Source organism: Entelurus aequoreus, linkage group LG21, assembly GCF_033978785.1.
Source record: "Entelurus aequoreus isolate RoL-2023_Sb linkage group LG21, RoL_Eaeq_v1.1, whole genome shotgun sequence".
NCBI lineage: Eukaryota > Metazoa > Chordata > Actinopteri > Syngnathiformes > Syngnathidae > Entelurus > Entelurus aequoreus.
In genome coordinates this window covers 23,254,412-23,309,411 of record NC_084751.1, presented here as the reverse complement: position 1 = coordinate 23,309,411, position 55,000 = coordinate 23,254,412, and the positions used below count along the sequence as shown (strand labels likewise).

The window sequence follows — 55,000 nt, the reverse complement described above, 5'->3', positions numbered from 1 at the left end:
GCTGTACTTATTTTACTGTATTGTGTTATAGATGTGTGATAGTTATTTTAAAATACATAGATCTCCCTATGTATATGATAAATTTATGATAGTTATATTTAGCTGTGAAGTATGATAGATCTGTCTACGATAAATCCATCTGATATCAAAAATGTGAATGTGTGTGTGTGTGTGTGTGTGTATTGTAAATACATGTATATATACATACATATATATGCACATATACATAAACACACATGTATACATACAAAACTATTTAATTGACAGTATTTATCGACTGTATGTACACACAATGGTGGTTTTTACAATAACTTTACTTATTTTACAGTATTATGTTATAGGTGTGTGATAGTCAATCTATAATACATAGATATATCTATATATGATAGATCTATGATAATTATATTTATGATGTATGATAGATCAATTTATGATAAATCAACTGATATCTATATATGTGTATATACTGTACATGTATATTTCCATATATATATGAACATCGTCGTCGTCGTCGGCGGTCACTCGAAACGAGTATGACTGTCCTCCGTAGGGTCGTCCCTATATGGAGGACGCCTGTGCGTGGAATCTTTTAATGTGGGGAGACTGGTGCACGGTCAGCCACCACACAGTCCTTGGCATTGAGCGGGCCAGGGTCCAGTGGCATGGAGACCAAGACGACTGGGGACCCGTCTTTGCTGCAGCCTTCATCCGCCTTCCCAGCCGTTGTGGTGCATTCCGCTGCCGCCATCTTCCGCCTGGTCCACCGTTGAGGCGGTTTTCACTATTCGCCCATAGCTGGGGTTATTTACCCATAGCTGGGACAGGGGTTGACTGAGCACCAGGGCATGTCCACACACCGGTGGGCCTGCATGCCCCGTCTCTGGGGCCCCCTGCTGCTCCGAGATCCCGTACAACTTAGCCTGGAACCGCGAGGTTCCAGTTACCGTGTGTGGCCACGAGGAGGCATGTACGAGTCTTGACAATGGAGAGGCTATGTACCGGCTGAGGAGGCTTATGCACTCGGCTCCTCTTTTCGCCCTCTGAGACAGAGGGCTAGCCGGCGGCACTAGCTGAAAGCAATGAGTATCAGGCAGAAGCAGCATGCAGCATAGCAAGCAAAAGCGGCATGCAGCATGCACTAACTACAGGTACTACTACTCCAAGGCTACTGCACTAGACGCATCACATCGCCCTGTGCGATGTTTTCTGCACACACTACACTATATGTAGTGTGTGCAGAATATATATATACTGTGTATATACACAATATATATATACTGTGTATATACACACAGTATATATACTGTGTGTATATACACAGTATATATACACATATATACTGTGTATATACACAGTATATATGTGTATATACACATATATACTGTGTATATACACACAGTATATATGTGTGTATATACACACACATATATACTGTATATATGTGTGTGTATACATACACATATATACACACACACACACATATATATATATTATATACAGTATATAATATCTATGTTTTGTATATATATATTTATAAATACAAAACCCATAACCAGTGCAGTTGGCACGTTGTGTAAATCCTTTTCAACCTATATTCAATTGAATAGACTGCATAGACAACATACTTAACGTTTGAACTGGAAAACTTTATTTTTTGCAAATATTAGCTAATTTGGAATTTGATGCCGGCAACATGTTTAAAAAAAGCTGGCACAAGTGGCAAAAAAGACTGAGAAAGTTGAGGAATACTCATCAAACACTTATTTGGAACATCCCACAGGTAAACAGGCTAAATGGGAACAGGTGGGTGCCATGATTGGGTATAAAAGCAGCTTCCATGAAATGCTCAGTCATTCACAAACAAAGATGGTGCGAGGGTCACCACTTTGTGAACAAATGCGTGAGCAAATTGTCCAACAGTTTAAGAACAACATTTCTCAACGAGGTATTGCAAGGAATTTAGGGATTTCACCATTTACGGTCCGTAATATCATCAAAAGGTTCAGAGAATCTGGAGAAATCACTGCACGTAAGGGATGATATTATGGACCTTCGATCTCTCAGGCAGTACTGAATCAAAAGCCGACAAGGATATCACCACATTGGCTCGGGAACACTTCAGAAAATCACTGTCAGTACCTACAGTTTGTCGCTACATCTGTAAGTGCACGTTAAAACTCTATGCAAAGCGAAAGCCATTTATCGACAACACCCAGAAACACCGAGCTCATTAAAGATGGACTGATGCAAAGTGGAAAAGTGTTCTGTGGTCTGACGAGTCCACATTTCAAATTGTTCTAGGACGTCGTGTCCTCCGGAACAAAGAGGAAAAGAACCATCCGTATTGTTATAGGTGCAAAGTTCAAAAGCCAGCATTGGTGAGTTTGGAGGCATATGGGTGAGTTTTTCCTTGCCCGTATGTGGGCTCTGTACCGAGGATGTCGTTGTGGCTTGTGCAGCCCTTTGAGACACTTGTGATTTAGGGCTATATAAATAAACATTGATTGATTGATTGATCTTTGATGGTATGGGGGTGTATTAGTGCCCAAAGCATGGGTAACTTACACATCTGTGAAGACACCATTAATGCTGAAAAGGTACATACAGGTTTCGGAGCAACATATGTTGCCATCCAAGCAACGTTATCATGGACGCCCCTGCTTATTTCCGCAAGATAATGCCAAGCCACGTGTTACAACAGCGTGGCTTCATAGTAAAAGAGTGCGGGTACTAGACTGGCCTGCCTGTAGTCCAGACCTGTCTCCCATTGAAAATGTGTGGCGCATTATGAAGCCTAAAATACCACAACGGAGACCCCCGGACTGTTGAACAACTTAAGCTGTACATCAAGCAAGAATGGGAAAGAATTCCACCTGAAAAGCTTCAAAAATTGGTCTCCTCAGTTCCTAAACGTTAACGGAGTGTTGTTAAAAGGAAAGGCCTTGTAACACAGTGGTAAAAATGCCCCTGTACTTTTTTTGCAATGTGTTGCTGCCATTAAATTCTAAGTTAATGATTGTTTACCAAAAAAAAATATGCTTCTCAGTTTGAACATTAAATATCTTGTCTTTGCAGTCAATTCAATTTAATATAAGTTGAAAAGGATTTACAAATAATTGCATTCTGTTTTTATTCATGAATTACACAACGTGCCAACTTCACTGGTTTTGTTTTTGTATCTATCTATCTATCTATCTATCTATCTATCTATCTATCTATCTATCTATCTATCTATCTATCTATCTATCCATTGAAACATCTATCTGTCTATCTATCTCTAGTGTTATTTAAGGACATTCTGTTCAATCCATAGTGTTCCTTCAGAACAAGCTGGATGTCTGGAGTATGTCTGGCTGCTCATGTTTGTTCTGTCTGGACCAAAATTGGACTCGATGTTCTGAGTCGTGACTCGCCGGTGCTGATGCTGCCGCGAGATCTGCCTCCCGGAGCTCCGGATACAAGGCTCCACAAGGCGAGAGAGGGCTGCCACTTCCGCAGGGGAGCCGGCCAATCACGTCTCTCCCCGCGGCATCCCTCCTCGTGCGTTGCGCGTCGTAGGAAGTGGGCGGGGCCTGGGAAACGCTGCGTGGGCGGCCCGGCGGTATAGTAAAAAGGGAGAGCTGCGGAGGCACCATCTAGTCAGACGGAGAGCCAGCAGCAGGAACAGGATCTTACTTTCAGAACCAGGCTCCAGTGGACAGCGACACTGCTACAGCAACACCCGGCATCATCATGGTTCTCATCTGGACACAGTTTGGAGTCAAGCACAAAAATGTCAACGTCAAGTGCAAAGTTCGCGTCATGCACAGGGGAGACAGCTCCGGGTCATCCTCATCAGCGGTAGGTTTCATATATTTAATTGCGTTTTTACACGGTCATTTACGGTACTCTGTTGGAAGGACCTTTAATGATTAAGTAAAAAATGTATTGTTTTTATTTTACTGCATTCATAAATGATTATAAAATAATTAATATATGCACCAGTGAAATACAAATAATTACATGTATGAATGAAAGATAGTAATACCTGCAAAGATTAGTATTAAAAAGATTTAAAATTAAACATTAGGAAATTGATTACAATTTTGCCTTTTTTAATGATGTTGTGTCATTATGGCTAAGTTAGTGGTTATTGTACTTAATAATGGGATTTTATCACTATAGTCACAACCAAATGTGATTTGCCTTTACAATGAGAAGAATACTCAATTTTGTCACTGATTTAAATGCAAGACTATTATTCATCCAATATCTGCAGAGACTCTTACCCACACTGCACTGCAAAGCATCAGCCTTTAAAATTCAGTGTGTGCAGAGGCAGCCATGTTTGACGTGTTAGTGTTATTATGACACGACGCACAACCTGTACAGCATAACCAGTGTCAAGCTAAAAATCTAACGCAAAGCTCCTCCCCTTCCACCTTGCAGGAAGGCACCAAGTCCGAGCCGGACACACCGTGCCTCTCCATCAAGCCCAACGCGGGGAAGGATTTCTACAAAGTCTTGGGTGTGTCGCAGGATTCCAACGAGGATGAGCTCAAGAAGGCCTACAGGAAGATGGCCCTCAAGTTCCACCCGGACAAGAACAGCGAGGCCGATGCGGAGGATCGCTTCAAGGAGATCGCCGAAGCCTACGAGATTCTCACTGACCCCAAGAAGAGAAGCATCTACGACCAGTATGGAGAGGAAGGTGAGGATTGGAAAACTGATGCATTATTTTAACTGTGGAATATTTCTTGCAAAAGTAAACTTATCTGATTTCTTTCAGGTCTGAAGAGCGGCATGTCTGTGGCAGGGCAAGGCAAAGCCTTCCGCAACCACTTTGCCACCGATCCCCACGCCACCTTCTCCTCCTTCTTCCACGGCTCCGACCACTTCGACATCTTCTTCGGCCAAGACAACGAGGCGGAAGACGACCTCTTCAACCCCTTCAGGCGCTTCCCCTTCAGCCACGTGGGCGCCAACCACGACGGCGGCCTGCGGCGGGGCCGGCGGCGCCTGCAGGGCGAGGAGGTGGTGCACGAGCTGCCCGTGACCCTGGAGGAGGTCATGCACGGCTGCACGAAGCACGTGAAGGTCACCCGCAGCCGCCTCAACGCCGACGGGCACAGCGTGCACTCCGAGGAGAAGGTGCTGAACGTGGTGGTGAAAAAAGGATGGAAGGCGGGCACCAAGATCACCTTCCCCAGGGAGGGCGACGAAACGCCCAACAACACCCCGGCTGACGTCACCTTCGTGCTCAGGGACACGGAGCACTCGCAGTACAAAAGAGACGGCGCCCACATCGTGTTCACGGCCAGCATCACCCTCAAAGAGGTGAGTTTTGACAGAGACCAATGACTTAAGAGTCGAGCTAGACAATGAGCCTTAAAATGTGTCACAAAACCGCTTCTTTATGTAAGCCTTCTCTATAATCCCCAAGAAAATCAAATACTGTAAAAATACCAGGCGGAAATATAAGCACCGGCAAAAAGAGCCTGCTAGTTACCTCATCCGCCCCCACGCCGGGCGAGCTAAAAATAGCCTCTGCCTACTGTGATGCTGCATGCAGACTCCTCAATGGCAGGCGAGCAGAGGAGGAGGAGGCGCCCACGCACAGATTAGTCTTTTTGTAAAAAAAACCCTCTTTCCTGTCTTCAGTCATTGAGCCGCTCGACACCCACACGCGGCTCTCAAAAAATGGAGCAGCCATTATCACATCTGTAGCAGCGGGCATGTTGCGTAACCGGCTTTTTCAAAGACTTGACACATTTACGGCTAACGCAACTTTCATAAGTGTCCTCGGAAGGATTATGAGTTATGAAACCTGTTCCTAAATCTACGTCTTCCTTCCCCAGGCTCTCTGCGGCTGCACCGTCAACGTCCCCACGCTGGACAACCGCATAATGCCCCTGCCGTGCAGCGACGTCATCAAGCCGGGGGCCGTGCGGCGCCTCAGGGGCGAAGGCCTGCCCGTGGCCAAGTGTCCGTCCAAGCGCGGCGACCTTGTGGTGGAGTTCCAGGTGCTCTTCCCCGACAGGATCCCGCCGCAGTCGCGCGAGATCATCAAGCACAGCTTGGGTCAGTGCTAGCCCAAATCGGACGCCGTTCTCGCCTGAGGTTCTACATGCAGTAGGACCGCGGACGGCCCCCACTTGGGTTCGGACGATGAAAAGGTGCAGATGTGCACGAATATACGATGCCTGACAGATGCGGTGTTCGGTATCTGACGGACGTCTTAATTGCTGCTGTCACTGCAGTACGTTATTCAAGTCTGTATAGACTTACACGGGTGGTAGAAACTTGACTATATATTATTATATGGTGCTCAAATGACTGCCTTTTTACATTACTAGCTGCGTGTACTTTGTGTACAAAAAAGCAAAAATATTGTCTCTAAGAGAGATTCATGTGTCAATTGTTCTATTGAATGGTTTACATTGTAAATACTCTGCATAGGTGTATTATTATTATTGCTATTATTAATATGATCTGATACTCAATTGGGAGAATGGAATAAAGAAAGCTCCAACCTGACTTTTTTGTCTTAATCGCTGATTATTTTCCCATGGTGCATTGATTACACAACTACAAAAATGAATACTTGTTATTCATATACCTGGTTGAATGTTCCTTTAGCAAGTTTTTCCATCAACAAACGTGTGGCCTCTCTTCTTGGAATTAATGATAGAGTTCAACATTGTTTGGTGTCCTGGCACAGACTTGGCTTTTAAGTATATAATACATACATACATTATATATATTTATATATATATAAAAATAAAAAAATAAAAAAAAATAAAAATATATATATATATATGTATGTATGTATGTATGTATGTATGTATGTATGTATGTATATATATATATATATATATATATATATATATATATATATATATATATATATTTTTTTTTTTTTTTTTTTTTTTATAATGTCCTGCCCAGCTTCTCGGGCAAATCATATAGCAGATGTAGATGCCCATATCGGCTGTTCAGATTTACTTTACAAAAGAGAAGTGTAGGATACTTCTCTTGTTGCCTTACTTGTATTTTGACTTTATTAAATGTATTTATATTATCATTTGGTGCAGCTGGGCCGGAGCAGGAGGGGATAGAAAGAGAGAAAAAGGAAGACAGGGGGGAATTGTGGGGACAAGAGGGGGATTAGACAGAGAGACAAAAACAACAACAGCAAACACAACAACAACAACAACAACAACAGAGCAACATCAGCAAATACGACATGTACAAATATGATGGTAAAAGTAATAGCAAATAAGCAGTTAGCGAAAAAAATTTGTTAAAAAATACAGAAATGACAATGAGCATTATTACACTAAAAATGGAGCAATATGAATACCAATAGAAATAGTGCTATTGATAATAAACAATACCAGTACTTTACCTTTATTATCAACAATACAATTGTTCAAATGCAACAATACATATACGTAATGATAACTTGAGATACGAAAGAATGCAGAAAAATGGAGGGGAAGAAAGAGAAGCAACCTTAACCTTGTAGATTGTTATAGTAACAATAGGTTAAGCTTTGTCAGTGTGCCATGTGTTATACCCAGTTTACCCTAGGGCAACAACGTTAATATATGTTTGATGAAACGTGATTATGTGCATGAGTGTATGTGTGCATATGTACTTGTATATGTACAGTATGTGTATGTGTGCTTGTACAGTGAATGTATATGTACAGTATGTGTATATGTGTGTACAGCGAATGTATATGTACAGTATGTGTATACAGTATGTGTGTTTGAACAGTGAATGTATATGTACAGTATGTGTATATGTGTGTTTGTACAGTGAATGTATATGTACAGTATATGTATGTGTGTTTGTACAGTGAATGTATATGTACAGTATATGTATGTGTGTGTTTGTACAGTGAATGTATATGTGTAGTATGTATATGTGTGTGTTTGTACAGTGAATGTATATGTACAGTATGTGTATATGTATGTTTTTACAGTGAATGTATATGTACAGTATGTGTATACAGTATGTTTGTATAATGAATGTGCGTGTGGATGTACGAACTTTGAGTGTGTGAATATGTACTGTATTTATTTGTATATGTATGTGGGAGCGTAGGTACCTATGTATGTCTGTATGTATGTGTGTGAGTATATGTGAATTTGCATGTACAATACATATATATATATATATATATATATATATATATATATATATATATATATATATATATATATATATATATATATATATATATATATATATACATTGTTTCCCATAAACTGCCAAGATACCTGTGGCGGTGGGGGCGTGGCTATGGGCGTGGTCACCATTACATCATCGAGTAATTTGCATAATTTACCACAATGATATGATTTTCTCTAAAAAGGCTCAAAAAATGTATACTAACTAATTAATAATAACAGTTTTGTTTTAAATGTCCATCCATCCATGCATCCATCCATTTTACAATATAATTACAACACTTTATGTACATATTTATATACAGATTTGAACAATAAGTTATTCACTGAAATATATTTATTAATTGTGGTTCTTACAAAAAATATATCTTATAAAATATAAAAGCTAAAATGTCTCTTAAAGCTCTGCCCCTTTAATTAGTGCATACTAAATAGTTTAACTTTAGCCTACTACTACAACCATATTATTTACCAGCAACATAAAGTGAAACAGAGGCAGAGGTGTCCTGCCACAGTCAGTAACAAATAAACAGAAAACAGTAGTGGTCAAATACAAATAAGGCAACAAGAGAAGTATCCTACACTTCTCTTTTGTAAAGTAAATCTGAACAGCCTATATGGGCATCTACATCAACTATATGATTTGCCTGAGAAGCTGGACAGGACAAACAATTTTAAAAAATGTGAAGTGAAGTGAAGTGAAGTGAAGTGAATTACATTTATATAGCGCTTTTTCTCAAGTGACTCAAAGCGCTTTACATTGTGAAACCCAATATCTAAGTTACATTTAAACCAGTGTGGGTGGCACCGGGAGCAGGTGGGTAAAGTGTCTTGCCCAAGGACACAACGGCAGTGACTAGGATGGCGGAAGCGGGGATCGAACCTGCAACCCTCAAGTTGCTGGCACGGCCGCTCTACCAACCGAGCTATACCGTCCAAAATAAAAATAATAAAATAAATAAATAAATAAATACAATTATTATTATTATTTTTTATTTGTGGCGGACGTAATTATTTCGTGGCGGGCCGCCACAAATAAATGAATGTGTGGGAAACACTGAGATACATATATATATATATATATATATATATATATATATATATATATATATATATATATATATATATATATATATATATGTATGCATAGATATATACGTAAATAGACATATACACATACGGGTATATATGCACATAAACATACATATATACATTTGGATATATATGCACATATAAATACATGTATACGCACATATACATACATATATTTGCACGTACACATACATATATAAATAAATAGACATCTAACTACATACATAGCCATATAAATACATACATAGATAGATGGATAGATGGATAGATAGATAGTACTTTATTGATTCCTTCAGGAGAGTTCCCTCAGGAAAATTACAATTCCAGCAGCAGTGTACAGAATTGAGATCGAATTTAAAAAGTAAAAAGTAAATAATGGGGGTATAAATGGAAACAAAATAGAAAAATATTACAATAGAATAAAAGTAAAAAGCAACAATGAGAATAAAAATATAACAGTAAAATAAGAATATAACAAGAGAAACTAGGCAGTAGTGACCATGTTATGAAAAAGTATTGCACTGTTATTGTTTTGCATCCCCTGTCATCCTAGTACCGCCCCTCCCCCCCAGAGAGGAGTTATACAGTCTAATGGCGTGTGGGACAAAGGAGTTTTTAAGTCTATTATACTATACTTGGGATGAAGCAGTCTAGCACTGAACATGCTCCTCTGGCTACCGATAATGGTATGCAGAGGGTGACTGGCATCATCCATGATGCTCACTAGTTTTTCCACAGTCCTCTTCTCTGCCACCGTCACCAGTGAGTCCAGTTTTATTCCGATCGTAGAACCGGCCTGCCTGATCAGTTTCTCCAGTCTGGAGCTGTCCGTCTTAGATGTACTGCCCCCCCAGCACACTACGATGTAGAACAGAACACTGGCAACCACAGACTGGTAGTACATCCACAAGAGTTTTTTACAGATGTTGAAGGAGTGCAGCCTCCTCAGGAAGTACAGCCTGCTCTGTCCTTTCCTGTACAAGTGGTCCGTGTTAACAGTCCAGTCCAGCTTATTGTCCACCCACACCCCGAGGTACTTGAATGAGTCCACGGTCTGTACCTCGACTCCCTCAATCACAATAGGTTGTGACCTCCCAAAGTCAATGACCAGCTCCTTGGTCTTTGCCGGATTGAGCTACAAGAGGTTCCTGTGGCACCAAACAACAAAGTCCCTCACCAGGCTCCGAAACTCCTCCTCTCTGCCGTCCCTGATGCACCCGACGATGGCTGTGTCATCCGCGTACTTCCGGATGTGACACAGCTCTGAGTTGTAGCAGAAGTCCGCGTTGTACAGGGTGAAGAGAAGAGGGGCCAGCACCGTTCCCTGCGGTGCTCCAGTGCTGCTGATCATAGTGTCAGGTGAACAGCCAGTTGGGAACAGGTGGGTGCCATGATTGGGTATAAAAGCAGCTTCCATGAAATGCTCAGTCATTCACAAACAAGTATGGGGCGAGGGTCACCACTTTGTGAACAAATGCGTGAGCAAATTGTCCAACAGTTTAAGAACAACATTTCTCAACCAGCTATTGCTAGGAATTTATGGATTTCACCATCTACGGTCCGTAATATAATCAAAAGGTTAAGAGAATCTGGAGAAATCACCACACGTAAGCAGCAAGGCTGAAAACTAACATTGAATGCCCGTGACCTTCGATCCCTCAGGCGGTACTGCATCAAAAAGCGACATTTGTGTGTAAAGGATATCACCACATGGGCTCAGGAACACTTCAGAAAACCACTGTTAGTAACAACATTTTGTCGCTAAATCTGTAAATGCAAGTTAAAACTCTACTATGCAAAGCCAAAGCCATTTATCAACAACACCCAGAAATGCTGGGCCTGAGCTCATCTAAGATGGACTGATGCAAAGTGGAAAAGTGTTCTGTGGTCTGACGAGTCCACATTTCAAATTGTTTTTGGAAACTGTGGATGTCGTGTCCTTTCGGACCAAAGAAGAAAAGAACCATCCGATCTGTTATAGGCGCAAAGTTCAGAAGCCAGCATCTGTGATGGTATGGGGGTGTATTAGTGCCCAAGGCATTGGTAACTTACACATCTGCAAAGGCACCATTAATGCTGTCAGGTACATACTGGTTTTGGAGCAACATATGTTGCCATCCAAGCAACGTTATCATGGACGCCCCTGCTTATTTCAGCAAGACAATGACAAGCCACGTTGTTACAACAGCGTGGCTTCATAGTAAAGGAGTGCGGGTACTAGACTGGCCTGCCTGTAGTCCAGACCTGTCTCCCATTGAAAATGTGTTGCGCAATATGAAGCCTAAAATACAAACCTCGTTTCCATATGAGTTGGTAAATTGTGTTAGATGTAAATATAAACGGAATACAATGATTTGCAAATCATTATCAACCCATATTCAGTTGAATATGCTACAAAGACAACATATTTGATGTTCAAACTGATAAACTTTTTTTTTTTTGCAAATAATCATTAACTTTAGAATTTGATGCCAGCAACACGTGACAAAGAAGTTGGGAAAGGTGGCAATAAATACTGATAAAGTTGAGGAATGCTCATCAAACACTTATTTGGAACATCCCACAGGTGAACAGGCAAATTGGGAACAGGTGGGTGCCATGATTGGGTATAAAAGTAGATTCCATGAAATGCTCAGTCATTCACAAACAAGGATGGGGCGAGGGTCACCACTTTGTCAACAAATGCATGAGCAAATTGTTGAACAGTTTAAGAAAAACCTTTCTCAGCCAGCTATTGCAAGGAATTTAGGGATTTCACCATCTACGGTCCGTAATATCATCAAAGGGTTCAGAGAATCTGGAGAAATCACTGCACGTAAGCAGCTAAGCCTGTGACCTTCGATCCCTCAGGCTGTACTGCCTCAACAAGCGACATCACTGTGTAAAGGATATCACCACATGGGCTCAGGAACACTTCAGAAACCCACTGTCAGTAACTACAGTTGGTCGCTACATCTGTAAGTGCAAGTTAAAACTCTCCTATGCAAGGCGAAAACCGTTTATCAACAACACCCAGAAACGCCGTCGGCTTCGCTGGGCCTGAGCTCATCTAAGATGGACTGATACAAAGTGGAAAAGTGTTCTGTCGTCTGACGAGTCCACATTTCAAATTGTTTTTGGAAACTGTGGACGTCGTGTCCTCCGGACCAAAGAGGAAAAGAACCATCCGGATTGTTATAGGCGCAAAGTTGAAAAGCCAGCATATGTGATGGCATGGGGGTGTATTAGTGCCCAAGGCATGGGTAACTTACACATCTGTGAAGGCGCCAATAATGCTGAAAGGTGCATACGGGTTTTGGAGCAACATATGTTGCCATCCAAGCAACGTTACCATGGACGCCCCTGCTTATTTCAGCAAGACAATGCCAAGCCACGTGTTACATCAACGTGGCTTCATAGTAAAAGAGTGTGGGTACTAGACTGGCCTGCCTGTAGTCCAGACCTGTCTCCCATTGAAAATGTGTGGCGCATTATGAAGCCTAAAATACCACAACGGAGACCCCCGGACTGTTGAACAACTTAAGCTGTACATCAAGCAAGAATGGGAAAGAATTCCACCTGAGAAGCTTAAAAAATGTGTCTCTTCAGTTCCCAAACGTTTATTGAGTGTTGTTAAAAGGAAAGGCCATGTAACACAGTGGTGAACATGCCCTTACCCAACTACTTTGGCACGTGATGCAGCCATGAAATTCTAAGTTAATTATTATTTGCAAAAAAAAAAATAAAGTTTATGAGTTTTAACATCAAATATCTTGTCTTTGTAGTGCATTCAATTGAATATGGGTTGAAAAGAATTTGCAAATCATTGTATTCCGTTTATATTTACATCTAACACAATTTCCCAACTCATATGGAAACGGGGTTTGTACGTCAACGGAGACCCCGGACTGTTGAACAACTTAAGCTGTACATCAAGCAAGAATGGGAAAGAATTCCACCTGAAAAGCTTCAAAAATTGGTTTCCTCAGTTCCAAAATGTTTACTGAGTGTTGGTAAAAAATTTTTTAAAAAAGGCCATGTAACACAGTGGTAAAAATGGACCTGTGCCAACTTTTTTGCAATGTGTTGCTGCCATTAAATTCTAAGTTAATGATTATTTGCAAAAAAAAAATAAGTCTCTCAGTTCGAACATTAAATATCTTGTCTTTGCAGTCTATTCAATTGAATATAGGTTGAAAAAGATTTGCAAGTCATTGTATTCTGTGTTATTTAGGAATTACACAATGTGCCAACTTCACTGGCTTTGGGTTTTGTATATACAATATATCTATACATACATGTGTGTATATATATATATATATATATATATATATATATATATATATATATATATATATATATATATATATATATATATATATATATATATATATATATATATATATATATATATATATATATATATATCATTCTCCTCAATGGTTGGTCAAAAGGCACTCACGTGACTACAGGGTGCCATGAGTGCTACTACCTTTTTGATAATGCTACGTGTTTGCGGTGCTTCCTCATTAGTTTTTCGATGTGTAAAAATGCCCTGTTTTGCAGCATGGGGCTGCTCCACCTGCGAGAATTGTGGGAAGTATTAACATTGATTTCCCCACAACCCCGAAAGAAGACAAAGTATGGGACGTGAAGGTTTGCGAACAACACTGCAAAGCCACCGATTACAGAGTCTTGTGCGAGGTAAACACACGACAAAACGACTGCGTTTTGGAGCGAACACACAGAAGCTAATTCAAATAATAACAGAAGAAATTAACACATTTAAGAGAAAAACTACTATTTTTGAATCCCTGTAAAACTATGCTATGCAATCCAGTAACAGTAGAATAGAAAGTCAAACACAAATACAAATAGATGGACATTGAAAGATTAAAAGAAACCAAATGTTGGGTGCAATAATAGATGAGAAGAAATATGTCAATAATGAATAAAGAAAAATATGTTCTGGACCAAAAATCACTCCATATTATCTACTGCTTGCCAGTGATACCATATCTGAGTTATTGTTCAGGAATATGGGGACATACTGTAACTACAAAAGTACACTTATTCACTTAGGATGTTACCAAAAAGAAAGATAATTTATAATAATACATAATGAGTAGAGATGTCCGATAATGTCTTTTTGCCGATATCCGATATTCCGATATTGTCCAACTCTTAATTACCGATTCCGATATCAACCGATACCGATATATACGGTCGTGGAATTAACACATTATTATGCCTAATTTTGTTGTGATGTCCCGCTGGATGCATTAAACAATGTAACAAGGTTTTCCAAAATAAGAGAACAACTTCAACTCAAGTTATGGAAAAAAGTGCCAACATGGCACTGCCATATTTATTATTGAAGTCACCAAGTGCATTATTTTTTTTAATATGCCTCAAAACAGCAGCTTGGAATTTGAGACATGCTCTCCCTGAGATAATCCTGATACTCACTACAACTATGGGAAATACTATACTTTATTTTTTTTAAAACATGCCTCAAAACAACAGCTACAATAACAATGAAGGCACACAGCTTCAGTCCAGAGTATACTAGAGTAATAAAGTAAACAATAACATAGTCCTCCTTTAGTGCAAGACTGCCTGGTATACTGTATAACAGGAAATTATAAACCGGGCTCAATCTGCCCTGCTCTAACGTATTTGTATGAGTAACACAAATGTGCTGCAAGCTAGTGGTGAGTGCTTGAAGTGGCCTACCAGTCAGTCAGAGCTTCTGAAATGCTGCGTTGAGACAGGGCAGCTCCGCTCACTGCAGGCTGCAAAGTGTGCGCCATGCAGGGCAGACTAGCCACACCAAACTCCACCGTAGTTTTTGCCATATTGCGTGGGCTTTCGCCTTGGGGTGGTTTTTGTTGTATTTTTGTTTTTTCTCGGCGGAGTCTTTAAGCGACAACTGTGTGGTACTGCTTTTTTTCGGTGTTTGCTTTTCATCCATCTTCCGCTTGTATTCATCGTGTATCTCCTTATGATTCTTCAAGAGGTGGGGGATCAAATTGCAGAGACACTTTAAAATAATCCCAAACCATAGACATCGTGTCGTTAGTCACCGAGCGAGCTGGCTTGTTAGCCACGGCTACAGTACCGACATTCTTGTTGTTGTTATGTTGCGTTCGTGGCAGTTTGATGAGGTCATCAAGCGTCGCCAGTAAACCTCTCATGCTTCAGTCGTCAACTCCTGTGTTGTGTGTGGGAGAGGGGAGAGGGGAGAGGGGAGAGAGGAGGGGATGCTGACTGGGAGACGCATCTGCTCTGTACTTCCCCCTACGTCCGTGTTTTACTAGATATGTACCGCTCCGTACACCGGCATTTTAAAAAGTCATTAATTTTACTTTTTGAAACCGATACCGATAACTTCCGATATTTCATTTTAAAGCATTTATCGGCCAATAATATCAGCAGGCCGATATTATCGGACATCTCTAATAATGAGAGATTCATACAGTGATTACAAATACATTAGAGTCAGACACCACAGTTGACATACTTTTCACACAAAAGTCACAATTTCTCCGTGATTGTTGGTCCAAAGCTAATGTAGATTTTGGTAAAATGAGGTTAATGCGTTTTTTCTTTTGGTCGTTCTGTGTATTTTTGTTTACATTTATTGCGCCATTGAGTGCGTGTTAGAGTGCCTGCTGGTCACGAAACACTGCAGAAATGTAGCAGCACAGCGCGTCGAATAGGGTCGCAAAATTAGACTTTCGCAACATAAAAGCATTTTTATTGTAAGTTTATGACCTGGAGTATGTTTAGTACTATATTTAGACATATTTTTGTTGTTTATTTCTTTAGGAAAACTAATGTCAAGACGACAGCAATTGCATGCATCCCAGCAGCACACGTCCTTGGTAGCAGTCATGGCACCTGTTGTTTAGTTGGCCATACTCTCTTTATACACCACTTTGACTAGTGATACACGTACTACAGTTTTAGAATTCCTGACATAGACAATATTTGACTAGTGTTTACTGCAACTTCTGACTTATTTCCCCACAAATAAGCCAAAGCAAAGATTCTAAAACTGTGGTACTTGTACCACTATTGGTACGCGGGCTCCCTCTAGTGGTATGCCAAAGACAGTGGCGGAACAAGTCAGAGCCCCCTAAATCCAAATAATAAAGCTCATCCTAACATCATTTTACAACATACACATGCCTCTCTGAGTTTACTATCGACAAACTTTAACCAGATTTAGAAAAGTTAGCCAAGATGTAGAACTTTTTTTTAAAAGGCATCTGAACTTTTTGATAATTTGGCAAATCATTCACAATCCTTAAGTAAGACAATAACACATATATGTTTTTCTTTTGTTATGCAATCTAAGTTGTACATAAACATTAGCAAAATACCAACTATTCTAATTTTAACAATGGAGTCAATGGGAGCACCTCTATTCTGCTCCCAAAGCCATCGAAATAAGGATTAATTGATCAAAATAATATACCCGGAACTCATTTTTAAAATGTTATCGCTTTAAAACATGCTGTAAAAATACATATTCTCTGAAAATATGCCTAATAGTGGAGAACGCATTTTTTTCAGGATACAATTTAAATAAAATAGTTAATAGGTTTTATGGAATAATAAATGACCATTTGATTGATTGATTGAAACTTTTATTAGTAGATTGCACAGTGAAGTACATATTCCGTACAATTGACCACTAAATGGTAACACCCGAATAAGTTTTTCAACTTGTTTAAGTCGGGGTCCACTTAAATTGATTCATGATACAGATATATACTATTTTCATAATACAGTCATCACACAAGATAATCATCAGAGTATATACAGTACAATGAATTATTTAGATTATTTACTATACGGGGTGTTAAGGATTGGTTGGTATCAACACTTCAGTCATCAACAATTGCATCATCAGAGAAATGGACATTGGAACAGTGTAGGACTGACTTGGTAGGATATGTACAGCAGGTAGTGGACACAGAGAGAGAGATCAGAAAGTATAAGAAAAAGTGTCTACATTTGATTATTTAAATTTGAATATTTACATTTGATTATTTACAATCCGAAGAGGTATGATGTGGAAGGGAGGGTGTTAGTTTAGGGTTGAAGTTGCCTGGAGGTGTTGTTTTAGTGCGGTTTTGAATGCAAATGATGCATGTGTTTGGAAATGAATGACTGATCTAAACATTTTAGAAAAAGACATGTCATGGAATATTTGTATCCTTTAGATCAGGGGTCACCAACGCGGTGCCCGCGGGCATCAGGTCGCCCGTAAGGACCAGATGAGTCGCCCGCGGGCCTGTTCTAAAAAAAAAAAATAAAAAAAAAAATAAAATACAATTTTTTTTTTTTTTTTTTTTTTTAATTAAATCTACATAGAAAAAACACAAGATACACTTTCAATCAGTACATCAACCCAAACAACCTCCCCCATGCACACTCATCCACACCCACTCACACAAAAGAGGTTATTTCTTTCTGCTACCAATATTCTGGTTCCCACAACCTATTGATTGATTGATTGATTGAGACTTTTATTAGTAGGTTGCACAGTGAAGTACATATTCCGTACAATTGACCACTAAATGGTAACACCCGAATAAGTTTTTCAACTTGTTTAAGTCGGGGTCCACTTAAATTGATTCATGATACAGATATATACTATCATATATACTATCATCATAATACAGTCATCACACAAGATAATCACATTGAATTATTCACATTATTTACAATCAGGAGTGTGGAGGGGGGGTGGGGTGGGGGGGTGGGGGGGGTGGGGATATGGACATCAAGTAGTGGACATAGAGAGAGAGAGAGAGAGAGAGAGAGAGAGAGAGAGAGAGAGAGATCAGAAGGCATAAGAAAAAGAATCTGCATTTGATTGTTTACATTTGATTATTAGCAATCCGGGGAGGGTGTTAGTTTAGGGTTGTAGCTGCCTGGAGGTGAACTTTTATAGCGGTTTTGAAGGAGGATAGAGATGCCCTTTCTTTTATACCTGTTGGGAGCGCATTCCACATTGATGTGGCATAGAAAGAGAATGAGTTAAGACCTTTGTTAGTTCGGAATCTGGGTTTAACGTGGTTAGTGGAGCACCCCCTGGTGTTGTGGTTATGGCGGTCATTTACGTTAAGGAAGTAGTTTGACATGTACTTCGGTATCAGGGAGGTGTAGCGGATTTTATAGACTAGGCTCAGTGCAAGTTGTTTAACTCTGTCCTCCACCTTGAGCCAGCCCACTTTAGAGAAGTGGGTAGGAGTGAGGTGGGATCTGGGGTGGAGGTCTAGAAGTAACCTGACTAGCTTGTTCTGAGATGTTTGGAGTTTAGATTTGAGGGTTTTGGAGGTGCTAGGGTACCAGGAGGTGCATGCGTAATCGAAAAAGGGTTGAACGAGAGTTCCCGCCAGAATCCTCAAGGTGCTTTTGTTGACCAGAGAGGAAATTCTGTAGAGAAATCTCGTTCGTTGGTTAACCTTTTTGATTACCTTGGTTGCCATTTTATCACAGGAAAGGTTAGCCTCTAGAATGGAACCTAGGTAGGTGACCTCATCTTTCCTGGTGATGACACTGTCACCTACTTTTATGGTGAAGTGATTGACTCTCTTAAGTTTGATGTGGGACCCAAACAGGATGGATTCTGTTTTACTCAAGTGGATGGATAGCTTGTTGTCAGCGAGCCAGGTGCAAGTTCTACAGAGCTCAGCACTGAGGATTTTCTCCACCTGTGACTTGTCCTTGCCGGATACCAGCAGGGCAGAGTCATCCGCAAACAAAAACAATTCACAGTCACATGCCGATGACATGTCGTTTATGTATATTAGGAACAGTAAAGGTCCCAATATACTGCCTTGGGGGACTCCACAGCTCACCGAAAGGGGGGGGGGACACGGTGCCGTTCACCTCTACCACCTGCTCCCTCCCCTCCAAGTAAGACTGCATCCAGCTCCAAGAGGTTTTGTTAAATCCGATTGCTCTGAGCTTATCCAACAGTATAGCGTGGTTAACGGTGTCAAAGGCCTTCTGAAGGTCCAGCATGACCATGCCGCAGTATTTGCCCGCGTCCACCTCATGTTTGATGTGGTCGGTCAGATAGAGAAGGCATGTGTCAGTGGAGTGGTTAGTTCTGAAGCCGGATTGGAATTTGTACATGAGTTTATTAGTGGCAAGGTAACTATCGACCTGTTCATAAACTATTTTCTCCATTACTTTCGAAATGGAGCTGAGAATAGAAACAGGTCGGTAGTTGCCAGGTTCCAATTTGCTTCCTTTTTTAAAGAGGGGAGTTACTCTTGCTATCTTAAAATCTTTTGGTACTTGGCCTTGTGTAATTGATAGGTTTATTATGTGCGTGATGATCGGGGCAATGATGGAGGCAGAGTCCCTGAGGAATCTGGAGGGAATATTATCAAGGCCGGTGGCCTTGTTAGGGTGGAGCGCGCTCAATTTTTTAAACACCTCATCAGCTGTGACCATTTCTAATTTGAAATCATTGTTGGATACTCCTAGCTTTCTGTAGAAGGCTTTAATGTGTTCTACACCAAAGCGACCAGAGTGGTGGGACAGCTTGTTGACAAGAGTTGCAGCTATGCTGGTGAAAAAGGTGTTAAGTCTGCTAGCTACCTCCATTTTGTCTGTAATGAGGGAGTCACCCTCCTTGATGCTGATGTTGGTGAGTCTTGTTTTAAGTTTCTGGCTGCAACCAGGAAGCTGGTTGTTGAGAATTTTCCAGAGCTCACGTGGCTTATTCGTGTTTTCCTCAATTTTGTCGTTAATGTAATTTTTTTTTAAGGATTTAGTCAGGTTGGTTTTCTAGACAACACATCTGCAAGGGACACAGTCCCTGAAGCACACATGATTGTATAGGCTGCTGGTCCACTAACATTTTCATGAATTACTATTTTTTATGTAATTATTTTTATATTGTTTTACTTTCTTTTTTATCCAAGAAAATGTTTTTTATTTATTTATCTTATTTTATTTTATTTTTTTAAAAAGGGCCTTATCTTCAACAGACCAGGTTGTCAATGAAATTAGATTTGTTTAAAGGGTTTTTTAAACCAGGCCCAGTCCAGATAATGTCCAAGTCGGACTCAGCAACACACACCTTCATTCATGTACACAGAAAAAAATTAGGGAACACAACAGATTGCATATAATTTATAAACAAAATTACATTTTCAAAATAAGCATTTATGTACAGTCCAGATTATGTCCAGGTCACTCAAATTAGGGAACACAACAACAGATATCATATAATCTATAAACATAATTATACTTTCAAAATAAGCCTTTGAGGACTTCTCATCTTTTTTTTAATGTTTTTTGGCATCATTATCGTTTTCAACCATGTAACTTTCTAAAGTTAGAAAATACTGAATAAATGTTTTAAAGAAAGTAATACTAAGTGAATATCTGTTTTTGGCCTTAAAAATAAACATTTTACCGAGTACTATAATTAAATTGACTAAATCATGACTGTCAATGAACTCTCCTAAAATAACAGAAACCACATTAAGCTTCATAAACAAACCAATCCTTAAACACATTTTTTCAACTTCCACCCAAAACAAAGACACAATATGACAATACCAAAACAAATGCAGGGTGATTCAGGCTCCTGACAACAAAATCGGCAATCATCTGACTCTGTCATATTCCATAATTTTAACATTTTCCCTGTGGGTAAGAAGTTATAAATAATTTTAATTTGAAAATAACGATTTTGCACATTGATAGTGGTTTTATAGATTAGTTTGAATATGGCATCCCATGACAACGGGCAGTCAAAAAAGTCCTCCCATTTTCCATTTGTGTTGTATGAGGCAGCCTTCAAAGATTTCTTTATTAAATAAAAATTATATATTTTTCTATTTATTTTAGTTCCTTTTTGCCAACTAGAATTTCTTATTAGAGGTTTACAAACTAACAATTTAGTAGTTCCATAATTAATTATTTGTTTCCATCTTTTCCCAATTACTCCAGTTAGTTGATAAAATGAAAAGCTTGAGCAAGCATTACCATACATAGCTCTAAATTCATCATACTTCATAATTTTACCATTCTCATTGATAATATCATTGACAAAAATGATTCCTCTTTCAAACATATTTTTCCAAAAGAAAGGCTTTCCATCTATTACAATATTAGAGTTCATCCATATTAACTGCTGCAAAATATCGTCTCTTTTTTCTGGCACATAAAATTGAAAACACCACTATGAGTGGATTGTTTCCTTTATGAACCCCGCCATGTTTCCCAGCAGACTCTCTGGGAGGGGATCACTTGTAAAAAAGGATACAATTTCTTTTGATACAGTACATGTTTTTTTTCCAACAGGACATTTGTGTACCACTCAATGTTTAAATACATCTTTGGAACAATTGATGCTTTTAAAGACAGACACATAGCTTCAAGGTTGAGAAGTTTCAGGCCCCCATATTCATACTCTTTGTACAAAACCTTTCTTTTAATCTTTTCTGGTTTGCCGTTCCAGACAAAATCGAAGACCCTCCGCTCATAAATCTTAAAAAAGTTTTGTGATGGAGCTGGTAACGACAAAAACAAATAAATAAATTGAGGAATAATTAACGAGTTGGCAATAGACATTTTACCATACAAGGTTAGGGATTTCCCTTTCCATAATTGCATAATTTTGTCCAGCTTTCTTAGTCGATTATCATAATTTACTGAGCCTAGATCTTCCAGATTTTCTGGGACAACAACACCAAGTATGTTAACTGGTCCATCTGTCCACAAAACAGGCACTTTGCATTCCATTGGAAAGGACGTTCCCTTTAGATTTACGATCCTTAACATTTTACATTTATCATAATTAAGCTTAAGGCCAGATTGCTGTGAAAATATGTCCAAAAGATTAAGAAGGTTCCGCAAATAATGAGGAAAAATCTTATCTTTGTGAATCAGCCTTTTCTGACATGAACTTCATCAAGAACAAACACAGAACACGCCTCACTGATGCACATCTGCAAGACTCACTCAGAGTTGCAGTGTCAAGTTACACACCAGAGTACAACACACTAGTTAACAGCATGCAATGCCAGGCTTCCCACTAACTGACAAAGAAACAGATAACAGATTTGGTGTCCAGTTCAAAGTGTGACATGATTTAAAAATTTGAGTTTACTTTTGTATTTTACATGAGTTATTATTTGTACAAACATGGTGCAAAGTAATTCATGATTTGTTAAAAAATGTTAGTGGCTAGCTAGTTAAAATGGGATATTGTGATTTCACAAGACTGTCTTAGAAGTGATCATTTGAAAATGTTCAATTTGAAAAATGTGCACTTAGAGAAAATATAAAAATAAAGTGTTGCATATTGATATTTATCTGTTTCTATATATATTTATTGTGAGAAATCATTAAGATGATCAGTGTTTCCACAAAGATAAATATCATTAATTATTAATAATAACAGAGTTAAAGGTAAATTGAGCAAATTGGCTACTTCTGGCAATTTATTTAAGTGTGTATCTAACTGGTAGCCCTTCGCATTAATCAGTACCCAAGAAGTAGCCCTTGGTTTCAAAAAGGTTGGTGACCCCTGCTTTAGATACATAACAAATAAGCTGAGTCAATGAAACATCTTGAATAGATTGTAATTTACACCCTCTCAGTTGTTTAAAATAAGTACAATAAATAGCAAGTTATGTATAATGTGTCAGGCAGCTGAAGGAACTCTAATTCACTTACTGTGGGAACGTCCGTGAATAAGAGTTGTGGTCTGTTGTGACAATTGTCTCGTTTGTCCAACCTAGGCCACCGTACCAGACCTGCTAATGTTAGCCAAGTTAGCTCTTGCGTGTTGAACGGTAGACGGAAATAAATGAGTCGTGTATGAAACAAGTTCAGCTTCCTCATTAGCATGACTTAGACTTAGACTTAGACAAACTTTATTGATCCACAAGGGAAATTGTTCCACACAGTAGCTCAGTTACAAAGGTTGGAAATGGTAAGGATGCACACAAGGGCACAAAAAGAGGGCGAAAACAAAAAGGTATAAAGTAGACTAAAATGTACCATAGTAGCAATATAAAATATAACATACATGTAATATTTACATATTATATATACTAGAGATGTCCGACAATATCGGATTGCCGATATTATCGGCCGATAAATGCTTTAAAATGTAATATCGGAAATTATTGGTATCTGTTTCAAAAAGTAAAATGTATGACTTTTTAAAACGCCGCTGTACGGAGTGGTACACGGACGAAGGGAGAAGTACGGAGCGGCAATAAACCTTAAAGGCACTGCCTTCACATGCCGGCCCAATCAAATAATATCTACGGTTTTCACACACACAAGTGAATGCAAGGCATACTTGATCAACAGCCATACAGGTCACACTGAGGGTGACCATATAAACAACTTTAACACTGTTACAAATATGCGCCACACTGTGAACCCACACCAAACAAGAATGACAAACACATTTCGGGAGAACATCCACACCGTAACACAACATAAACACAACAGAACAAATACCCAGAACCCCTTGCAGCACAAAATCTACAGGGACGCTAATATATACTACCCGCTATCCCTACCCAAAACACCCCCACCTCAACCCCGCCCCTCCCCTCCCCTCCCTCCTCGCCCACCTCAACCTCCTCATGCTCTCTCAGGGAGAGCATGTCCCAAATTCCAAGCTGCTGTTTTGAGGCATGTTAAAAAAAATCATGCACTTTGTGACTTCAATAATAAATATGGCAGTGCCATGTTGGCATTTTTTTCCATAACTTGAGTTGGTTTATTTTGGAAAACCTTGTTACATTGTTTAATGCATCCAGCGGGGCATCACAACAAAATTAGGCATAATAATGGATTTATTCCACGACTGTATATATCGATATCGGTTGATATCGGAATCGGTAATCAAGAGTTGGACAATATCGGAATATCGGATATCGGCAAAAAAGCCATTATCGGACATCTCTAATATATACAGTGTATACTGTACATGGTCACAGTTAAGGACTATATGTCTACTGTCACCAAAGAATGGCAAAGTTTGGGCTCAGAGCTGCTTCATTTTTTCATATTGAGGAAGCGCTTTTTTACGCTTTCGGACCAGACCTGTCAATACCTCTTGTGTGCAGTCTGAAATCAGCAGCCAAAGGAAAAAAATACAAAGACAGACGTAGAAATGCATCGATGACGGCAAACTTAAGGAGTTCATTTTCATTTACCGTTCGATTGACTGACTTACAACTATTGGCCCAATCCAACAGTTTTATACATTAATTAATGCCGCCGGACATCGAATTGAATGCCATTAAAGGCCTTAATTTTCGCAAAATCCCTTTAATGCCCTGTGGAAACCCTGTTAAATGTGGCTTCCTGATTCTGGCAGTGTTGGCGTATTTGGCGAATCTGAATCGCTGCCAACAACCACGTAGGGTTCAGTTCATCGCCATGAGGACGAACCAAATATGTTGCCAGTTTTTGTAATTTGTCTTTTCCTTGCGCTTTGCTGCTCAACTTGTACAAACCCTGTTTCCATATGAGTTGGGAAATTGTGTTAGATGTAAATATAAACGGAATACAATGATTTGCAAATCATTTTCAACCCATATTCAGTTGAATATGCTACAAAGACAACATATTTAATGTTCAAACTGATAAACTTTTTTTTTTTTGCAAATAATCATTAACTTTAGAATTTGATGCCAGCAACACGTCACAAAGAAGTTGGGAAAGGTGGCAATAAATACTGATAAAGTTGAGGAATGCTCATCAAACACTTATTTGGAACATCCCACAGGTGTGCAGGCTAATTGGGAACGGGTGGGTGCCATGATTGGGTATAAAAGTAGATTCCATGAAATGCTCAGTCATTCACAAACAAGGATGGGGCGAGGGTCACCACTTTGTCCACAACTGCGTGAGCAAATAGTCAAACAGTTTAAGAACAACGTTTCTCAAAGTGCAATTGCAAGAAATTTAGGGATTTCAACATCTACGGTCCATAATATCATTAAAAGGTTCAGAGAATCTGGAAAAATCACTCCTCGTAAGCGGCATGGCCGGAAACCAACATTGAATAACCGTGACCTCCGATCCCTCAGACGGCACTGTATCAAAAACCGACATCAATCTCTAAAGGATATCACCACATGGGCTCAGGAACACTTCAGAAAACCACTGTCACTAAATACAGTTCGTCACTACATCTGTAAGTGCAAGTTAAAGCTCCACTATGCAAAGTGAAAGCCATTTATCAACAACATCCAGAAACGCCGCCGGCTTCTCTGGGCCCGAGATCATATAAGATGGACTCATGCAAAGTGGAAAAGTGTTCTGTGGTCTGACGAGTCCACATTTCAAATTGTTTTTGGAAATATTCGACATTGTGTCATCTGGACCAAAGGGGAAGCGAAACATCCAGACTGTTATCGACGCAAAGTTCAAAAGCCAGCATCTGTGATGGTATGGGGGTGCATTAGTGCCCAAGGCATGGGTAACTTACACATCTGTGAAGGCACCATTAATGCTGAAAGGTACATACAGGTTTTGGAACAACATATGCTGCCATCTAAGCGCCGTCTTTTTCATGGACGCCCCTGCTTATTTCAACAAGACAATTCCAAGCCACATTCAGCACGTGTTACAACAGCGTGGCTTAGTAAAAAAAAAGAGTGCGGGTACTTTCCTGGCCTGCCTGCAGTCCAGACCTGTCTCCCATCGAAAATGTGTGGCGCATTATGAAGCGTAAAATACGACAGCGGAGACCCCGGACTGTTGAACGACTGAAGCTCTACATAAACAAGAATGGGAAAGAATTCCACTTTCAAAGCTTCAACAATTAGTTTCCTCAGTTCCCAATCGTTTATTGAGTGTTGTTAAAAGAAAAGGTGATGTAACACAGTGGTGAACATGCTCTTTCCCAACTACTTTGGCACGTGTTGCAGCCATGAAATTCTAAGTTAATTATTATTTGCAAAAAAAAATAAAGTTTATGAGTTTGAACATCAAATATCTTGTCTTTGTAGTGCATTCAATTGAATATGGGTTGAAAAGGATTTGCATATCATTGTATTCCGTTTATATTTACATCTAACACAATTTCCCAACTCATATGACAACGGGGTTTGTATGTCCACTATAAGTAATTCCAATCATGTTAACTTTGAGTAAATGCTCACCATCCGTCTCACCACCGTCTCACCACCTCTGTTTACAAGTGACTGATGAAGTCACGTGTTGGACGGTTGATTAAGATTTTACGCAAAAAACACTTGGACCCCCAAGTGTTTTCTGGGTAAATATGAACAATATTGTCATCGGCGAGCCACTTGTAAATTATTTGCGCGACGTAAAGTGAAATGTGAAAGTAAAATTAAAGTCAATTATAACAGTGAAGTTAATTAATTAACTCATATTATATTCTACACAAGGTGAATGTTTATATTCACCTTGGAGAAAGCAAACCTCCAAGTTTAAGTAAATAGTGGTATTTCAGTTTGAGCACATAATAAGATAAGGCCCCTTAGTTTGATATTCGCAGGTGGATTGGATCCTTTCTCGTAGGAAAGAGGCCCTAATTGGGACTTCAGAATGCAAAAGTGATAACCATATCCTTCAGAAAAGATTACCTGTCTAGCTCAACGCCAACATTTGAGTTATGACTTAAAGCAGTTGTTTTCCAGACACTTAAACACAAACATCTCTTTTTATGGTCAGGATACGCTGTCCTGACTTAGCACACACAAACAGGGATAGGAAGGAGGAATATAAAACTCAAACATAACGTTACTGTGGCCAACTAAAGAAAAAGCAAGATTAATTTGCGGAATTCTGTACGACAACGCTTACAAAATGTACTATTTTTGGCCACTGTAACACTACACACAGTTTAAACAGTAAACTGTGTTTGAATATGGAAACTAAAACATTGTACTTAAATAAAAAATCTAATCATAATTAATTTAGCATAAAAGTGAAGTAAACATTGTACTAAAATGAATATCAAAATATAGTTTTTAAAGATTTAATGAAAATTTAACTAGATGAGGCAATTCCTGAAGGAACTGTGTGTGAATGCTCCAATGCTGAAGTTGAACTGAAATCCTCTTTTTTTTTTTTTAGAATTGTTGAAGTAGAGCACAACATTCCTGAACAAGCTGAATATTTTAAAGTTGAAACAGTTTGAATCAGATGAAAAATGTGGGAGCTGTGGAACATTGAAGAATGTCCCATTCATGTCAATGGAAATTTCCCCAAAAAATGGGAATTTCGGGAAAAGTGGGAATGTTTTTTTTTTTTAAATAATAAAAAACTTGAATGGTCTGAATGAGTTGAAATGGTTGGTGTTTAAATTTTTCAAATCGGTTGCGAAATGTTGAAGTAGTAACATGTTGAATTGAAAAATGGTATTAATGATTCCTGTAATTTCTAGAAAAACGGGAATTTTTACAGTTCAAAAAAACATTTCATTTTTTGTCCTGATTAAGAGGAATGTTTTGACGGTGGAATGGTTGAAGTGGGTTGAAAAATGTGGGAGGAGTAGTCGCCAGAAAAAGGGTGGAAAAAGGGCTTTGGAAAACCAAGGAATTCTGGAAAATCCTGGAATTGTTTTGAACTTGGAAAAATGGTAGTTTGAATTTCCAGAATGGTGGAATGTGTTGAAGGTGGAATGGTTTGAATTTGGTTGAAAAGGTGGAAATGGTGCAAGTTAGAAAAATGGCCAATTCATTTTGAATGGGAAAAATGTCCCGGAAAACCTGGAATTCGGGGAAATCTGGGAATTTTTGGAATTTGGCTCAACAGTTTGAAGTTGGATTGATTGATTGATTGAGACTTTTATTAGTAGATTGCACAGTACAGTACATATTCCGTACAATTGACAAATGGTAACACCCGAATAAGTTTTTCAACTTGGGGTCCACGTTAATCATCCATCCATCCATTTTCTACCGCTCGTCCCTTTTGGGGTCGCGGTGGGTGCTGGAGCCTATCTCAGCTGCATTCGGGCGGAAGGCGGGGTACACCCTGGACAAGTCACCACCTCATCACAAGGCCAACACAGATAGACAACATTCACACTCACATTCACACACTAGGGCCAATTTAGTGTTGCCAATCAACCTATCCCCAGGTGCATGTCTTTGGAGGTGGGAGGAAGCCGGAGTACCCACGGGGAGGACATGCAAACTCCACACAGAAAGATCCCAAGCCCGGGATTGAACTCAGGACTACTCAGGACCATCGTATTGTGAGGTACATGCACTAACCCCTGCCCACCGTGCTGCCCCCACGTTAATCAATTCATGGTAAATTCATGGAACGGTTTGAATCGGGTGAAAAATGTGGAAGGTAGAGTGTGCCAAAATCTGGAGAAGACGAAGAAGTTGAATAAAAAATAGATGAATTTTGGATTAGAAAGCCATGACAATATTCATACATTTTAGGCAGGAGATGCAATGTAGTTTTTTGCACTCTGGTCAACTATCCCCCCCTAGTGGCGGGGAGTCGCCATAGCACACTGCAGCCACGTCAACATAATTGCGCTCAGCTGTTGCTCTGTAAACTTTCCCTGCCTGCCTTTTACACGTGTCTCATTTCGTGTTACAAAACACGAACCCACGCAGCATTTGACAACAAATATGTTGAAAGACGACAGTCTTCCCGTTTGAAAAGCCGCTAACTAACCCAAAATGGCCCACGTTGATTGACACGTCAAACCACGTGTGTTGCAGACACGCTGCGTGGATGTTTATTTCCACATCTCTAATATAGTCACCTTTTCATGTCCTGCGGAATGAAATGTCACGTCAGAGCACCTCCCCTAACCTGAGTGAAGGGTACCCAGTGACTAACCTCACCCTGGTGGTCCTCCTGCTCATCCCGGCTGTTGTCCTCCTGCTGCTCCTCAACTGCGTCTTCCTGGGCTACAAGCTCTTCCTGCTGTCCAAGAGGGGCCGGGAGACCACCGAGGACTTCCCGCTGAAGAGAGCCAGCAGGAGCTCGTCGCCCGACGTGCTGGTCTTCCCCACGCGGATGGCGTACATGTCACTGTCCGAGCCCGCCTTGCCTCACCCGGTGACCTCCTCCAGGGCTTCGTCGAGGGTCGGAGGGGAGCACAGGATACGGCTTCTGATGCCGGATGGGGCTACCGGGTCAGGGTCCTGGAGGGCGCCGAGTAGCATCCGGACATCCGGGGCTGGGAGACCCGACCTGGCCTCCGGGTCACGGACGCGATGCATCGACACGGCCGGGTGGCGTCACAGTGCGCCGGTGTTGCCCACGCAGTCCAGTGACTCGGAAGCCGGGGTCAGGCTGCACCTGGTTCCGCCCAACTCCCCCACGGTAAAGTTCATAAATTATTATTTTTTACGTTTGGTGTGCTTTCTTACACCGATTTAATCATGTAAATCAGGGGTCCCCAAACTACGAGCCGCAGGAAGTCCCAAGTTAAAATTAAAATATATATAAATATATTTCTTTATTTATTTGTTTTAATTATTTATTTATTTTAATCTGTCCTTTCTACTCCATTTTCTACCGCTTGTTACTCTCGGTGTCTCCTAGCCCAGTGGTTCTCAACCTTTTTTCAGTGATGTACCCCCTGTGAACATTCTTTTAATTCAAGTACCCCCTAATCAGAGCAAAGCATTTTTGGTTGGAAAAAAAGAGATAAAGAAGTAAACTACAGTGCAAAATATTGCTCATTTGTAGTGGTCTTTCTTGAACTATTTTGGAAAAAAAAGATATACAAATAACTAAAAACTTGTTGAAAAATAAACAAGTGATTCAAATATAAATAAAGATTTCTACACATGGAAGTAATCCTCCCCTTAAAGTGCCCTCTTTGGGGATTGTAATAGAGATCCATCTGGATTCATGAACTTAATTCTAAACATTTCTTCACAAAAAAAGAAATCTTTAACATCAATATTTATGGAACATGTCCACAAAAAATCTAGCTGTCAACACTGAATATTGCATTTCTTTTCACAGTTCTTTTTGACAGACATTTTAGTGAGGGTCAAACCATCATGGCATGGGGGGAAACTCTGGGTTTATGGTAATGAATGGAATAGCCTACTTGATTTGATGTTCAGTTTATGAACTTACATTCATATTTTGTTGAAGTATTATTCAATAAATATATTTATAAAGGATTTTTGAATTGTTGCTATTTTTAGAATATTTAAAAAAAATCTCACGTACCCCTTGGCATACCTTCAAGTACCCCCAAGGGTATGCGTACCCCCATTTGAGAACCACTGTCACCGCCAGCGTCCAAAATCCGGCCCGCAGGAAGTCCCAAGGTAAAATAAAAATAAATATCCATCCATCCATCCATCCATCCATTTTCTACAGCTTATTCAATCAATCAATCAATGTTTATTTATATAGCCCTAAATCACAAGTGTCTCAAAGGGCTTATTCCCTTCGGGGTCGCGGGGGGCGCAGGAGCCTATCTCAGCTACAATCGGGCGGAAGGCGGGGTACACCCTGGACAAGTCGCCACCTCATCGCAGGGCCAACACAGATAGACAGACAACCTTCACACGCACATTCACACACTAGGGCCAATTTAGTGCATGTTGCCAATCAACCTATCCCAAGGTGCATGTCTTTGGAGGTGGGAGGAAGCCGGAGTACCCGGAGGGAACCCACGTTTATTTTTTTTAAATCTGTCCTTTCTGATCCATTTTCTACCGCTTGTTACTCTTGGTGTCTCCTAGCCGCTCATAAAATGCATTTTCCCATCGATAACATGACATCATCGCGCTTGCAATATATATATATATATATATATATATATAAATGTGACCAAATCTGCTGGGTCAAAAGTATACATACAGCAATGTTAATATTTGGTTACATGTCCCTTGGCAAGTTTCACTGCAATAAGGCGCTTTTGGTAGCCATCCACAAGCTTCTGGCAAGCTTCTGGTTGAATTTTTGACCACTCTTCTTGACAAAATTGGTGCAGTTCAGCTAAATTTGTTGGTTTTCTGACATGGACTTGTCTCTTCAGCATTGTCCAAACGTTTAAGTCAGGACTTTAAGAAGGTCATTCTAAAACCTTAATTCTAGCCTGATTTAGCCATTTTTTTACCACTTTTGACATGTGTTTGGGGTCATTGTCCTGTTGGAACACAAAACTGCGCCCAAGGCACAACCTCTGGGATGATGATTTTAGGTTGTCCTGAAGAATTTGGAGGTAATCCTCCTCTTTCATTGTCCCATTTACTCTCTATAAAGCACCAGTTCCATTGGCAGCAAAACAGGCCCAGAGCATACTACCACCACCATGCTTGACATTAAGTCTGGTGTTCCAGGGATTAAAGGCCTCACCTTTTCTCCTCCAAACATATTGCTGGGTATTGTGGCCAAACAGCTAAATTTTTGTTTCATCCGACCACAGAACTTACCTCCAGAAGGTCTTATCTTTGTCCATGTGATGTCAGATAGATAGAATTTTTGACTCGGGGGCCGCATTGGGTTAAAAACACAGCCCTTCCCCATCATAAATATCATTATAAAATGAATATAGCCGTGAAAGTCCAATAATGTGGTTTGTTGAATTACCAAAGCGTCAAACACAAGGCCAGGTTCAGTCAATAAATTATACCTTATCGTTCCTTACTAAATGTATTCTTTCCCATTTTTTGTCAGGAAAAAATAAATGTATTGCATGTAATTTGAAATCTTTTAAATTGAATATCTAATAACGCAACAACGATGCAAACATGTCAAACTTTGTTTGATTAAAATACAAATTTAAAATTTGCTTGACTTGTGATTTCAAAGCAAGTTACCCATCAAAGTGTACAGTGTTGAAATGACAATAGATTTTAAGGTTAAAAATTGGCAGCTCATTTGCCAGAATTTTACTGTAAAAAACGCTACCGTTTTTCCATTTACAATAATACGACTGTAAAATACTGTAAAATTTTACGGCGAAACTGAGCTGTCAGTTCTTAAATGCGAAATCTGTTATTTATTTATTTTTTTATGGTGCCCAGCATGTTGTCCCCACCTTTTTCTGTCTCCTGCGGTTCTCTTCACCTCTTGCCATGAGGCTCTGGCTCTGCCTAAATCAGACCTAGGCAAATTAAGGCCCGGGGGCCACATGCTGCCCGTTAAGCTTTTCAATCTGGTCCGCTGGACATTCCCCAAAAAAAGTTTTAGATTTTTAAGATGGAAACTGTATGATGTGCAGTGATGTTTTCAAATCACCGTAAGTCTTGGACTATACAAAGTATTTCCATGGTTGGAATCTGCACTTTTGCATGATATACTAGTTACTATGGTAATCTAAGTCACAGCAGCTCAGACGAGGCACCAAGCAGTGTGGGTGGGGAGCGTTTCCACAGAGTGTTTTTAGAGCGGCCAGCCTGAAATGCGGGTGTCAGGGACAGACGCGGAAGGAGATTTTTACAACAAAGTTCTAAAGCTTAGTGATATATCAGATTGTAGGTGGGTTTATTTACCCTTTGCGTTCATCTTTCGCTGTGTTTGTTGCATTTTTGTTGCGTTTCGCTTGATTGTAAAATATGTCGATCGAGAGTGTGTGTGACGTTGATGTTGTCAATATTCAGTGTTTTATTATTCATAGGTAATATTGTAAATCCTACATTCTTACTTTTTCATGTACATTCTGGGTGTCTCATTCAGTAAAAAAAATGTAAAATTCACGGTCTGTCCGTAACATTTTTAGCATTTATTCAGACATTATTGGGAGGTTTTGTATTAGTACCGGCCCCCAGACACATTTTTTTCCTCTAAATTTGGCCCCCCCGAGTCAAAATAATTGCCCAGACATGGCCTAGATCTTTGTGAACACCCCTCCTCCAGGACAGCCTTGGCCTTTCTCTTCTTCAATTCCCTTGAGCGTTCCATTCAAGGGCAGCTCTGGTGATGGATGTTGGAGGTTTCAGAAGAGTGTGGCCTACAATCCATCTCCACTTCCTTCTTCTGATTGTAGCTTCGACTCGCTCCTGATTTGTTTTTACTAACAGTTCCTGGATACGGATATCTTAGGCCACCACATTCCCAAAATGTGGCGTAGTTTTGAGGTAACGAAGGTCTGGAGGATCTTGATGTTGAGTTGCGTCAGGCCCCACATTCGTAGTCGTGTACTAGAATGGACTTCACATTGGATTCAGAGATCCGTAATTTGGTTTTGGTGGAGATGTTCCTGGACCTCCAGACTGGTTTTAACTGGGCAAATGCAACCTTGGCCTTCCCTATGTGTGCCTCCACATTCTTGTTTGCCCCTCCATCATTGCTGATAACACTTCTGAGATAGGTGAAGTCATTTACTATCTCCAGCTTTGTTCCTCTGCAGCATACAGGTCTGGCTTTCCCAGCTGTTTGGTTTTAATGGAATTGTTGTCAGTCCAACCCGTCTTGAGTTGTGTTCTACTTTCCCCCGTTTTCTCCCTCATCTGTTTGATGCTTTGGTTCAGAAAGGCACATACAGTGTATGTAAAAATATAATCAAATGCAAAGGCCAATGATTCTCAAACTGTGTAGTGGTACACCAAAGAACCAGTTATTTTTTCAAACAGTGTTACTGTTCAAACTGTGTGATATTACAGTGGCCAAAAAATATGACATATTTTAGTTAAATAAAACCTAAGCCTTGTTTTTAATGTATATTTAAGCCGACTACGCTACTATATTTAAATGTTGGTCATGATTGTGGTACTTGGAAAGCCAAGTGTTTTCTGAGGTGGTATTTGTTGAAAAAAAAGTTTGAGAACCATGCACTAGCATAGGCAATTGTATAATATCATGAGGTTAATATTTATACATTTATACTCATAAATTCTTCACGGTTACAAGCGGCTCTGACTGTGACATGGCCCTCAGTGAAAACGAGGTCAACACCCCGTTTGCCTAGCTCGTCTAGCTCGTTCCACATGGATAGCAGCACACCTAACTTCGAGCACACAGACGTCATGACATCACTGAAGCACCTTTAATAACGCAGGACCAGCATTTTGGAACAAAGATAGGGTCATAGTAGAAAGGTAAAAAAAATATCATTTTTGTGGCGGCATACGTTTAAGCAAGTTATGTTTAAGTTTCACTTTTACATCTCATTGCACACACCTGTAGTGCGTTCTAGGACCCTGTATTTAAAGTTAGACACAGAAGTGTCCCTAGTTTGTAGGATCTTAAGACCCAAACTCTTGTAGGACATGCATTTTTAATTTATCTTGGCTATTTGGAACCCAGAGTATAAAAACAAAAAAAACCTCAATTGCCATCTGAACTGTTTTCAGCCATCTTGAATCATGTGATGTGGTATACTTTTCCTCCACCACTAATTGGCAGTATAATGACCTCGTAATTGGAAACCAGGGTTTTGTAGATAAATATGTTGTATTTTGGTCTACACAACCAAAAATATGTCCACATATGTGAGTCCTAAGAAGTTAAAAACAGGGAGAGACTTAACCAGCAGGAGATGCACTAATAGTCATAAAAATGTATTGTTATGATTGGTATATTCCACTGATAATCCAATGTATATCAGCTAATATCTATTTTACGTTCATTCAGGGGGTTTATTTAGACAATTTTAACAAATCAAAAAGTTAGTGTTTGACAAAATCAATGCAGTATTTTTGAGTGCATGTAAACATACCAAGTGTGTGTTTATGAGGTGGCGACATTAGGTTTAGCCTTAGGGTGGGATGGGGGCCCAGAATTTGGTGCTACGCCCCTGGCTGTGTAGAACCGCATTGCTTCATTTGGAGGGTTGTTTCTAATATTGTGACTTTACTTTTTGACAAGTTAGATAAGGTATATCTAAACAAAATACTACAAAACATTCATGCACCACAGAATATAAAAATGTCTGCTATACAACAAAAAAGTTGCATTATTGCCAGCAAAGCTGACAGGGCACCTGTAAAACCAAGGTTGAAATACTATTTTTTATGGCTTTTAATTGCAGAATATCAGCATTTATTGTTCATATATTTCTGCATGTGTCTTTGCAGGGTTTTTCATTGTTTCCTTGCTTACATCCATAGGAAATTGGGCATGTGGTTCAAGTCCATCACAGCAGCAGTGCCTACGAGTTGCTGAACGAGTGGAGCCCAGGCGATGTGAACTTTGACAAAGTGGACATGGAGTGCGAGTACAACAATCCATCCTCAGAGGAATCCTGCGTCAACACATCTGCAGTGCAAGGTTCCGGCCTGGATAGTGACTTTGGTGCCAGCGCAGGTTTGTTATGTTATAGGGCTTTCTTTTGACTCCATATGTAAGGGGGGGAATATTTCTACATCAGATGACCCTGCATTGGTGTGTGTGTTGGTAAGTGACAGGAAGAAAATCTCTGACACACTTGGGCAAAAGTCCTAAGGCTCTTTAGCCCCATGACCTGACTTTTCTGGGGAGAAAACAATCTTGTATTACCGGTATATAAAACTTTTTTTTTTTTAAATTCTTTTAATGATTTAAAAAACATACGCAATAAATGTTTCCTGTCCAGGTGTGTCCCTGCGAATTCTGTCAGCAGACAGCGACGGTTTGTCCAATGGCGCGGTGTCGGCATTGGAGTGGGACTATTATGACCCCTGCTACGTCAGACAAAACAACGTGTCCAAACATAAACACCATCGACCCGCCATGCACACAAAACAGTACTGGGTGTAAACAAAAACAAATAACCCAGCTTTCAGTACTGTTAGTTTTAATGTTTATTTATTTAGATTCTATTTAAAAAGCGTGTTGTGGATTTTTATGTTTGTCTCACGTCTTACGTTGACCTGTTACATTCACAAGTTTTTTTTTAATATTTTGAGTGCACCCAACACTGAATTTCTTATAATTGGAAGCTGACCTTTTCAAATGACTTAGTGCACTTTTCACATGTTTAGTCTCACATTTCACAATGTTATGTACAGTTTAACTTTTGAAAGTAATTGTTTGATTTTAACTTGTCATGAGAGTATTTGTATTTTGTACAATTTATTGAGTTTGGCCTATTAAATGGGTGAATTTGGGGCTTTTAGGTGGAGTTTGTTTGCCTGACACTGGTTGCTAAAGAATCACCTTGAACTTTTGTTAACCCATCCATTTTCTACTGCTTGTCCCTCTCTGGGTCACGGTGGTGGCTTTAGCCTATTCTAGCTGCATTCGGGCAGAAGGCGGGGTACACCCCAGACAAGTCGCCACCTCATCGCACGGCCAACACAGACAGACTAATTAGACCAGTGACTATCATTTCTTGGTATGTGTGTTTATGAATGAAAATTAGCCATGCAACGAGCTGGAATACTTTATTCTCGGCAAAGAGATTTCTGTACATTACGGATCGGGTGCCACTTGGAGGTTTCGTAGAAAGTACAACTGACGAAGCACTATGTAAATCACAGAAGACGACCGAAACAAACTGAAAATGTTACTCAAAGCTGGAGAGGAAGTTTAACACAACCTCCTTGAGCTTCGCATCTGAGGCCTCTGAGATTTGACCGTCAGCCCTGTGAAGAGCAAGAAGAGTTTAGTTATAAAATTACAAAAAATACTGCCCTGTCAATCAAAATTGATAAAGGCGGAATATTTGTTGCAGGTGTCCCTAATGAAGTGTCCCATGAAACTTACCTGATAGCAGCCAGCAGGTCTTGCTGCTGACTCAAGATGTGCTGCAAGAAAGCCTTCTCGAACTTGGTGATCTTGCTGGGCTCCATCTTGTCCAAATGTCCCCTCACGCCAGCGTAGATGACTGTGACTTGCTCTTCGATGGCCATGGGAGCTGGAAAACAGCATTGATGTTGGTATTTAAAAAAACAATCTAGCTGTAGTTTCTGGTAGCAAAATACTTACAGTATTGGCCCTGCTTCAGGAGCTCAGTGAGACGGACACCACGGTTCAGCAGCTGCTGCGTGGCTGCGTCCAGGTCGGAACCGAACTGAGCAAAGGCGGCCACCTCACGGTACTGGGCCAGCTCCAGCTTCATGGTACCGGCCACCTAATGGGGGTTAATGTCAGTAACGGCTGTAAAAATCTCTCTTTAGCAAAAAAAAATTAAATAAGTGGCATGAACCTGCTTCATGGCCCTGGTCTGGGCGGCTGATCCGACACGTGACACGGACAGACCAACGTTGATGGCGGGGCGGATGCCCTTGTAGAAAAGCTCGGTCTCCAAGAAGATCTGAGGGAGAATCCTATTATTTAGTGTTAAACACAACATTTTTCAAGCATAGAAAACATTGTAACGCCTCACGTAGGCCTACTCTGTGGCCAGCATAGCTAGCTTGGACTCTAAGCAGTCGGCTAGCCACAGCGCATCGGAAAGCGTGAACAAGTCAATGAGTGTGGGTTGTAGTCGGCCTGATAGTGTGCTTAGCTCTAAGCAACCAGCTAACCAAGGTGCGCCGGAAAGCGGCCGAGTTAGCGGTTTTATACGGCAATCTAAAAAAAAAAGAAGAAAAAAAAAGTATCACTTTGGCTAGAAAAATAGCGGAATTCTGCTAAATAACTGACATCTGGGGTGCCTGTATATTCAGACAAAAACACAGGATGGCAATGTAACAATATCAATTGAATATTTAAATTATTTCCTACTGTTGGCTCTGATTTAAATGTTTGCCCTTAAAGTCCTGTGTGCAGGGACTTATTTTTTGAGTTTATAAATAAAACATTTTGATGATAAAAGTTATTGATATAACCACGGTACTATCGAGTGTGTATTGATTCTATACTTGTAAGGGTGTAATGGCACGTGTATTTGTATTGAACCGTTTCGGTACGGGGGGTTCGGTTCGGAACGGAGGTGCACCGAACGAGTTTCCACACTGTGATGTAACATTATCAGGTAATCAATCAATCAATCAATGTTTATTTATATAGCCCTAAATCACAAGTGTCTCAAAGGGCTGTACAAGCCACAACGACATCCTCGGTACAGAGCCCACATACGGGCAAGGAAAACTCACCCCAGTGGGACGTCAATGTGAATGACTATGAGAAACCTTGGAGAGGACCGCATATGTGGGTAAGCCCCCCCCCCCCGTAGGGGAGACCGAAAGCAATGGATGTCGAGTGGGTCTGACATAATATTGTGAAAGTCCAGTCCACAGCGGATCCAACACATCAGCGAAAGTCCAGTCCATAGTGGGGCCAGCAGGAACCATCCCGAGCGGAGACGGGTCAGCAGCGTAGAGATGTCCCCAACCGATGCACAGGCTAGCGGTCCACCCCGGGTCCCGACTCTGGACAACCAGCACTTCAAGGGACCTTTATTTTGAAGGCGAGTTGCTCCCTCCTCTAGTTTCCGGTAGTCTCCGCACAACAGTCAGACGCTCACTCGTTTACACACGAGACGGATTTATGTGTTTCAGTGCTCCAAGTTTGTTGTTTCTTCCCACAAAGTGCCTTGGAAACATTTTCCAGGTCCTGTGTCTGTTTTATAAGTAACATGAAGACGTTGCGTGCCCGTGTAAATGTAGAAATAGTACTGTGCGACGATAGCTTGTTGCTACTTAACATGTAGCTTCTTTGCTGCTAGCTCACTCCTCTAAGGGAGGGTGCAATGTTTGTGTCTCTCCTCCTCAGTATATAATGTATATTATCCTGTGTTTGCAACCATTCCATATGTAAATCTTATTTATGTGTGGCTTTGAGTGTTACATAGGCTATGTACGGCTATTTACATAACTTTATGAGCACTGTTTACATGCTATTGTATGGGCTGTGTGTGTATGACTTAGTAGTGTTTGACACATATTTTGTGTCTCTTTATACAGTTTTACAAATAAATAAAGAAGAGAAGATAACAAAACAAAAGGGAAACAACATCCATCACACACAGAGCTATTTTAAAGCAATGTTAAAAGGATAAAGCCATAGTTTACAAATTTTGGTAAATAAATAACCAGAAAATGTATATTTTGTTGTTTTCTTACTGTACCAAAAATTAACCGAACCGTGACCTCTAAACCAAGGTACGTACCGAACCGAAATTTTTGTGTACCGTTACACCCTTATATACTTGGTATCGTTACTGTCGTTATTTGTATCGATACGCCTTCCTCTGTTGACAGTCAAGAGCTTGAGCTTAGCGGTTAGTAGCATGATTAGCTTATCGTTGTCTTCCAGTAATATTGTTACTTGTAAAAAAAGTTGTTTATTTGCCGCCTTTGATGCAAAGACTGCTGATTTAGAAGCAGTTTTGCACTGTGGAGAGACATTAACCACTAACAAGGAAGCTACATTGCGTTGAGGACAAATTTGTTAGCTTGTCGCTGTCAAATTTGCGGGACAAAGCTAGAATGTGTCAACATGCATTATTACAATATACCGATAAGATCAAATTTATATCATTTATATTGTGAAACCCTAAACGCAACTCGTATTTTTCCAGACTTGTTTTTAGGAAAAAATTCTTACATTTGGGTCAATACGATAATTTAAGTTTCCTCGTTGGCCAGTAATTACCTGTCCATCTGTAATGGAAATGACGTTGGTAGGAATGTAGGCTGACACGTCACCGGCCTGAGTCTCGATGACTGGGAGAGCAGTAAGGGAGCCACCGCCGAAATTGTCGTTCATCTTTGCAGCCCTCTCAAGCAGGCGGGAATGCAAGTAGAAGACATCTCCTGGGTAAGCCTCGCGGCCGGGGGGTCGACGCAGCAGCAGGGACATCTGACGGTAGGCGACGGCCTAATGGAGAAGCGCACAAATAAAAGGTTACCTTCAAACGTTGAAGGGTGATCTCCGCCTAAAGTGACAAACAAAAGCACTCACCTGCTTGGAGAGATCATCGTAGATGATGAGGGCGTGCTTGCCGTTGTCTCTGAAGTACTCCCCCATTGAGCAGCCAGAGTAGGGGGCCAGGTACTGCAGGGGGGCGGCGTCAGAGGCCGTGGCTGACACCACAATGGTGTACTTCATAGCGTCGGCGTCGGTCAACCTCTTGACCAGCTGGGCCACGGTGGATCGCTTCTGGCCGATGGCCACGTAGATGCAGTACAGCTTCTTCTTCTCATCAGTCCCTTCGTTGAAGCGCTTCTGGTTGATGATGGTGTCAATAGCGATGGCAGTTTTTCTGGTATTATTAAAAAAATCACAAATTAATAAAGGTGTTGATGTCTCCCTCGTCTTTGCACAAGCATTTTCATGGCGCTAGGATTAATTTAGTGTCAATTTCACATTTGCATCCATCCGTCTTCTACCGCTTGTTCCTGAACATTGATCCCGTGCAGTCTTGCCATGGGTACCATTTATTTACCAGTAGAGGGCGTAAGAAACCTAGAAATAACTAATTTCCTACCTAAAGAGGCTGCATAAAGTCTAATTTGCATAATTGATCATTATGCATGTGTAAGTACATTTTATGAATGCTGAAGGAGAAAAAAAGTGAACAAAGAACATGAAAAGCAAGACAAATATGTTTGGAAATACAAATTAACTCGGCTTGTTAAGGAGAGTAATATGTGCTTTCATGTTAAGATTCTCCACAGGGGTATAATATTTAAAATCACTAGATTTGTCTCTAGTCAGTCAGCATTTTTGAAAAACAGAATCTAGAGGGGTCTGAATACTTGCCAATCATAACTAAATCAGAAGCATCATACTTGTCTTCCTTTTCTCTGGTAGACCACATGAGGTGTGTTAAAGAGCAGATTTACGTTACTATCTATTGTACAGAGTTGGAATGACAAGCTACATTCGCAGACAGTCCCATTATAATGTGTTTATAAGCAAGTGGGCCTGGGCCGATAAATGTTGCTGAACAATATATTGTCCAACTAATTATTGCAGATAAACGATAGTGTCAGCATTATGTTGAGACTAAATAAAGTACTAATTTAATCATAATATAATACACAAATAATGCAAGTAACCCTTTAAAACGCAATAAACTTGTATTTCTCATTAGTATTTTTTAGCATTGCAATAGGTTGTACACCTGATGTCACGTCCGGCGCTAAAATGTGAGACTCGAAGTAGTGGGCCAGTGAGCGTCTGTTGTCAAAGCGTTCTGGGCAGCATTTTGCCTTTCTCAAAGAAAAATTATCTGTGCTTTAATTGCTTTAGGCTGTTGAAATGTTGGAACTGTTCAAATCGCAAAAAGGATAAAAGTTTTATCTTAAGAGTTCTAGGAAGGTCAAACGAGAGCAAGATTTTATGAAAGACAAGGAGAAAATGGCACACACTCTAGTTGTCCAAGGGAGCAAAGTCGAAGAACACACAAATTTGCAGTGATCACTTCGTTAAAGGTGTGTTTGATATACCATCAATTTTGGACTTTAAACCGCTACTTTTTTCCTACACTTTGAAACCTGCAGCTTATAAAGTTATTAATTATTAATCGTAATTATTATTTTTGCCATAATCATCCAGCCCTAAAACACGGACATGGCAATTTATCGAGCTCATTTTCATTTATCGTTCAATTAATTAGACAATACCAGACCTATAAACAATGGTAAACATGTAGTGCCAAATGTATCTCTGGCGGTTGAAATGTATCTATGGCGGGCCGGAACACAACACTGGAAGAATATACAGTACACTCAATTAAGGGGAGTCTTCCTACCCAGTCTGCCTGTCGCCAATGATGAGCTCACGCTGTCCACGGCCGATGGGCACCAAACTGTCGACGGCCTTGATGCCAGTCTGCATGGGTTCCCTCACGGAGATACGAGGGATGATGCCAGGGGCTTTCAGACCTACTCGCCTGCGGGTATTGGAGCCAAGGGGACCCTGTCACGGAATTAATGAAAAAAGGCGATTAGGAGTATAGAAGATACTGTAACTCTAAAGCTCATTTGCTTAGTCACCTTTCCGTCAATGGCATTTCCCAAAGCGTCCACAACGCGGCCAAGCAGTTCTTCGCCAACAGGAACATCCACAATAGCGCCAGTCCTCTTGACAATGTCTCCTTCCTTGATCAGCTTATCGTTACCGAACACCACAACGCCAACGTTGTCCGGCTCCAAATTCAGAGACATGCCCTGAAATCCAACAGTTTCAAACAAGTTAGTTCTAAAGTAAAATTAGAACCAATATTTAACAAATCCACCTTGAGCCCAGAGGAAAACTCCACCATCTCCTCGGCCTGCACGTTCCTGAGACCGTACACTCGAGCAATACCGTCACCAATGGAGAGCACTCGGCCGGTTTCCTCCAATTCAGCGCTGGTGTCCGCTCCCATGATCTTCTCCTCCAGGATGGAAGAGACCTCAGCGGTGCCTGAAATTTTAAAAGCAACCAGTGTTAATTTGGTAATAGGTCTGAAATACGTTATTACACCATTTCACCAAATGCAGACCTATTTTCTGCATCCATGGACTGGTGGTGTGGAGGTTCCTGACTCCAACACATGCTGCAGCAACATTTTTGGACACCTTCAAATGCAACAGAACGTTTTACACATTGGATGTGAAAAAAGTAACCTTTAAAAGTGACTTTAAGACTTAAAGTACCAGTGGAAAAACAAGTTGAATTTATATTCTTAATTGTGTTCCGTTGTATCCGTTTAAACCATATCCAATTGTATTTACAAACTGCAAAGTATGTGAAAATACCGTCTAAACATCACAAAATGACACAAATTCAGTTACTCATTTTGGATATTCCGCTCCGAACGTCTTCTGTAATTTCCATAAACTGACGTCACTGGAGTAACACTTCTGCACTCTGACCATAGTATCAGATCAGTCATACTGGAAGTATGCAGGAATTAGAGAGAGATGTGCTGTCTATCATTCACAATCCTTATACAAGACATGAACACATGTTTTTTTTAATGTATTCCAAGTAGTAAATAAATACATAGAAAGTCAGCTAACAATGTAGTTAATAGGGGCTCTCTATTTTTCCCACAAAACCAACCAACAATACTCTATATACACATCGTGACCTGGATATCAACCACATATTAGCAGTTATTATAAGCGCTAACCCAGAAATACTATTTTTTTAGCGGCGGATTGAAAACACACAGCTAAGTATCCCTCCACTGCTTTACTGTGGGCTGGCCGTGATGTCCCGCATCTTACCTTGTGAAAGTTATTCGAGATTATAAATCATGCCTCTCATTTGGATATTAGGAGGAATTAGCCATACATCTGGAAGTTGTTCATCTGTGACATCCAATGTATAGCCAGAGATCTATCAATCAAAGTTTATTTATATAGCCCTTAATCACAACTGTCTCAAAGGGCTGCACAAGCCACAACAACGAGATGGAGACAAACACACACAAACGAGGACTGTCTGCAGGGAGACTTTTCTTTTGTTAACCCTTTGTGTGCATCATGAATAATTTTGCATATAAACAGGAAGATACGGACATTCTGTCAGTCGTCATCAAAGTAAGACAAGACATCGTGCAGTAAGCTATCGTTTTCTTCAGTTTATACTTTGTATTTCTTGTTTAGCACTTAGCAGTAGTGCTACATAATGCTTAATATTTCACTAAAGCTGGATTTGTTTTAACCTGACTCTCGCCAGACCCTTGTAGTTTGCTTAGCTCAAGACAAGGGTCTGGGCTCGAAGGCATTGCAAACTCCTTCCAGATAGCAAAAAATAATGAACCCATCAGGATCGCAGGGTGGGATTTCATAGATGTGACATAGCACAGAAGGGACTGTTTGATTTAAACAACAATGGCGGCACGGAGCGAGGAGTCGTGTGCTGACATTGATTCTGCTATTGCAACGGTTTTGCGGCATCGATCGAACATTAATTATTTAAAAGATGAACAGAGAACGGTTTTGAAGGCTCTTCTTCCGACCGGGTTTGGATTTCCCAGCGTCGCTCTCATCAGCGTCACAGGTTGATTTCGATGTGAGTGGTTGAAGTAGCACGTCATTCAAGATAACGGACAAGTGCTTTATCCAATCACATACCTTTTTTTTTTTTTACAAGGCCCTGCCTTCATTTTCTCTCAAAATCGCTCGGGAATCTCAGTGAAATTGATACTATTTTGATCATATATATTTACTCACAAAAGTAAATTGATTGATTGATTGAGACTTTTATTAGTAGATTGCACAGTACAGTACATATTCCGTACAATTGACCACTAAATGGTAACACCCGAATAAGTTTTTCAACTTGTTTAAGTCGTGGTCCACGTTAATCAATTGATGGTACAAATATATACTATCAGCATAATACAGTCATCACACAAGTTAATCATCAGAGTATACACATTGAATTATTTACATTATTTACAATTCAGGGGGTGGGATGTGGAGGGGGTTAGGGCGGGGGGTGAGAGGGGTTGGTTTGGTTGATATCAGCACTTCAGTCATCAACAATAATATCATCTGAGAAATGAATGGACATTGAAACAGTGTAGGTCTGACTTCGTAGGATATGTACAGCGAGTAGGGATGATACTCGAAACCGGTTTTCCCGGTTGTTCGATAAGAAAAGAACCTAGTCCTCGGACTCTAATCCCTTTTTAAAAACCGGTACCCGTTATCGAGACCACTATAGTAAAGAAAAAGAGTTGGTTCTATATTCAAACCCCTCGGAACGAATCTCGTCCCGACCAGAAATGCTCCGTGTGACATCACAAGAAATCAGTCACGTAGCTCGGTCATTAAGCGCAGATAGCGAAAGCAGGAAAAAAATGGACGGGAAAAAGTGCTCCAAGGTGTAATAAAGTTCAAAACAAAAGGTATAATCCAATGAATAACTTTACTGGGAGATTTGAGCAGACTACAAACACATGAAGAACACTTTTACGACCAACCGGAAACATAGCAACGCACCTCCTTTACGGCAGCTGTCGCAACGTTCTTATAGCAACCGCAGCACATACATATATGACATGATCTCCCTTTTTCAACTTTTGTTTTTCTTTCCTTGTAAACAAAACAAAATCACACTGTATATGTGTTGTCTGTCTAATTATAAATAATGCAGACGAGGCGTGTTGGCTGAGTTCTTGACGTTTACTTTCACGGGTGACGACATGCAACAACACTTTTCGGGGCTACCGCGCATGCTCGTCACTCCCGTTGCATGATGGGTAGTGTAGTTGTTATATTCCCTAGCTCATAACATCTTTCCCCCTATAAAGAAATAATGTTAACTCAATAAAGTGTATTTCTTTTTTTAGCTTTAACTTTTCATTTTTTAGCATTGTAACCACATTTGCAAACAACTTTTCTATTCATAGAATTTTCTTTCAATAAAGAAATAAAGTGCAAAAATGTCAAAGCATCATAACAAACAGTTATGTCAAATAGCAGCAGAATTGCACTTTTTGGAGAGCTGTATTATTTCCAGTTTTGTGCCCAAGGGACTGATTTTATTTAACACTAGTATTATTTATACACCTATAGTGATCACAGAGACAGGTTGTTTTTGTGTTACCTTATATATTTGTTTTTCTGAAAAATCCCACTTAATATACTTTGGGTAACAACAGTCAATATTTTTATTTTTTTAGGGGGGCAACAGTCAATATTTATTTATTTTTTAGATTAAATTGTTTTCTTATATAATAAAAGTGAGCTTTTGTTAAACCAAATATTGTGTGTTTTTTTCCATATACAACAACCTATCTGGACTCGATAAGAGAATCGATAAGGAATCGGTTCGATAAGAGGATTCGATAATAGACTCGAACTCGATAATTTCTTATCAAACATCATCCCTAACAGCGAGCAGTGAACATAGTGAGCTCAGAAAGCATAAGAACAAGTATATACATTTGATTACTTACATTTGATTAATTACAATCCGGGGAGGTGGGATGTAGTGGGGGGGAGGGTGTTAGTCTAGGGTTGTAGTTGCCTTGAGGTGGTCTTTTAGTGTAGTTTTGAAGGAGGGTAGAGATGCACTTTCTTTTACACCTGTTGGTGTATTTAGGTGTTATACAACATTTATAGGCTAATATCTTCAATATAGAGGCAACTTGTTTCTCCACTCTACTGGTACTATAAATTGAGTATGCAAACATTAAATATGATTAACTAAGATAGCAGTATAATTTCCACCCCAGATCACACCTCACTCCTACCCACTTTTTCAAAGTGGGCTGGCTCAGGGCGGAGGACAGAGTAAAACAACTTGCACTGAGCCTAGTCTATAAAATCCGCTACACCTCCCTGATACCGAAGTACATGTCAAACTACTTTTTTAACGTAAATGACCACCATATCCACTACACCAGGGGGAGCTCCACTAACCACGTTAAACCCAGATTCCGAACTAACAAAGGTCTTAACTCATTCTCTTTCTATGCCACATCAATATGGAATGCGCTCCCAACAGGTGTAAAAGAAAGGGCATCTCTATCCTATTTCAAAACCGCAATAAAAGTACACCTCCAGGCAACTTCAACCCTAAACTAACACCCTCCCCGGATTGTTAATAATCAAATGTAGATACTTTTTCTTATGCCTTCTGATCTCTCTCTCTATGTCCACTACTTGCTGTACACATCCTACCAAGTCAGACCTACACTGTTTCAATGTCAATTTCTCTGTTCTCAATTGTTGATGACTGAAGTGATGATAACAACCAAACGTAACCCCCCTCCAGATCCCGGATTGTAAATAATTCAATGTATATACCCTGATGATTATCTTGTGTGATGACTGTATTATGATGATAGTATATATCTGATAGTGTATATCTGTATCATGAATCAATTTAAGTGGACCCCGACTTAAACAAGTTGAAAAACTTATTCGGGTGTTACCATTTAGTGGTCAATTGTACGGAATATGTACTTCACTGTGCAACCTACTAATAAAAGTCTCTATCAATCAATCAATCAATTCACAAAATGCTAACAAACGTGACCTTCAGTGCGAGATTCCATTGGCCATTGACACAAGCTAATGCACGACCATTGGCAATCCTAGTTTAGACAGATAGCACATATACATGAAATTATAAAGAATTATGTTCAGTGTAACATCTTGGCAAAAATGCAAGTTAGCTTGTAGCTAAGTAGTGACAGGCCCAGTCAGTGTGCTCCCTATGCTAGCACGTCCGCGTGTACACCTCCGCCACGGTTTTTCGCGCTTAAGCCCTACTTTCCGGTGCGAAATTGATCAAAAGAGAACATAATTCAGGGGGTATTTGCTTACATAGCCGGCCCGTCGAGGCAGAGAGCGGGCCAGGGCCGCTGCGACGCGTACTGACAGCATGTTGGAGTCCTGGGGTGACCGTTCTGCTCTCGGAGCGGAGAGAGAAGGATGGCGGATGTAGACGCCAAATTGAAGAAAGGTCACGGTAACCCGGATGTACTTTGAGGGTTAACTGTATTTTTAAAAGTACCTAAATTTGGGGAAACCTAAATGACTGGCAGTTAATTGGATAGAAGAAAATAAAGCAAGGAAAGCAGTCAGTCGTGTGCTCGGACTCCAGCAGTGCATTGATTAGTAATAAAAAACATAGCATCAGAAACAAGACAAGATTTATGAAATAGTTCAGGCAATCTGTAGAATAAATAAAGCGGGAGGTGTGGTAATATTTCTTTGGGTTCCTGATCATGTAGGAGTTGAGGGGAATTAATTAGCAGATAGACACGCAAAACAAGCAACCTCTAAAACAAAAGTAAACATGGAGATTAAGCACAGCAAAGAAGAACTGAAGAACATAATTAAGATAGAACACAATAAAAAGTGGCAGGATAATTGGAATAAGGAAACAAAAGGTAGAGAGTATTACAAAGTCCAGAAGAGAGTAAGTGTAATGAGAGGAGGCAATACACATAGGAAGGAAGAAGACATTATTACTAGAATGAGATTAGGACATACATATCTAAATAGTTCATTGAAATTGATAGGGAAACATACAGGACTGTGTGACTATTGCCCATACTTGCCAACCCTCCCGTTTTTAGCGGGAGAATCCCGGTATTCAGCGCGTCTCCCGACAACCTCCCGGCAGAGATTTTCTCCCGACAAACTCCCGGTATTCAGCGGAGCTGGAGGCCACGCCCCCTCCAGCTCAATGCGGACCTGAGACTGAGAGGGACAGCATGTTCTCACATCCGCTTTCCCACAATATAAACAGCTTGCCTAACGAATTCAAACGAATGGAAACAAGAATTTCAGTTCACCCAGGACAGTTCGAAGGGGAAGGTGTATGTTGCCAGTAAATATGTAGAACAGACTTCTCAATTGAACACGGTGGCCGAAATGATATACTCATTATGAACGGAGAAGTTAAACAGGACAATACTGCCATCTAATGGATAGCCACCGGAACACTGAAATTCAAGTATTTCTTCTATGCAAATAAAATAAATAAATAAATAAATATATATATATATATATATATATATATATATATATATATATATATATATATATATATATATATATATATATATATATATATATATATATATATATATATATAGCTACAATTCACTGAAAGTCAAGTATTTCATACATATATATATATATATATATATATATATATATATATATATATATATATATATATATATATATATATATATATATATATATATATATATATATATATATATATATATATATATATAAATGAAATATATATGAAATACTCGAGTTGGTGAATTCTAGCTGTAAATAACCACGCCCCCCAGCCACGCCCCAAAAAAAATAAAATAAAATCAGATAAACAAATTAAAAACATTTTCTTGAATAAAAAATAAAGTAAAACAATATAAAAACAGTTACATAGAAACTAGTAATGAATGAAAATGAGTAAAATTAACTGTTACAGGTTAGTACTATTAGTGGACCAGCAGCACGCACAATCATGTGTGCTTACGGACTGTATCCCTTGCAGACTGTATTGTTATATATTGATATATAATGTAGGAACCAGAGTATTAATAACAGAAAGAAACAATCCTTTTGTGTGAATGAGTGTGAATGAGTGTAAATGGGGGAGGGAGTTTTTTTGGGTTGGTGTACTAATTGTAAGTGTATCTTGTGTTTTTTATGTTGATTTAATTAAAAAGAACAAAAAACAACAACAACGATACCGATAATGAAAAAACCGATACCGATTGATTGATTGATTGAAACTTTTATTAGTAGATTGCACAGTGAAGTACATATTCCGTACAATTGACCACTAAATGGTAACACCCGAATAAGTTTTTCAACTTGTTTAAGTCGGGGTCCACTTAAATTGATTCATGATACAGATATATATGATCAAAAACTATCAAATATATACTAAAATCATAATACAGTCATCACACAAGATAATCATCAGAGTATATACATTGAATTATTTACATTATTTACAAGCCGGGGTGGGGCAGCACGGTGGCAGAGGGGTATATAGTGTGTCTGCCTCACAATACGAAGGTCCTGAGTAGGTTTGGTTGGTATCAACACTTCAGTCATCAACAATCAGCATCAACAATTGCATCATCAGAGAAATTGATATTGAAACAGTGTAGGACTGACTTGGTGGGATATGTATAGCAAGTAGTGGACATAGAGAGAGAGATCAGAAAGTATAAGAAAAAGTGTAAGAAAAAGTGTCTACATTTGATTGTTTGATTGTTTACATTTGATTATTTATAATCCGAAGAGGTATTATGTGGAAGGGAGGGTGTTAGTTTAGGGTTGTAGTTGCCTGGAGGTGTTCTTTTAGTGCGTGTTTGAAGGAGGATAGAGATGCCCTTTCTTTTACACCTGTTGGGAGTGCATTCCACATTGATGTGGCGTAGAAAGAGAATGAGTTAAGACCTTTGTTAGTTCGGAATCTGGGTTTAACGTGGTTAGTGGAGCTCTCCCTGGTGTTGTGGTTATGGCCAGGCCTGGCCCTAACCAATCTGGCGCCCTAGGCAAGATTTTAGGTGGCGCCCCCCCACATCGGCAGTGAAGTGTATATATTCACAAGAAACCGAATAGCTTTGTCTTTGACCTTTTTTTTTACTTAAAGAAAGCAAATTAACATATTATATGAGAATGTTATGTTATGATTATCTTTAACCGAATCACAGCAGTGCTCAAATTAAAAAACAGCATTCCCTCTCATGTGATATTGTTTAATTAACATTAATGATGTGCACTTTAACAACTAGACTTACAACTATACCTAATATATAAAGGGGTGGAAAAGTGACAATTACCTGCAGGTCAAACATTAGCTAACCAGAAGGCAATAACAATGTGAACAAAAAACACCTGCTTAAAAGATCTAATACAAATGTCCCTGAGGAATGTAAGGTGGGAGTACTGTAATTACCTAACGTTACATTATTATTTTCCATAACAATTTAGCCCCCTCCACAATATTAACCCGACGTTAAAACAGAACTAGCTATTTATTGATTAGCAATTGCAGAATCATGTAACATTAGCTTAATGCTAAAAAGCCAGGTTACTATCACATTCTGTAACAGACAAATAATTTCATGTAGGCTAACGTTACCTACCTGCTACCTCTGTCTTTTTCCCGTTTCTCCTCCTCTTTTCTATTTTTTTTTCCCTGGGCACCTGACAGTTTTGGCCGTTTTGACATCTTGTGTTGATTTCTAGATGTGGTGACGTCCAAAAAGAGTCATGATAGGGGAAGGGAGGGGGCGCACCGTGCGGGGGGAGGGGGGGCGTAATGTTGTAACAAATAATATTTCTATTAAATAGGCTTTACTTTGCATTTTAATTAACTTGGGATTATTGTTTATATTTAGAAATAATAGTACCAACTTTTTTTTTTCTTTTTTTTTTTTTCTCCAACATTTGGAGCGTGGCGCCCCCTGATGGACAGCGCCCTTAGCATTTGCCTATACGGCCTATGCCACGGGCCGTCCCTGGTTATGGCGGTCATTTACGTTAAGGAAGTAGTTTGACATGTACTTCGGTATCATTTCCGATAATACATTTTAAAGCATTTATCGACATCTGTAGTTATAAAGCATTATACACATATTTTAAAAACACTGGGTTAAATAAAAGAATATAGAGTAGGGATCCACCTCGGTCCACACTCCATTTCAGTAGGTGGCGGTAATGCACACCAGAAGGTTGCTTGCCAACCGCCATTAAATAAAAGAAGAAGAAGAAGAAACCTAAATGACCGCAATAAAATACTCTCGCTATTTAAAAAAATGTTGATTTTGATTATATTTGTATAAATATTAATATGTTGTCCCGGTGCCCTCCATAATGCAGTTTTGACTCCAGACAGCCAATGTCGCTAACCTCCACCAGTATCCGGAAGTGACGTAATCCGCTTTGTGAGGCCGACGGAGACATTTTAAAATAAACATTTAGCTAACTGCTAAATGCTAATAGAGCGCTCGCGCAGGTGTGAGCCCGCTGCGCCAGTACAGAAACTACCTTCTAAACGCTTCAACTTGTCACTGTGTTCATCTGAATGAACGACATTTCGCTGGCCATAGAGGGATCTACCAGCCGAAGATGTTAAGAAGTTCGATATTGGGAATTAAAAAGCATTAACACCGTGGTGAGTAAGTAACAATCGGGGTCGACTGCTAAGTTAGCTTAGCTAACATCCTGACGCCCTGCTAGTTAGCCGCCGGCTGTCAGCCGATTTAAGATGTCGCTGCTCAATAGTGACCCAGCAAAAACAAATATGTTCTTCCTGTGATTTAAATGTGCTCTTGCGGAGTGCGTATCTGTGTCCTAATCTGGCTTCGTTGCGTAGCCTGTCAGCTACCATCGGCTAGCCTATGTGCTAGCCAAGGCAACTAGCTAAGTCATTCATTCTGGCACAGTTAAATGTCTCAAATTACTCACCCAGCGAAATGTGACAATCATTAAACGTTAGTGCATACAACTACAACCTAAGATAACTATACATGATTGCAGTAAATATATTTTGTATATTAGTCCTAATGATTCATGTTGATTTTGAAGTAACGGTTTGCATGTTGGCTAATTTCTGTGTGACTTGTGAAAATAAATATAATTTTGCTTCTTTCCTCTGACTGATTTTTCTAGTTGATCAATTGCATTTCTTTCCCTACTGCAGGTGAGTGCTGATCCCGGTACCTTGGTCCATGTTTGCTGGACCATAGGGCATTGTGCGAAAGTAGCCTGAAGATGGCTGATTCCGAGAAGGCAGAGGAATTTGTTGACGCAGAATGTCCCTCGGAGTGCCTTGTTGAAGCACCGTCAGCCAATGATGAACATTTAAAAACTGAGACTACCACAAGCACCAGCTCCCCTCCGAGGGATAAGGAGGCTGACAGCCCTTTTCACACGGAGGGTGAGCAGAGCCTCCTCTCCATGCCATGCCTGATGAAGGAGCTCCGCAGAGACTCTCCAGAGTCCCAACAGGCCTCTACGGGGAGTGAAAAGCCTGTCTCTGGCCATGTCTACGAGAGCGACTCATCTAACCCCTGCATGCTCTCACCCTCGTCCAGTGGCCACCTGGCTGACTCGGACACGCTCTCCTCAGGGGATGAGGGTGCTGCTCCGGTCACGGGGGAGGAGGCAGAAATCAAAATGGAAGCTGCAGATGACCCTGGCAAGGTAGCTGAAAAGCAAATGGTCACTTCGGCTGCTGTGAGTAGTGGGAGGAAATCTCGGCGGTCACGCTCAGAAAGCGAGAATCCGCCCAACGCCATGGCAGCGAAGAAGAACCGCTGCCATCCCGCGGCGGCGGCAGGGGCTACGGGGCCGGAGAAACAAATCAACGGCAAGCAGGCCAAAGTGAAAGGTCACCGGAGCCAGAAGCACAAGGAGCGCATGCGTTTGCTGAGACAAAAACGTGAAGCGGCTGCACGGAAGAAATACAACCTGCTGCAGGACAGCAGTACGAGTGACAGCGAGCTCACGTGCGATACCAGCACCAGCTCCTCTGATGACGAAGACGACGACACTTCAGGAGGCAGCAAGACAATCAACACAGAAATTCCAGGTATTCATTCACTCTTTGTCATTCAGGCCTGCGGTAGAGCAGTAGATATCCACCTAAAAGTACTGTCTCATAAAATAGGGAGTAAGTTGTGTGCATGATGTCAACATTTCAAACGCCTCATGTCACATCTATAGTGAAAACGTGTCATGGTAGTATCAGATCAAGCGTTGCTTTTTTTTTTTTTTAAATGAGAAGTTACGCCACCTATTGATTTCTCATCCTATCTTCCCTTATTTCATCCAAGTTGACTCACTAGAAGCTTTTATCCATTAATTTGTCCTACTCTTATAACATTTAAACAGTGTGAACGCTAGGGGTGTGGGAAAAAATCATTCCGAATTCGAATCGCGATTCTCACGGTGTGCGATTCAGAATCGATTCTCATTTTTAAAAAATCAAATTTTTTTATTTATTGTTTTTTATTTTTTATTTTTTTTAAATTAATCAATCCAACAAAACAATACACAGCAATACCATAACAATGCAATCCAATTCCAAAACCAAAGCCGACCCAGCAACACTCAGAACTGCAATAAACAGAGCAATTGAGAGGAGACACAAACACGACACGGAACAAACCAAAAGTAGTGAAACAAAAATGAATATTATCAACAACAGTATCAATATTAGTTACAATTTCAACATAGCACTGATTAAAAATCCCTCATTGACATTATCATTAGACATTTATAAAAAAAGAAAAAAAAAGAACAATAGTGTCACAGTGGCTTAACACTTGCATCGCATCTCAAGCTTGACAACACACTGTGTCCAATATTTTCACAAAGATAAAATAAGTCATATTTTTGGTTCATTTAATAGTTAAAACAAATTTACATTATTGCAATCAGTTGATAAAACATTGTCCTTTACAATTATAAAAGCTTTTTACAAAAATCTACTACTCTGCTTGCATTACAACAGGTAGATCCTGCTGAAATCCTATGTATTGAATGAATAGAGAATCGTTTTGAATCGGGAAAAAATTAAGAATAGTGTTGAATTGAAAAAAATCGATTTTGAATCGAATCGTGGCCCCAAGAATCGATATTGAATCAAATCGTGGGACACCCAAAGATTCACAGCCCTAGTGAACGCTATGGCATTCATGAGAACATTCGCTCGGATTGCTTGGAAGCACATAAACACTTGGGTTTAATGTCACCTGCGCCTTGAGAGCTGCAGTTGAGCGAGTTCATTCCTTTAGTCTTTTGCTGTAAATAGTGTTTGTGTGTCTGCGCTTGCTGTTTGAGTTTAACTACATACACTGGAGTGTGAAGAGAAAGACATTGCATCAGGATCAGTTTAATAGTTTGTTTTTAAAGGTCAGTTTGTTAGTACAGCTCTCTTCCGTAGGCTACCAGTTAAACATCTTTTTTCAATATCTGTCTTTCATGTTGTGTCTCTGATCGCTGCATTCTGTTCCACATTTAGCAAGCAGTGGTTCATTTGTTCCACTGCAGAGTGTACAAGGTATTTATTTGCGGGGTAGCCTTTATTTGTACAATTGCAATTCAAATACAAATAATATTGATTAGAATAATAAACTTTATCATAATTTCTTATTCTATATTGTGGCTCTCATATTAAAACTAATTACATCCGCCTCATAATGTTTAAAAAATGTGCTGCGTTAGTTCATACAATTATTGATTAATTAGGGTGGGGTTTCTATTTGAGCAGAGTCCACTATGTAAGGAAAAATAGACATATAATGTTATCAAAAGCTTCAGCAAAATAGTAATTGTATTTTTGCAGCTGTAAATAGTTTTCTGGTAAATGTAGATCATTATGAAAAGTTAGTTGGTATTTAGAGGATTTTTTATGGTCACTTTTTTCCAGTTTGAGTTGAATGTTGGTTCTGGAGTGTGATCTTTTTCTGTACTAAATAGTGGCTTGTATGTCGTATGACCATTTTT

General features: G+C 39.9%; 4 protein-coding genes across 6 annotated transcripts in view; 3 read left to right on the top strand and 1 right to left on the bottom strand.

The window, feature by feature from the left end:
* The first annotated feature begins 3,631 nt into the window (after positions 1–3,631).
* On the top strand, positions 3,632–6,516 carry LOC133638937 (dnaJ homolog subfamily B member 5-like). The gene is made up of 4 exons (XM_062031983.1): positions 3,632–3,840; positions 4,429–4,690; positions 4,769–5,316; positions 5,838–6,516. The coding sequence occupies exons 1-4, from the start codon at positions 3,733–3,735 to the stop codon at positions 6,069–6,071; spliced, it is 1,152 nt and encodes a 383-aa protein (XP_061887967.1). The 5' UTR covers positions 3,632–3,732; the 3' UTR covers positions 6,072–6,516.
* Positions 6,517–28,736: 22,220 nt separating this feature from the next.
* On the top strand, positions 28,737–36,264 carry hwa (huluwa). Of its 2 annotated transcripts, none has more exons than XM_062031198.1 (3): positions 28,737–29,591; positions 35,288–35,483; positions 35,579–35,731. In XM_062031198.1, the coding sequence occupies exons 1-3, from the start codon at positions 29,049–29,051 to the stop codon at positions 35,629–35,631; spliced, it is 792 nt and encodes a 263-aa protein (XP_061887182.1). In that variant the 5' UTR covers positions 28,737–29,048; the 3' UTR covers positions 35,632–35,731. The 2 variants fall into 2 exon arrangements, with proteins under 2 accessions (XP_061887182.1, XP_061887181.1); XM_062031197.1 differs by lacking the exon at positions 35,579–35,731 and adding an exon at positions 35,752–36,264 and having other exon boundaries at positions 28,738–29,591.
* A 261-nt stretch (positions 36,265–36,525) lies between these two features.
* Positions 36,526–47,483, bottom strand: LOC133638512 (ATP synthase subunit alpha, mitochondrial). Its single transcript, XM_062031196.1, has 11 exons — positions 47,327–47,483; positions 42,538–42,613; positions 42,289–42,458; positions 42,047–42,220; positions 41,803–41,969; positions 40,008–40,308; positions 39,699–39,923; positions 37,306–37,413; positions 37,086–37,230; positions 36,864–37,014; positions 36,526–36,742 (listed from the first exon to the last, which is right to left on the bottom strand). The coding sequence occupies exons 1-11, from the start codon at positions 47,384–47,386 to the stop codon at positions 36,664–36,666; spliced, it is 1,656 nt and encodes a 551-aa protein (XP_061887180.1). The 5' UTR covers positions 47,387–47,483; the 3' UTR covers positions 36,526–36,663.
* A 3,782-nt stretch (positions 47,484–51,265) lies between these two features.
* The window catches only part of ark2n (arkadia (rnf111) N-terminal like PKA signaling regulator 2n), a 22,963-nt gene continuing 19,228 nt past the window's right edge, over positions 51,266–55,000 (top strand). The window contains exons 1-2 of one of the 2 annotated variants that reach the window (XM_062031194.1): positions 51,266–51,662; positions 52,191–53,081. In XM_062031194.1, the coding sequence (XP_061887178.1) occupies positions 52,262–53,081 (820 nt within the window). In that variant the 5' untranslated portion in view covers positions 51,266–51,662; positions 52,191–52,261. The remainder of the gene's footprint in view (positions 51,663–52,190; positions 53,082–55,000) is intronic. The other variant, XM_062031195.1, reaches the window with a different exon arrangement.

Excerpts from the sequence above, each read along its gene's own strand:
- LOC133638512 (XM_062031196.1), bottom strand. The coding sequence starts at position 47,386 with ATGCTGTCAGTACGCGTCGCAGCGGCCCTGGCCCGCTCTCTGCCTCGA. Across the intron at positions 42,614-47,326 it reads TGCCTCGACGGGCCGGCTAT|GTGTCCAAAAATGTTGCTGC; the intron begins GTAAGCAAATAC and ends TTGCATTTGAAG. Across the intron at positions 36,743-36,863 it reads GACCTGCTGGCTGCTATCAG|GGCTGACGGTCAAATCTCAG; the intron begins GTAAGTTTCATG and ends TGCTCTTCACAG.
- LOC133638937 (XM_062031983.1), top strand. The coding sequence starts at position 3,733 with ATGGTTCTCATCTGGACACAGTTTGGAGTCAAGCACAAAAATGTCAAC. Across the intron at positions 3,841-4,428 it reads CCGGGTCATCCTCATCAGCG|GAAGGCACCAAGTCCGAGCC; the intron begins GTAGGTTTCATA and ends TCCACCTTGCAG. Across the intron at positions 5,317-5,837 it reads CCAGCATCACCCTCAAAGAG|GCTCTCTGCGGCTGCACCGT; the intron begins GTGAGTTTTGAC and ends TTCCTTCCCCAG.
- hwa (XM_062031197.1), top strand. The coding sequence starts at position 29,049 with ATGTCACGTCAGAGCACCTCCCCTAACCTGAGTGAAGGGTACCCAGTG. Across the intron at positions 29,592-35,287 it reads TTCCGCCCAACTCCCCCACG|GAAATTGGGCATGTGGTTCA; the intron begins GTAAAGTTCATA and ends TTACATCCATAG. Across the intron at positions 35,484-35,751 it reads TGACTTTGGTGCCAGCGCAG|GTGTGTCCCTGCGAATTCTG; the intron begins GTTTGTTATGTT and ends TTTCCTGTCCAG.